At 38.7% G+C, this 72,089-nt stretch overlaps 1 protein-coding gene across 2 annotated transcripts; it reads right to left on the bottom strand.

Annotated features, from left to right (window-relative positions):
* Positions 1-13,314: 13,314 nt before the first annotated feature.
* Positions 13,315-57,624, bottom strand: UBQLN1 (ubiquilin 1). Of its 2 annotated transcripts, XM_060101750.1 has the most exons (11): positions 57,157-57,624; positions 34,157-34,308; positions 32,922-33,037; positions 28,443-28,705; positions 27,805-27,963; positions 27,399-27,633; positions 21,670-21,812; positions 18,654-18,737; positions 17,328-17,443; positions 16,900-17,068; positions 13,315-15,301 (listed from the first exon to the last, which is right to left on the bottom strand). In XM_060101750.1, exons 1-11 carry the CDS (start codon positions 57,337-57,339, stop codon positions 15,149-15,151), a joined length of 1,773 nt encoding a protein of 590 aa, XP_059957733.1. In that variant the 5' UTR covers positions 57,340-57,624; the 3' UTR covers positions 13,315-15,148. The 2 variants fall into 2 exon arrangements, with proteins under 2 accessions (XP_059957733.1, XP_059957734.1); XM_060101751.1 differs by lacking the exon at positions 18,654-18,737.
* Positions 57,625-72,089: the final 14,465 nt, after the last annotated feature.

Below are 72,089 nucleotides of genomic sequence, written 5' to 3'. Positions count from 1 at the left end.
CTTTCCTGGTGGCGCAGTGGTTGAGAGTCCGCCTGCCGATGCAGGGGACACGGGTTCGTGCCCTGGTCCGGGAAGTTCCCACATGCCACGGAGCGGCTGGGCCCATGAGCCATGGCCGCTGAGCCTGCGCATCCGGAGCCTGTGCTCCACAACGGGAGAGGCCACAACAGTGAGAGGCCCACATACCACAAAAAAAAACAACAACAAACAAACAACAAAAAAAACCCAAGAAAATGGTAATAGGTACATACATATTGATAATTACCTTAAAATATAAATGGATTAAATGCTCCAACCAAAAGACACAGACTGGCTGAATGGATATAAAAACAAGACCTGTATATATGCTGTCTACAAGAGACCCACTTCAGACTTAGGGACACATACAGACTGAAAGTGAGGGGATGGAAAAAGATATTCCATGCAAATGGAAATCAAAAGCTGGAGTAGCACTACTCCTATCAGATAAAATAGACTTTAAAATAAAGAATGTTACAAGAGACAAGGAAGGGGACTCCCCTGGTGGCGCAGTGGTTAAGAATCTGCCTGCCAATGCAGGCAACACAGGTTCAAGCCCTGGTCCAGGAGGATTCCATATGCTGAGGAGCAACTAAGCTCGTGTGCCACAACTACTGAGCCTGCACTCTAGAGCCCGCAAGCCACAACTACTGAGCCCACGTGCCACAACTACTGAAGCCTGTGGGCCTAGAGCCTGTGCTCCACAACAAGAGAAGCCACCGCAATGAGAAGCCTGCACACCACAACGAAGAATAGCCCCAACTCGCTGCAACTAGAGAAAAGCCCATGCACAGCAACAAAGACCCAACTCAGCCATAAATAAAAGAAATAATAAAAATAAAATGCTCCCAGTCTTTAAAAATAAAAAAGAGAGAGACAAGGAAGGACACTACATAATGATCAAGGGATCAAAGAAAAAGATATAACAATTATAAATATGCACCCAACATAGGAGCACCTCAAAACATAAGGCAAATGCTAACAGCCATAAAAGGGGAAATCAACAGTAACACAATAATAGTGGGTGACTTTAACACCTCACTTACACCAGTGGACAGATCATCCAGACAGAAAGTTAATAAGGAAACACAGCTTGAAATGACACAGTAGACCAGATAGATTTAATTGATATTTATAGGACATTCCACCCAAAAGTGGCAGAATACACTTTCTTCTCAAGTGCACACGGGACATTCTCCAGGACAGATCACATCTTGGGTCACAAATCAAGCCTCAGTAAATTTAAGAAAATTGAAATCATTTCAAGCATCTTTTCCAACCACAATGCTATGAGATTAGAAATCAATTACAGGGGAAAAAAACTAAAAAATACAAACACATGGAGGATAAACAATACACTATTAGGTAACCAAGATATCACTGAAGAAATCAAAGAGGAAATCAAAAAATAACTAGAGACAAATGACAATGAAAACACGATGATCCAAAACCTATGGGATGCAGCAAAAGCAGTTCTAAGAGGGAAGTTTATAGCTATAAAAGCCTACCTCAAGAAACAAGAAAAATCTCAAATAAACAATCTAAACTTACACCTAAAGGAACTAGAGAAAGAAGAATAAAACCCAAAGTTAGCAGAAGGAAAGAAATCATAAAGATCAGAGCAGAAATAAATGAAATAAAAACAAAGAAAAAAATCACAAAGATCAATAAAACTAAAAGCTAAACAAAATTGATAAACCTTTAGCCAGACTCATCAAGACAAAGAGGGAGAGGACTCAAATCAACAAAATCAGAAATGAAAAAGGAGAAGTTACAGTGGACACTGCAGAAATACAAAGGATCATAAGAGACTACTACAAGCAACTATATGCCAATAAATTGGACAACCTGGAAGAAATGGACAAATTCTTAGAAACATATAACCTTCCAAGACTGAACCAGGAAGAAATAGAAAATATAATTACCAATCACATGCAATGAAATTGAAACTGTAATTTAAAATCTTCCAACAAACAAAAGTCCAGGACCAGATGGCTTCACAGGCAAATTCTATCAAATGTTTAGAGAACAGCTAACACCCATCCTTCTCAAACTCTTCCAAAAAATTGCAGAGGAAGGAACACTCCCAAGCTCATTCCACAAGGCCACCATCACCCTGATACCAAAACCAGACAAAGATATCACAAAAAAACAAAACTACAGACCAATATCACTGATGAACATACACGCAAAAATCCTCAACAAAATACTAGCAAACAGAATCTAAAAACACATTAGAAGGATGATACAGCACTATCAAGTGGGATTTATCCCAGGGATGCAAGGATTCTTTAATATATACAAATCAATCGGTGTGATACACCATGTTAACAAATTAAAGAATAAAAAACCATATGATCATCTCAATAGATGCAGAAAAAGCTTTTGAGAAAATTCAACACCCATTTATGAGAAAAGCTCTCCAGAAAATGGGCATAGAGGAACCTAACTCAACATAATAAAGGCCATATATGAAAAACCCACAGCAAACATTATTCTCAATGGTGAAAAACTGAAAGCACTTCCTCTAAGATCAGGAAGAAGACAAGGATGTCCACTCTCACCACTGTTACTCAACATAGTTTTGGAAGTCCTAGCCACAGCAATCAGAGAAGAAAAAGAAATAAAAAGAATACAAATTGGAAAAGAAGTAAAACTGTCACTGTTTGTAGATGACATCATACCATACATTAAAAATCCTAAGGATGCCACCAGAAAACTACTAGAGCTAAATCAATGAATTTGGTAAAGTTTCAAGGTACAAAATTAATGCACAGAAATCTCTTGCATTCCTATACACTAACAATGAAAAAACTGAAAGAGAAATTAAGGAAACAATCCCATTCACCATTGCAACAAAAAGAATAAAATACCTAGGACTAAACCTACCTAAGGAGGTAAAAGATCTGTACTCAGAAATCTACAAGACACTGATGAAAGAAATCAAAGATGACACAAAAAGATGAAGAGATATACCATGTTCTTGGATTGGAAGAATCAATATCGTGAAAATGACTATACTACCTAAAGCAATCTACAGATTCAATGCAATCCCTATCAAATTGCCATTGGCATTTTTCACAGAACTAGAACAAAAAATCTTAAAATTTGTATGGAGACACAAAAGACCCTGAATAGCCAAAGCAATCTTGAAAAAGAAAAATGGAGCTGGAAGAAGTCAGGCTCCCTGACTTCACACTATACTACAAAGCTACAGTAATCAAGAAAGTATGGTACTGGCACAAAAACAAATACCGATCAATGGTACAGGACAGAAGGCCCAGAGTTAAACCCACACATCTATGGTCACCTTATCTTTGATAAAGGAGGCAAGAATATACAATGGAGAAAAGACGGCCTCTTCAATAAGTGGTGCTGGGAAAACTGGACAGCTACATGTAAAAGAATGAATTAGAACACTCTCTGACACCATACACAAAAATAAACTCAAAATGGATTAAAGACATAAATGTGAGACTGGACACTATAAAACTCTTAAGAGAAAACACAGGAAAAACACTCTTTGATGTAAATCACAGCAAGATCTTGACCCACCTTCTAGAGTAATGAAAATAAAAATAAACAAATGGGACCTAATGAAACTTAAAAGCTTTTGCACAACAAAGGAAACCATAAACAAGACAAAAAGTCAACCCTCAGAATGGGAGAAAATATTTGCAAACAAAGCAATGGACAAGGGATTAATCTCCAAAATATACAAACAGCTCATGGAGCTCAGTATCAAAAAAACAAACAACCCAGTCAAAAAATGAGCCAAAGACCTAAATAGACATTTCTCCAAAGAAGACATACAGATGGCCAACAAACACATGAAAAGCTGCTCAACATCACTAATTATTAGAGAAATGCAAATCAAAACTACAGTGAGGTATCACCTCACACCAGTCAGAATGGCCATCTTCAAAAAATCTACAAACAATAAATGCAGGAGTGGGTGTGAAGAAAAGGGAACCCTCTTGCACTGTTGGTGGGAATGTAAACTGATACAGCCACTACTGAGAACAGTATGGAGGTTCCTTAAAAAACTAAAAGTGGGGCTTCCCTGGTGGCGCAGTGGTTGAGAGTCTGCCTGCCGATGCAGGGGACACAGGTTCGTGCCCTGGTCCAGGAAGATCCCACATGCCGCAGAGCGGCTGGGCCCGTGAGCCACGGCCGCTGAGCCTGCGCGTCCGGAGCTTGTGCTCCGCAATGGGAGAGGCCACAACAGTGAGAGGCCCACGTACCACAAAAACAAAAACAAAAACAACTAAAACTGGAATTACCATATGACCCAGCAATCCCACTACTGGGCATATACCCGAGAAAACCATAATTCAAAAAGACACATGCACCCCAATGTTCATTGCAGCACTATTTACAATAGCCAGGTCATGGAAGCAACCTAAATGTCCATCAACAGATGAATGGATAAAGAAGATGTGGTACATATGTACAATGGAATATTACTCAGCCATAAAAAGGAACAAAATTGGGTCATTTGTAGAGACGTGGATGGATCTAGAGACTGTCATACAGAGTGAAGTCAGAAAGAGAAAAACAGATATTGTATATTAATGCATATATGTGAAATCTAGAAAAATGGTACAGATGAACTGGTTTGCAAGGCAGAAATAGAGACACAGGCGTAGAGAACAAACGTATGGACACCAATCGGGGGAAGGGGGGTGGGATGAATTGGGAGATTGGGATTGACATATATACGCTAATATGTATAAAATAGGTAACTAATGAGAACCTGCTGTATATCATAGGGAACTCTACTTAATGCTCTGTGGTGACCTAAATGGGAAGGAAATCCAAAAAAGAGGGGATATATGTATACATATAGCTGATTCACTTCACTGTACAGCAGAAAACACAGCATTGTAAAGCAACTATACCCAATTAAAAAAAAAATGTGGAGCCCTGGATTTTTGTCACTGCCAGACTATTTGGGGCACCTCCTGCCTGGCTTTGGTTTACATCAACATTCATATTCAGGATCTAGGCCCTTAAGTTGTCCAGGCAATATACTCTGGCTGGCCAAGAGTCACCCCGAGGTGTAGAGAAAGGACTCAATCATTTCAGTGTACTAGTAAGTACTGGGTACTGTGATGGGCACTCTGGAGGGTTTGAGGACCCGCAACACAAAGCTCTGGCTCTCAGGGGGCCTAAGTAGGGGTGGAAAGATAGGGCATCTCATATCCTCTGAATACCAGCTAGAGTTCTCAGTGAAGGCAGTTCTTCACAAGAATTAATTTTCAAATATCCTGCTGGACTTTCATGTAGGACCAAATGAAAAAGAGTGTTTTTAATTATAGGACATTGAATCTAACTCTATTTTATACATAAGTAAAAGCTTTGTGGGGTTTTTTGCAGTTTTAATATACACTGGAATTTCCAAGAATGCAATAAAGGGACAATTGGATTCTATTTTATTTTTAAGTTTACCAATACCAAGAGTTACCATTTCAGAAAATCACAGTGAACTTCTGTCAAATACAACCTACATCCACCTGCATTTGTAATTTTTCATTCTCAGTGATCCGATGGCAAAGCATCAAACTAACTCTATTGTGCTCATCTAGTGTAGCCATGTCCAAGCATCACATATTGAAACCCATCAGTTTATTACATTACTTTCCTTTTTTTCTCCTTTCAGAGTTAAAGTATCATATTATTTGCTTAGGTAAGTTTTATTCGGAGTTAATTTTACTTCATGATGGCAAAGGGGGCATTAGAAAATATTTATTTAAAAAACAAACAAGAAAAGGAGTCTGGTGGGGCTGAGAATCAGGGCTCTAATCTTCCCAAGAATGGCCGCAGGGAGGCCGAGGTGTGGACCAGTACTGCCCTCTGGTGGCCGTGGGGGACATAGCAAGCACAAACTGCTTTCTCACCCCTGAGAATCTGTCACTGAGGGTCAGTTCCTGGGTCAAGGGCGGTGGAATGCTGCTCACCCAGCCCTGACCACACCCCTGCCCAGCCACTATGACCTGGGAAGAAGGGGCAGGCAGGAAAACGTTTGCAGTGGTTCAAAAACAGAAGCCAACCAAAGAGTTCCTCAGTCCTGCAAATACCACTTACCACCCCCTCTGGCAGCACTCCCTCCACTTTGCCTCTCTCCATTCCCCACCACTGGAGGAAGTTCAGGTTAAACATTGTCCTCTCCTATAAAATGGGGTCATCACCTGCCTCATAAGGTTGTAGGAACGGATATAACACATGTGATATAACACATGCAAAGTGCTGAGGCCAAAACCATGGAAAATGGAAAATCCATGCCTTATCTAAAAAGGGCAGCCACTACTCATTGCCAGATGATGAGGAACACACCTGCATTAAACAAGTTGGGTTTATTGCTCACTGCATAAGGGAGAACACACACCTTCAGAATCGTGAGGGGAAATCTCCAGAGGATGCTACAAAGGACTTGTGATTTGGACAAGTTAGGTGATTTGGGGGAGGGTTCAAAGAAGCAGGGCTCTCTCTAAATGGATGCTGTGAGGAAGTGCAGGATGACTGGCTATCTCAGTAATGTAAGAGGCATGAAGTGAGGCTAAAACTATCATTCTTAAAGAAGTACATTAGCCAGGACAGGGAGACAGAATATTTAGTCTTTTTCTTTCTGGGCCATGCCATGCGGCTTGTGGGATCTTAGTTCCCTGGCCAGGGACTGAACCAGGCCCTTGGCAGTGAAAAGCGCGGAGTGCTAACCACTGGTCCACCACGGAATTCCCAATATTTGGTCATTTTTGTGGTTTGGACGATGTTCATGTTTTTCTCTTCATTCAGGCAGAATTACAGAATGGTCTTTTGTCTTGACCACGGTCACGGAGCAGTATTATAGGTGTTCTGTGAAATTGTCTATTTTTAGCAGGACAGAGAGGCCTACCTTTTAGTACTAGGCCAGCTCCTGGGTGACAGGCACTGCTTTTCCTTCATCATCAGAGATCCTTGTCATTAAGATTTTTTAGGCCTTGATTTGAAATAGTTGAGGACATATCATTTATAACGTTTATCTTTACAATAAGCAAAGAGCTCAGAGGGTTTAACTTGAACTTCCCTGCTCAAGAAATGAGAATTTGGTAGGTTTTCCACCTTCACTAAGGGCAAGATTGTGGTAGTTGGTTATACCCTGAGGTCAGAGGGTTGAATGACAGGGAGCTAGTAGATTAATCTCCCAGGACACATACCTTCCCCTTCCGTAACTAGGGCTCTAGTGGTTAGGGTATGCAAAGCTGGAAGACCTTGAGAAGTTCTCTCATCCCACCTAGCAAACACATTTGTCCAAGGAACACCCAGGGCCTCTAAAAATGTCTGTCCCTGATTTAGCATGTATCAATATTTCATTCCTTTCTATTGCTAAATAGTATTCTCATTGTATATATATACCACATTTTATTTATCCAGTCATCAGTTCATAGATATTTGGGTCAAATGCTAACTCCATGGTTTAACCTTTAAGAAACTGAACTCTTTTCCAAGTAGTAGCTGCACCATTTTACATTCTCACCAGCAATCCTAGTCAACACGTTATTCCCTGTCTTCGTGATTATAGCCATCCTAATGGGATATGAAGTGGCATCTCATTAAAGTTTTGATTTGCATGTCATTAATCTTTTCATGTGCTTATTGGCCATTTGCTTATCTTCTTTGAAGAAATGTCTATTCTAATCCTTTGTCCATTTTTTAATTGGATTGTCTTTTTTATTGAGTTTTAAGAGTTCTTTCTATAACCTGGATACTAGATTCTTATCAAATACACGATCTGCAAATATTTTCACCCATTCCGTGGGTTGTCTTTTTCACTTGATCAACTTTTTCTAACCTTAATTTAAAAAAAAACTTTAGGGCTTCCCTGGTGGCGCAGTGGTTGAGAGTCCGCCTGCTAATGCAGGGGACGGGGGTTCGTGCCCTGGTCCGGGAAGATCCCACATGCCGTGGAGTGGCTAGGCCCGTGAGCCATGGCCGCTGAGCCTGCGTGTCCGGAGCCTGTGCTCCGCAATGGGAGAGGCCACAACAGCGAGAGGCCTGCGTACCGCAAAAAAAAAAAAAGAACAGCACTGCATGCTACCAAAAAAGCACTTGTGAAAGGGAGAGTCAATCAATGGGGCAAACTTTATTGTCTTATTTTAAGAAACTTCCACAGCCACCCCACAACCTTCAGCAGCCACCACCCTAATCAGTCAGCAGCCACAAACATCGAGACAAGACCCTCCACCATAAAACAAGATTACGACTCACTGAAGGTGCAGATGATGGTTAGCATTTTTTAGCAATATTTTAATTAAGGTATATACATCGTTTTTTAGACATAATACTAGTGCACACTAATAGACTACAGTATAGTGTAATCATGACTTTTATATGCACCAGAAAACCAAACACTGTGACTCGCTTTATTGGGATATTAGCTTTACTAAAGTGGTCTGGAACCGAACCCACACTATCTCCTGTATTATATAATTACATTTATATGAAACATCCAAAATAGGTAAACGCACAGACGACAGAAAGCAGACTAGTGGTTGCCCGGGGCTGGAGTAAGGGAGGAATGGTGAGTGACTGCTTAATGGCTATAGGGTTTCCTCTTGGGGTGATGAAGAAGTTCTGGATGATTGTGATAGTTGCACAACACTGTGAATGTATTTAAATACCACTGAACTACACATTTTTAAATGGTTACAACAATAAATTTTGTTGTATTTTTTAGCAAAAATGAAAACCACAGGTCTTCCCCCTCAAGAAGAGCTTTCTCACTAACCTTATTACCATATGTGCTAAGACAGCCGACTAGAATGCATGCTTCCTTTGGACAGACTTTCCCAAAGAACAGGGGCTCGGTCAAGTGTACCTTGTTCCTTCTACAGTATTCAATAAGCAGTTAAGTCACTACTTCTCCCTTGGAAAAGAGTGAATACTGAAGAACAAAAATGTGTTCCAATAGTTTTCCCCTTCTGGGATCACAGTGTATGGTAGATTAAGATGATCACAAATTCTGTGACATTCTACCCATCAAGCAGTTGGGCCTATGAACCTTAAATCTGGGCAAGTTAAGACTGCTTGGCCAGTAGAATACAGGAGAAATGACACTGGGCCAGTTTGGGGGACCAGACCTTAAAAAACTGACAACTTTCATTTTTCTTGAAATACTTGCTCTTGAAACCTATCCACCATGTTGTGAGGAAGCACAAGTAGCCCTTGTAGAAAGGCCCAGGTGGAGAGGAACTGAGACCCCAACTGTACTCCCAGATGAAAGTAGTAATTAAACAGCTATGTGAATAAGCCTTCTTGAAAATAAATTCTCCAGACCCAGTCAAGTTGCTCCAGCAGTATTCACCAATCCTTGCCAAACTGCTCATTCATGAATAGAATTAGTGACTGATTTTTGTTCTAAGCCCCTAAGCTGTGGGGTAGTTTGTTATGAAGCATTAGATAACCACAACACAGTGGAAATTTCCTTCCCTCTCTAGAAAGTATAAGGAGTGGAGAATGGGTCTATGAATAGCTTTAAAAACATCTAGCTTGAATATACAGCAACTACTATACATCCCACTAAAGAATCAGACCCCACATTCAGCTTCGGTCTTTTGAGGGAAACTATACTGGGAGCTCCTATATGTGCCTAGTTCTGTTCTAAGCAGAGAGTGGTAAGCAAGAGACTGGGTTGTGAATCTGCGACAGGTTACAGTATAATTAAGGAGTCTGAGGCACAAATGGTAACATGTATAAATTGGAATTACAAACTGAGAATGTGCTTCATCACCATCTCAGCTCTGGAAAAAACCTCAACCTTATTTCTATTCAGTCTCACCAAAGCAAAGATGTTGGGAGGGGGCTGCTTTTCCTCCATTTCCTTGACCACAAAAAGTTCAGATGGGCCTGGAAGGTACCACTCCTACTGACAAGGAAAGGCAGCTGGCTACCTAGCTGAGGAAGATGATGGCTTGAAAGACAAAGAAACCCTCTCCCTCAAACTTTAGCCCATATAACAGATGTGTCTGCCTGCTTATCTGGATCTATCAAACCTATTCTGGGGATCAAAGGTGGTGGTAACCCTTTTCTGTTTGTAGTTTTTGGTAGAAAACAATTATTCCATACTCTCCTCCAAAAGCAAGCCCCCCCACCCCCACCCCCCACACGGCAGTACTTCCCATCTTAAAAGAACACAAAGGGCAAACTTCCTCTATACCGCCACCACTCGCCTCACCACAGCTACTGCCCCCATTTCTCTGATTCTCTTTACTTCAAAATTCTGCTTCCTGGTATTTTCTAGGTTCACTCTAACCAGAATTTTACGCTAATCACCCTTAAAACCCCTGTCATAGTCTTAAAGGTCCTTCCCTTTACTAAATCCATAGGTTACTATTCAATCCATGATGAGTACTTGAAGCAGCAACAGCATTTAACACACTTCATTTACCATCTTTCTCCTCATGAAAAAGTTTCTCCACTTGCTTTTCAGCCTACCTGCCTGTTCATATCCTTTTCTGGTTTCCTACCATCTCTCTGAACTGGAAGTTAGAGTAAACCAGGACTCAAATCTTCCCAAAGTATGTTTATAAACAATCTCTGAAGTTCATCTAGTCAGGATTTTTCGGTCTTGGCACTATTAACATTTTTGGACCAGAAAGCTATCTTTGTTGTGGAAGGCTGCTCTGTGCATCAGAGAATGTTCAGTGGCATCCTTGACCTCTACTTACTAGAGCCAATAGCAGCCTCAATCATGATGTCAAAAAGGTGTCTCCAGACATTGCCAAAAGCCCCCCTGGGGGGCAAAGTCCCTTCTGGTTGAGAACCACTGATCTAGTTCCTTGGCTTTAAATACTATCTATATACACACTGGCAGCTGTATAACCTGTCTGTAGCCTGAACCTCTCCTCCAACTGCCTTCTCATTATCTCCAATTATATATCTAATCAAGTACATCTCACTTAACACATCAAAACTAAACTTACACTCCTCCCCGTATGTACCTTGCTCACCTTGCTTGACATCTCTCTTGTTCTTCACCTCACACTTTTATCCATCAGTAAAACCTACTGGCTCTGCCTTCAAAACATACCCCAAATCTGACTACTACTTCTTACTACCTCTATTGCTACCAATCCAGCCCAAGCTGGTATTATCTCTGAGATATTACCTCTTAACAGTCTCTCAGCTTCCACCCTGGTTCCCCTAGTCCAATGGTTTTCACCTGGGAACTTGTCAGAAATGCAAATTCTCCTCCAACCCTAGGACTAGTAAATCAGAAACTCTGGGGATGGGACACACACAAAAAATTGGAGTATTAAGCCCCCCACATCAAACACCTGCACCACTTACCTGTCCCCATCTCGCCACAGTCCCTTCACCACTTTCTCCCTAGCTCACCTTGCCAGTCGCACCAAACTCCCTGTATTCTACAAACACACTCAAAACATTCACATTACAGGGTATTCTCATTAGTTGCCCCTCTTCCTGAAAAGCTGTTCACCCTCCCACATATTCCTCAAGTCTCTACTTAAATGTCACCTTCTCAACGAGGCCTCCTCTGACTACCCTATACAAAATAAAATCCCTTCGTCCTGAACTAATACTCTGCTTAATTTTTCACCAAAGCACTTGCCACTACCTAACAGGGTCATATATGTGTTTTGTTTACTGTCTCCCTACATTCTACTACCTAAACCCCATATGGACAGACTTTATTTACTGCTATACACTTTGAGCAACTAGAAAAGAACCTGTTACTCCACAGATGTTCAATAAATGTTTACTTTCTGAGTCAGTGGTTGCCTATGGCTGATGAGAGGAAAGATACAAAGAAGTTGAAGAGAAACACTTATTGTTACCTAAGTAACTGCCAAGAAAATTTCAGAGCAGAAAACCAAACAAAAATCCCCCAAACTGTAAATGCATGAGAGGGACAGAATGCAGCAGTTGACAGTTCAGAGTATATCAACTGGTTAGCAAAGTTTAGGAAGACTACAAAACTGATCCCAGAGGGCACAGTAGGCTTTATATAAGCCAAAGAAGACAGATGAAATTCCAGAGAAGAGAATACCATGTGCAGCACTTACTAAGTATAGTTTTCCCCAAGTGTGTTCACTGGATATAGCGTTACCTTAAAGAATAGTTAAAAGGACAGCAGAGGGGCTTCCCTGGTGGCGCAGTGGTTGAGAGTCCGCCTGCCGATGCAGGGGACATGGGTTCGTGCCCCGGTCTGGGAGGATCCCACGTGCCGCGGAGCGGCTGGGCCCGTGAGCCATGGCCGCTGGGCCTGTGTGTCCGGAGCCTATGCTCCACAGCGGGAGAGGCCACGACAGTGAGAGGCCCGCGTACAGCAAAAAAATAAAAAAAAGAAAAAAGAAAAGAAAAATTTAAAAAGGACAGCAGAGGATAGGACAAAGCTGTATTAAAAAGGTTTCATTAATGCAGGACTTCTTATTGACTTAACATGTTTAATGTTAATACAGTATGCAGTATTTCCCTGCCTTAACAACATAACCTTTTTTGTTTTGCTCAAGGACACAAACATGTGCCCTAGCTTCACTTTTATCACTAATGTTAGTGACATTCTTATCTGTCCTAATTTGTTGTAACTTGCCTATTAAATTAACATAGTGATAATATCTCCCCAAACCAAAAACTCCTTTCATTACTATATTTAAGCCAAGTCTGAAACTCCAATTCTGAATACAGAGGCCAGCTGTCATTTATCTGATTTGCTGCACTTTGTTTAGGATCACAAATATTCCACTTGGGAAATAAAATCCTGAAATGTTATTTTCACCACTCTATTCTTTATTCATTTTGTAATAACCCAATATGAGAACAATTTAAGTCTATTATTTCAAGAGTTTTTTTTAATGCTTTTGAGAATTTTAAGTATTTTCAACTCCTGAACTAAGATGAACATATTAGAAACAAACAAACAACAACAAAAATCACACCAGGGCAACAACTAAAAGGTACTTAAGAGATTACCCAGTTGGGTGTGCCACACAGGCCTTACCACCACTTTCAGTGGAGAAATCATGACACCCTGACTCAAAAATCTAATAACTAGTCAAGTACCAAAAAGAGCAAGCAAAGCCCAGGCCACCTGACTTCCCAGCTGGCTCTCTTTTTAACACACAATATAGTATATATGCATATATTTTAATTGAGGAAACAAGAAGTTAATGAAAAATAATCTCAAGTGTAATAAAATCAAGTAAACCAACTCCAATAGTCTTTAAAAGACATGGTTAGAGAAAGTAAATTGAAGACACCTTTTTCTTTCTACAAAAAAGGCAAGACAAACAAGTGTAAAAGCTAGAGATTTATTGTTATTTTGTGATTAATAAATTGTCAAATTGGTTATGACACTATCCCACACTGTATACCACCATTCGCCAGTACAAGTTTTAAAACCATTCTGAGGCATAAGGCAGAGAGAGCAGACACATGAATATCATCCTTAACAACTTCCTCTTAGTCATGCCTCCATCTTGACCTTTGTACATGTTTTTTTCCAGGGGAAAGTGTCAGAACAGTGCACGAAATGGTGGGCAACCTGCCTCTTTACCTTTTTTAATAGCAAGCAACTTACAGAAGTAATGGAATTCAACTTGTATTTCCCTTGATTTTACTGGTCTGAATTCACTTTAGGTTACTTTAACATCCTTTAACTGTACATGAGAGAATATAATGACCTAAGAGAATACTGAACCAGAGTCAGCCAAATATATTACTGACCCCAAAGTTATGTTTTAATTGGTCCTAAAGGAATGTACCACCCCAACAGTTTGAGAGTTAGGCAAACAGAATTTCTTTGGGGAGGGAAGAAAAAAGCTGTGGAACAGCCAAATGTACTCAACATTGTTAAAACGGCTCTTTGTTTTCACCCTTAAAGATACTTCTTTACTACACTATATGCACAGAAATCCTAACAGAATCTTGGTTGCCAGTATTATTTAGGCTGGCCCAATCCAGGATAGATCCCCACCCCACCCCCAAAATTCCCCTCTCTCAGGCTCTGAAAAGCACAATATTTAACTATTTCTTAATAGAACTACCAAAACACTTCAGAAACAAGTGGCTCACAAATCATTTTAAATTCATGTATTGCCTGTGCATAAGAAAAATGATAAACCCAGAAGACAGTTCTATTTTTATATGGCAATTAAAAATAACTGAAACATCAAGACACTTTCAGTGAAAGCAACATTTCAATTACAAATTGTAATGCCTGTTAAACTACCTATGGGAGAAGCTGAAAAGTCCTAGGCAAATGCACTTTTGGGTTATACTACAGTGCTCCTTCAGTATGCACAAAGATTAAGGTAATTTACAGTCAATCTGTGAATGTTGAGACAATGTTACATCATCTTGTCTGTACAATTAAATGTCCTTAAAGAGATAACCAGAATCAGCTTTTCTACTATATTTTCAACAAACCTGACTAACCGGTACTTTTGCTGAGATGTGTATCAAAGATGCTGTAAGATTCTACACAATTAGGAAATACTCAGCTTTAAAGTATTTCCTTATCTTCACTTTTTTGGTTACAGATGTTTTTGCTCAGATGATCTATTGCAATGTTTCTAGAAATGCAGTCCCAAATGTGCACACACATTCTGTATACAAATAAAGCAAAAACTGTCAGTAGTATAAATCTTACAGCATTTTTGTTTGCAAAAATACATGCCAAAGTCACAATAAGCAATATTGTACCACAAATTACAAAGCGCAAATGATTTGCTTCTTTTTAATGCTTTTATTCTACATAAATTACTACCATAGGCTAATGTTTAAAAAGCAAATAAACTGGACAAATGCAAGACAAAAATCTGTTCACCCAACTATAAAAGGTGATATGTTTTTTAAAAATTACAATAAATGCAGAAGTGGTTGATGCATGCAGTAGCCTTAAATGAAAAAGCATTGATTCCCACTGTTCCAGGAAAAAACAAAAAACAAACAAACAAAAACACAGAGAAACCCACATATCTTACTGCACTCCACCTTAAAATGCATCATATTCGGTTTGTTTATAACAGCACAGAATTCCAGGAGTCAAAATGAAATAAAGCGGGTATTTTAAAGATTTAAGAGCCGTTATCAAAAATAAATTACATTTTTTCAAGATACAGAAATGCTGCTATGATGGTTGAGAGCCCAGTAACCTTTCAATAGCCGCATTGATATCACCTCCTGTGGCTATTAGCGCTTGCAAGTTTGCTTCACGGTTCAAAAATCCCATTGCACTGAGCTGTTCTAGTTGCTGCTGAAATCTGACTTCTGGATTCTGTAGCTGTTAAAGAAAAATAAACAAACAAACAAACAAAAACTCTAAGGAAAATCAGTCCATGTCACACCTAAATAATCTTAAAAATTTTAATTGCTTTTTAAAATAACATATGCTAGACTACTGAGCTATAAAAGCACTGGCCTCTCTAGAAACATATTCAACATATTTAAAAGTTCAATTAGCACTTTATTTTAAACAATCTAATTTATACCTAAACAATGATGTCAAAGATCACATAACTCTGCTTTAAAAAAAAAAAAAAAGCTTAATAGACTTCAACCATTACTTAAGAAGCTCATGAACGTATAGGCAAACTTTAAACAGTATGTATGCAAATAGTTTAGAATTAGATTATTTATTTTGTATCTACTGACCAGTTGGGTAATTATAAAAGCCAGTGTCCTCATGTATAAAATTCTAAAGTTCTAATGAGGCTTAGAATATAGAATTAATTTCTGTATCAGCCAATCAAATCTTCAGAAAAGAGTTCCAGTTTCACACGCAGACTACACTTCTGACTATTCAGCTGCACCTCCTTTTCAGAAATGATATAAGACAAAAATACATAAATGATCACTCAATTCTGGACAACCTGATAATGGTGAGGCCTGTAGATTGTCCAACTTAGATAACAATTTGGCCTAATACATGAAATCGTTTTTTCTTATTAATTCCAAGAATATTTACTGAGCCAGAAGTTATGCTAGGTATCGGGAATACAAATTCTTTATAGAACTCTGACCTGTTTTTATTGTATTTAATAAGGCTTAAAATAAAAAAAACTATGCTGTATTCTCACCATGTAGAAGTTTAAGGACAATCTACTGTGATAGGTTTGAACTGGGAATCATAATGGCATATGCTTAGTAAATAAATGATTCCAGATGCAAGAATATTAGGCATTCACATTTTTCAGCCATATCTGTGAGGTGTATATATGTAATAAAAGTTACCACAGGAGGCAGTAGTGGGTGGGGTGAGGTAGTCAGGAATTCTTTTACGTCAAAGTACAAAGACTAGATAGAATTCAGGAGATATTGAGAATAACCAAGTTTCTATTCCTCCCTGACAAACTGTTTTTTTTTTTTTTTTTTGCAGTACGCGGGCCTCTCACTGTTGTGGCCTCTCCCATTGCGGAGCACAGGCTCTGGATGCGTAGGCTCAGCGGCCATGGCTCACGGGCCTAGCCACTCCGTGGCATATGGGATCTTCCCAGACCGGGGCACGAACCCGTGTCCCCTGCATCGGCAGGCGGACTCTTAACCACTGCGCCACCAGGGAAGCCCCTCCCTGACAAACTTTTATAAAATATAACCTATTTCAAATAATTTTCAAACAGGGACTGCAAAAAAGAATGCATTTTTAAAGGCAACTTTCAAAAATCAAGGCAAAGCATTTCTTCTTCCCTTCAACTGTAACGTTTCCTTCAGTGTCCAATAATAGTACCAAAGTTAACCATTTTTGTAATGCCTGTTTTTTAGAATCAATATAATTAAGAATGCACTTTTCATTACAGGCTAAACCAAAAAGATGGCCACCTTCTTTTCTTTTCTTGAAATTTCTAATTACTAACATTAAGAAGAGCAGAAAAGAATCATTACCTGAGGATTCACTCCAGCAAGAGCCTGTAGCATTTGTTGGATAAACTGCTGGTGTCCAGATTCGGTGGTTCCTGCTGTGGGACTTGGGTTTTCACCAGATGCAGAATTAGAACCACTGGTTCCAGAAGAGCCTCCAGTGCTTCCTAATGCCCCCAGGCCAGGAGTAAACCTAGAAAAAGCGTAAATTGTTAGTAAACCTAAACTCCTGCAAAACAAGAGGCCAAGACCAGGCCAGCTGATGGTAAATCAGTTACATTTCAACACAGTATTAGCCAAGTTATCTTCTTAAAATAACCATTTTTAACTTTGAAAACCTCTGTCTTAAATAAAACAATCTCAACCAAAAAAAGGGAGGATGGCATTAAGTCTGAAATTCTCAGAGAAGAAAACCATTGTGCACTTTCATAATCTTCCCCAAACAAACCTACCCTGGGATGAGGCCAGGGGCTTCAGTCGCTAAGGTCTGTAAACCCTGCTGAATCTGTAACAAGGCCTGCATTGCTCTAGGGTTTGACATTGCTGATAACGTATCAGGATTCTGCATCTAAGGAAGAAAGAAAACCAGTGGTTACGAGGGAATTAAAGTCAGTGAAGGTAAAATTTAAATGTTTTCTTTGCTACGCTTCTTGAGAAAATCTAATACCTTACTCCTAGACACTGTGAATCCATAATTTCTTTCCCAAAATAAACACAAGCACCTCCTCTTTGACAGCAATTTAGTGTGCAAATCGTTACTTGACCTCCTCCCAAGTCCATCATGAAAGCCATTTTTCATAATGAAAGACAATCAGGAGCTCCTCTGGAAGCCGCAGCTGTTCCCCATTTTCCAACAGATAAAAGTATTATTTCTGAGAGACAACCTCCAAATGCACAGTTTATATAACATGGTAATAATGGTGAAAGCCACATATTCCTCCTGACCAAGTGTTATCTATTGCTGATGTAACAATTTTACTAGTCAGATACACTCTAAAACAATAGTTCCAAAGGTGAAGTTAATACATGTGTCCGGGTCAGCTTCCCTACTTCCAAATATACACCACCTGACTAACCAAAAAAGACAGGCTTCCATCATTACAACAGATCAAGGACACTAACCTTGGATTATGGTTTACAGGCCTGGGGATCATTTGCATAATATTTAAAATCCCTCCCTAGAACTACCAGTTTCAAAATGCCAAGACTGACTTCTCTCCTTTTTAAATAGTAAAATTACCATGGCCATCTCAAGTACTTTTCTAATAATAAAACCTTCTTTATATGACAACACGGACAATTTTAATCTTGCTAATTCGAGTTTGAGGAATGAGATCTACCCCTTGGAAAACAGGCATTCTATTAATTTGGAGTACCTGAAACATTACAAAGAAATCAAACATGTAAAATAGGATAGGGTAGCTCTTTCCTGTTACTAGAGATTAGTTAAACCATAAAGTGTAACATGACAATGAAGCACTTCAAAGTTAGTAAAGTGAAAGGAAATGGTTTATGGTATTAACGAAGCATTCAAAATCCTAAATCCTCAAAAGCAAAAACCAAATGGTCCTTTCCTCAGAATTTATATTTAAAAAATATAAGCAAAAGGTCAGCAGTGAAATGGGGCTCAATTAAGATCAAGCTGAATTCTCTGCAAATTGACAGCAGACTGTATTCTACGTTTTGCTATCAGCCAGAGAAAAGCAAGGAAAATGTTTACCACCAAACTTTTTCAAGCAAATCATTACCGAAGATAACTAGCTTCTTTTCTTACTCACTTGTTGGAGGAAAGTTGGGAGCTGTTGTCTCATTTGTTCTTGAAGCTGAGGATTTCCAGCAAATAGGGGATTATTCAGCATCATCTATGGGGCAAGTGTTCAAACAATTTTAACTGGAAATATCTGAAACAAGTAATGTACCTTGTTTAATAGTCTATCTTCCTCCAAGTGCCTAATCTGGCATTTAACAAGGAGGAAGGTAGAACATGAATAAAAAAGGGAAGATACTGTCCACAAAAGGGATTGCCAAAACAAAACAAAAACAAGGCATCTTCTCTCTCAATGGGAATGGTGATTATGGTAATGACATGCAATATCCTAAAAAATAAAAGCAAACATTTGACTTTTCCTTGAGTAAAGGTGAATATTTGCCCTTGAAAGAAAAATGGGAGTAACTGGCATTCATGAAGAGATATTTTCTGCTACACTGACAGAATAGACATAAGCATCAATACATGAAACTATACATGGCTTGCACAGACACCTCAACACACAAGTGGCAAGCACAGAGAAAATCCAGATCTGGAGCTGCTGTATCTACCTGTCTACTGCAAAACAGATAATATTAGGTCCAGAAAAATAACACCGCAGAACAGCAACCAACTTGCCAGAGAAATGGAGCTGCTAGGTGAATATAAGCCTAGGACTAGCACCGATAGATCTCTGGGGATAAAGTATTAAAACGCTTTAAAAAGACCTTAAAAGATGTAAATCCATTTGAGAACACGAAGATTAGCCTCTGGATTCCACCTCATTACCACCACAGATGAGAAAAATGGCATGCCTCCTAACCTTCAAATGGGTGTTAAGAGTTAAAAAGTCAGGGTCAATATTAACATGATGTTGTATACCTGAAAATAAGATTACAATACACGATCAGCATAACCAGAAACTAGTAAATTCTCAGCTTCAAAAAAGACATTTTTATATCAGTTTCCCCAGATGGAGTGAAAAGTCAACTAACAATGATTTACTGATAGCCTATTTACCAGTCCACATCCAAAGTCTGGGGGGGTGGGGGATGATCCTTGCCCTCAAGTAAGTAACTATATTTGAGAGTAATTATATGTTAACTACTAGAAGTAGAGAGAATTCTTCCCTCCCTCCTTTAGTTTATCAATTGTTGCAAAGCAGATTAAGTTAATTTCAACAAAATAAAGTAGGAAGAAGTCAGACAATGTTTTATGGATATACAGCATTTATTTCACAGTGACCAATAAGTTCACAGTAAATAAAGTAAAACCTACTTGAGACCAACAAACCTGCTTCTTTAACGGCTCCAGTCAAATATTTTTTATTACGAACATATATCAATAAAGTTATCACATTTATCTTTCAGGATTCATGTTATTTGAACAAGTGTGTCATCTTAAACTGATTCATTCCTTCTCAGAAAATTGTATCTCATTTGATTAGGATATTTCTCCTAATGTACCTGACTATATATAACAACAGTTTCTACAACCAGACTTTTTTGAATACCTAAAAATCAAAATCAGAATAGAGAAACTACAAACTTTAATCTGCTGGTAACCAGAGTACATTGTAAGCATTTCTAACAATTGTCTATAATAAAGGACGATTCATATCTAGCTTTCTTTTGTCAACATTTTGTTTTAGAGTAAAAAAGCAGCATACAAAAGTGCTCAAGTCGCTTTATAAATGTAAAATTGTTAGTTTAAATGGCCGGGAATGTGCTTGTTAAAGTCAAAATTTTAAAGCAAGATGCACATTTAATGCTTATTATTAATTAGCTAAATATACATTTAAAACCATACAAATAGGATCACTTTGCATACATATTTTCCATTTATTTTAAACAAAAGTACTATCACAGTAAGTTGAAGTATTTAATACTAATAACTCAGTCTAATAATTTTCTTATGAATAAAACAATATTTCATAAAACATACCTACAATATACAAAATTTAAAGTATACAAAAAATTTATCTAAAAAATCTTTATTTCCAATTTTACAAATTTTAATAGGACAGAAGCTGTTGCTGAGGATTGCAACTCAAAGATATCTGCTATATACTTGAATCAACATGGTTCCAAATTTCAGAAGTATAAAAACTGTTTCAATTGACATAATGAAGAAAGTGATTAACTTTAAAAGCTTTTAAAATTTTGGAAATGGAAAGTGACTATAAAGGAAACTTTCAAATTCCCAACATTCCACAGAAGGGAAGCCATTTTTAATAAATAGCAAATACAAATCACAGATGATCAAGATTTAGTTCACATTCTCCAAGGTTTTTCAAGCCCAGTGGTTCTTAACCCTATGGGTATATCAGAATCACCTAGGGAACTTGGGGGGGAAAAAAATTTCAATACAGTTATATCAAAATCTCTCAGGACAGGGCTAAGAATTTTTTTTTTTAATTTTAAAGTTCCCAAAGTCATTCTAAATGTTAAGCTAGGGTTGAGATCCACTCATTTTTTTTTAGTTATGGTCTGTTCAGAAACAAGTTAGAAAATGAATTATTTAATAAAGGACCAGTATACTAACTTTGGGCGGAGATCTGTAACGGAAAGAATGAGAATACTGTTCCCACAAATCTCTCTCCACCAATAGTTGACAATTTTAGGCTATTTTATAACTGCCATTTTGAACATGACTATTTTCAGAATCTGTGTGATCTAATAAAAGTATCAAATGTATTAATACTTCTAAATCACCTTCAAGATTTACCTTACACTAAAGAATAGGCTTCAAAAGGGAGAGCAATTCAAAACTTTTGTATTCATCTCCTATATCAACATATGTAGATACAAACTAAACCTGCACTTCTTTCTGAAGGGAGTGAACAGCGGAAACGAAGCTGTTTTAATTATATTATGAAGTATTAATTTACTGTAAAGAAACAAACTGTCCAAAAAATTGGAGATGCAGTTTGCCTACTTTTCTACTGTGTTAAGGCAGCACACACAAATGTGCCAAAATCACAATTATTTGATTAGGCCACTTCAATACACAGTGCTCAGTCCTTTATAATACAATTATAAACTCACCTGTGCAGCAAGGTCAGGGTTCTGGCTTAGTGACTGCATCATGCTTCTCATGTAGGGGGCAGACAACATGTTTTGCATAAGTTGTGGGTTTTCAGTTATTTGTTGCAACAAGCTCTGCATTCCTGGTGTGTTGAACATACTAGCTGAAAGTTTGTTTAAAAAAAAAAGACATTTTAACAAGGAAAAGATACATAAAAGAAAGTTTTAAAACACAATATATACTATGCATAATTTTAGCAACTGCAGATAAATACACATATTACTTATCAACTGAACTAAGAAAGAATTTTAAAACTAAGATCTCCAAAACTACACGCCCAACATATACCAATAAAGGAAGGTTTATGGACTTTAAACATTCTGGTTGCATTTATAGGAAAATCACATCTTATGGAAAGGCTTGGTTCTAAAAAATCAATTTAAGGCAAAAATTTGATATGGTAAAAATTACTATTGAAAAAACCTCATTAAGTGAAGAAGTCTGAGCCAACTTTTCCTCCAGGATCGCTTAATTAGAATCATATTCAGCACTCAATATATGTTCCCACTTAAGAAAGAAGGAAGCCTTCTCGCCCAGGCCTCCACCCCATTTTCACTGAATCCTGGCACTCAATGGATTCAACCCCAAATTAAGGGAGCTTCTTCATACTTCAGTTTCCCCATCTGTAAAATGGGGTAAACAGTATCTACCTGATAGAGTGGTTTTGACAATTAATGTGTAGATGCTTGTTACTATTATTCTCTTTTTTTTGTAGAGAGCTATAGCTACATTTACAAGAATTCAACATTCTTTGAAAACTAATTAATTTGTTCAACATATATCCAGATTTTCACTTGCTGGCTAGATATACTCAAACTCAAGTAAACTTACAACGGATTAGCTTTTTCATTTCCCTTCTGTTCTTATTCCACCCAGTGTAGTTTAATGGGCTCAAAATATTTGACTCTTCCAGCTTACCTTTCTAGTTTATTATAATTCTGCTCTTTTTCTGTAATAATTTTTGCTTTTCCTATTCTCTCATGTTATTTCAATTTAGGTTTCTTCCCCCCACATCCTAGAGCCCAAGGATACTCAAAGATAGCTGATAAACACAGCCTGCAGGGCAAATATGGCCCATGACCTGTTTTTGTACAGCCCCTGAGCTAAAAATGGTTTTTACATATTTAAATGGTTGAAAAAAATAATAATAAAATCTGAAAACTGTATGAAATTCAAACTTCAAGATCCATAAGTAACATTTTATTGGAACATAGTCATGCTCCCTCATTTATTATCTATAGCTGCCTCTGCACTACAAAAGCAGAGTAGTTTCGACAGAGGCTCCACATGGCACTATCATACTGCTCTATACTGCTGTTCAGCATACCACAAATCACAGTGAGTCAGTTATACCTCATGCCATACGAATCACTGTAGCCATGCTGTTATTTCTTTATTCATTACCACTGCATACCAATTATATCAGAACAAGAAAAAGGGGAGAATTGGACTATGAATGCCCTGCTTTTAAGGCACAGAAGAATATGGATTATTTTATCAAATGAGATGGCAAAACCGTATTTACTATGCAATGACACTAAAAGAATACAATACACTTCAACACTGCTACAACACTTATCACAGTATTCCCAACTCACAGTAAAGTCAGAAAAATACAAATCTAAAATACAATTATCTCATCATAGCCAAACTGCTTCACAAAAATAAAAAATGAAAATAAGGCTGCAACCAAAGTTAGGTTCCCAAATGGTTCTTTTGTTAGCCAAGCAAGGAAAGCAGTATACTAGTGGTGATTAATTAGCATTGTTATTTAAATCTTGACTGCAGCTGCCAAATAAATGTGTCCAGAGAAAATAAACTTAAGACCATTAGCCTTTAAAGGAGAACAGTTCCTCAAGAGTTAAAGGACATTGGGCTCTACATCAATAATCAATTAAAAAACAATGCAGGGGGCCTCCCTGGTGGCGCAAGTGGTTGAGAGTCCGCCTGCCGATGCAGGGGATACGGGTTCGTGCCCCGGTCTGGGAGGATCCCATGTGCCGCGGAGCGGCTGGGCCCGTGAGCCATGGCCGCTGAGCCTGCGCGTCCGGAGCCTGCGCGTCCGGAGCCTGTGCTCCGCGACGGGGGAGGCCATAACAGTGAGAGGCCCGCATACCGCAAAAAAAAAAAAAAAAAAAAAAAAAAAAAAAAAAAACAATGCAGGGACTTCCCTGGTGGTCCAGTGGTTAAGACTCTGTGTTCCCAATGCAGGGGGCCTGGGTTCGATCCCTGGTCAGGGAACTAGATCCCGCATGCTGCAACAAAGATCCCACACGCGGCAATGAAGATCCCACGTGCCACAACTAAGACCCGGTGCAGCCAAATAAATAAATATATTTTAAAAAATTATACAGAATATGAAACTACATAATTTTTTTAAATGCAAATTATTTTGAGTAGTATTCCTTGCTTCTTGACAAATGTTACTGATACTGCTCAGTTCTTGTATTTGAGGAGTCAATGTCAAGTTTGAAGTAACTGAAAAATTAGTTTTTATAAACAGTCTGCATGGACTAACAGGCAAAACTATTTTCAAAGTTGAGAGAACACTCATTTGGTACAACCTGAAGTAGAATCTGCTAAGATATGCTACATCTGATGATGATAAAAACACATGTGGAGTATTAAAAGAATTACTCGGACAAAGATATAATGCTTATAAAGTATTTTTAATGCTTATAAGTATTTAAATGCTTATAAGGTATTTAAAGACTATAGTTAATCATTGTCTTATTCATCAGCAGGTACTCTGGAACATATTTTGAACTTTCACGTTATTCAACTGGTAAGAGTATCAATGATGAACTTCACTTCACTCTTGTGAACTCAGCCATAGTCAATTTCATGAACTTTTGTCAGAAATATGCTGACTTGCCCAAACACACAGCAGTTTGATGGCTTAACAGAGGTCAAGTTTTCTGGTTTTGTTTGTTTGTGTTCAAAGAGGTAAAGTTTTACTGCAATTTTTCTAGCTCAGAGCTAAGACTGAAATTCTTCTGAACCACTCGACCACCATTATCAAACAATAAATGACTTTGGAAATTATCTTTTGCTAAAGACTTGGTAATGTTTCTCAATGAATTCCCAAAATTACAAGGCAAAACAGCATTTATACGCCAAACTCATACTGTGGTTAAGTCATTCTGACAACAAATGAAATTGTTTGAATCACAGGCAATGTCAGGCTGCTTTATACATTCTCGTGCTGTCAAGTTAAAACAAGCAGCAAGTTCTCCATTCCCACAAACGTGCAGTAAAGATAGTTTTGAGCTCACAGTATTGTTCCAACAGCATTTTTTGGACCTCAGTGCAAGTGCCAAGAAATACCCACATTTTAAAATTCATTTAATTGTATAATTGAGGCACTACCACCTAATCTTCAATTGGAAGTGATTAATCTGTCATGACATGCTAAAAGCCAAAAAGAATCTAACAGAATCCTATAAATGCTTTCCAACTGATGAATGTGCTACTATAATAATATATTTTGGGAATGAATACACATTTGAATGAAATAAGTAAAATCTCATTACCTATCAGTATTAACAGATGAACATTTGCAAATGATTTGCAATTGACAAAAGGAAACACTGTGAACATCAATTAAGCAAAACGTCATCCCTAAAAAGAATTCCATTCCTATCATTAGTGGATATGTGTAATAAAATGTTATACCCAATTATTATTATATTTTTAATTCCATCAATAAAAGAACTGTGGAACTTTATTTTCTCTCATAATGTAATACTTTTTTTTTTCTTTTTTGGCCACGCCACGTGGCTTGCGGGATCCTAGTTCCCTGACCAGGGATCAAACCCACGCTCTAGGCAGTGAAAACATGGAGTCCTAACCATTGGACCACTGGGGAATTCCCTTCATAATGTGATATTCTTGATTTTGCCTCTTGGCCTGCAAAGCCTAAAGTATTATAATCCCTTTGCAGAAAAAATTTGCTGACCCCTGCTCTAAGATTTCCTCAGCTTCCAGAGTGAGCGCTTACGGGGCAAAAGAAGAGTCACCAATTTCACCTTTCAGGTATATGGGGTGTACTTACGAATATATATGCATACCTAACTAACTTCGAAGAGTTGAGTAAACATTATAATAGTAAAAAAATATATAATAACAATGTTAAGCCATCAGGGTACATTCGTTTTTGTTGTTTCTTATTTTCCTTTGATGGAAATATTAACATGAAATCTTAAATACTGTATCAAGCCATTAAATAAAAAATCTGAGTAAGAAGTTGCAAAACCATTTTTTGTTTGTAAGACAAAGTTGTTACTACAGACACCATGCTACAGTAAAAAAGCAATTCGCCTATCAGTGGGGAAACCCGATTAAACCTTTGTTGTCTCTGCTCTTAGACCTCTAAAATGTGAATAAAGCATTTCTCTCAAAAGTCTGTCAGTAAGAATCAAATAAGTATTAAGTAAAATCAGAACAGGATAATTCTTTTCCTTGTTTTAAACATGGTATTATCTGGATGTTTAGACTTATCGCAGTGATCATTTTGTAATCTATACAAATATTGTATCATTACATTTTACACCTGACACCTGGATCTCTATTTTCTGTACGGGAAGGTTGACTACCTTCACCTGAGGATGTATTGCTCACTAAGGAAGCAAACGGATTGCCACCAAACTGTAATAAAAGACAGAAAAATTATAAATTATATGTCAATCATACCTTAATTTTTTTAAATGGTATTAAATTTTTATAAAAACATTTTGTATTTTATCCAAAAACCTGATGATATCCACTGTATTCTATAAAAGAATATATACTACGGTGACCATTCTGATTATTTCCTTTCAGTAGTGAATTTTTAAAAATTCCTCATCCAGCATCCCATTTTTCTACTTCCTCTGCCAAAACATAGGTGTCTTTTAAAACATACCTAATCACTCTCACCTTAGGGACATGGCTCCATGCTTTCATTTCTTCTCATTTAAATGCTAACTATTAGGACTAAAATCATCATTCTAGCTACTGATTTTGGACCTAATTCTTAGCATGTTAACATCTGAATAGTTGAAAAGGATATCCACTTACTGAGTCTAGTCTACAGAAAAATGACCAAAAGTAAATTCCTAACCTGCTCACACATCAGAATCTCTAGCAACTTTACACAAACACAGATCTTAAACTCCACTGTGGCAGATTCTGATCCATAAGGTCTGAGGTTAAGACTTAGAAATCTGATTTTTAAACAAATCTGGCAGGTACTCTGATGCAGCTAGTTTAGTCCTGGTGTCAGGAGTGGACACCCATTGTTTTCTATAAAAGAACACAAAACTGGACTAATGCCAAGGAAAATATGTCCAAGTGATTAAGTATACAGGTAACTGTGTTACCCCTACACTTCAGTTTTCCTATGCTGTTGAAAGGAGAAGACAACCCACTTCTCCCAAACCATCTTACGAGAAGAGAAAACCACAAAACTGCCTCTGGAAACCTTCAGTAACCTTTTGCACTAAAATGCACACAAGTGATTAATACTAATTATTATGTATTTAAAGCATCCTTAAAAAACAAAAAAAGCACCTTGCAACATGAAAAGGCAGTTCACAAAAGTTGTTCCTCATACACACACAAAAGCACTTAGGAAAACAGTATAAGAAATGTTTTTGTTGTCCAAATAAGTGAGAACAAAGGGGAAAAGTATCAGTTGTTATGAGCATACCTCCTACTCCAGGCCCCAAATTTGGCACAGTAGAACTCTGCCCGGCAGTGCCACTGGCAGCACCACTACTAGTGCCCCCGACGGTGCTGGTGGTGCCACTGGAAGCTGATGAACTCTGAGAAGCCTGTGGAGCCCATGGATTGGGTAATGGATCTCTATTTTCTGTACGGGAAGGTTGACTACCTTCACCTGAGGATGTATTGCTCACTAAGGAAGCAAACGGATTGCCACCAAACTGTAATAAAAGACAGAAAAATTATAAAGAATAAGCTTTTGTCTTAAATAACAGATATGGAACTCCCTGGTAATGAAAATTGCATTTCTGCATATAAAGGCAACCCTCAACCACACATATATTTAGTTAAAACAGGAGCCTTGGCCTGAGCCTCAGAGCCAGTGTTATTACCTGTTCTTGTGCAGCACTCAGCATTGGTTCCTGAATATCTGTGTACATGCGCCGTAAAGCATTATATCCCCCCGGGATGCTTTCCAGGTTGCTCAAAGCTCGGTCCTGGTTTCTCATCATTTCCTGCATCATTGCTGGATTCCTAGCAAGTTCCAGTGTCTAAGAAAAAGATTTCCAGGGGGGGAAAAAAGAAGGCACTGAAATACACATGAACTATTTTAGCTATTAACTGCCACAGTTAATTTTATAAGTTTTCTAATTCTATGAATTAGGAATCTTCAATATTTAAATCAGAAAATTATTTTGAATAATTCCTGTTGGAAATCACCTCAAAAAGCAAGCTAACATTCAAATAACATCAAAAGAGAAGCACTTTGTTATGCATGACTGTCCATCTCTTGAATTGGACTCTTTTTGTTTCCTAAATCTGCAAAATAACTATTTACAAAAATCTTTAAAATACAGCATAAAATTCAAAGTTTAAATAGTTCGAATTACAGCTTTGTTGAGTTTTCCTGAACAAAGATTAGGAATTTTTTTTTTTTAGCTTATAAATATGGCAAGCTCTTTAAATACAGAAAATTAAATAGGAAGAAATAAGTATATAATTTCTTAGCTAAATGAAACTTTTCACATACTTGTCTCATAATATCTGGATTATTCAGCATATGACTAATTTCTGGATTTCTCTGTATCAACTGCTGCATTTGTGGATTGGCCATAATTAACTGCCTCATCAGGTCAGGATTTGAAAGCATGCTCTGGACAAAGGGATTCTCCATGATCTGGACCATCATTTCAGGATTGGACATAAGTTGCCGCTGCATCTGGCTCTGTAGTTCAGAGAAGTTGGTAGTATTCAAACCCAAACTACTCAGACCTGCAAGTCCTCCAAGCCCACCTAAGAAGATAAAGGGAAAAACACACATAAATGAAATTCAGAAATTTTATCATTAATACGACTAGGTTAAAATATGAAGATGCAAAAATATTAACTGAATCAATAGCCTATTAACAGAAAACCATTCAGTTTAAAGCAAAAATAGAATTCCTATTACTTCCGTAAGTACATGTTTAATTTCTATAATTCAGACTTGTAAAAATGCATTCACTTTGATATTTAAGTATAAGTATAAAACCAAATAAATATGTATTTCCTATGTGTAGTATAATACCAAAATATATTTGGTCTTTGTCCCTGGTTCTAGGCCCAGAGCTCCTAAAACCCTTAGAATTTCCTGACTGAAGGGAATGTCTTTTGTTATTTGTAACAAGCCCCTTTGGATCATACTTCATTTATGCTAATGATGTTTCTTAGGGTGGAGCCCCTAGACAGCCTCAGGATGGGGTGGTCACCACAAAGACCAAGTGATTTGAGAGCTGGAACTTTCAGCCCCATCCACCAACCCCCAGGACTAGAAAAGGATACAGAGATGGAGTTCTGTGAAACTCTTGTGCAATGAGGTTCAGAAGCTTCTGGGTTGGTGAACACATCTAGGTGCTATTAGGAGGACACGCCCAGAGAGGGCACAGAAGTTCCGCACTCTTCCCCCACCCCCCATGCCTTGCCCTATGCTTCTCTTCCACTTGTCTATTCCTGAGATGTATCCTTTACAATAAACTGGTAAATTTAAGTAAAGTGTTTTCCTGAGTTCTGTGAGCAATTCTAGCAAATTACCAAACCTGATACGGGGGTTGTGGGAACACCCGATTTACAGCCTGCCAGTCAGAAGTACTGGTAGCCTGAGACTTGGACTGGTATCTGAAGTAGGAGCAGTCATGGGGGACTAAGTCCTTTAACTTGTGGGATTTGACACTAACTCCAAGTAGGTAATGTCCGAATTGAACTACTGGATACCCACCCAGGCAGTGTTGGAGAACTGGCTGGTATCAGAAAAACACCCCGGAATATGTCCGCAAAGGAAGAAATGAAAACTATACAGTAGATTATACTTCTAATAATCTCTTTCCAGAAGACTACTTTAAGCGTAGCAAGTAGAATTCACTTATGACTGGTTGGAACAGAGCTGCTGCCAATCATGAAAATAGATGTCTCTCTGGAGGAATTAAATCATGGAGAAACCTAATAGATCCAAGAGGATGATTAAGTGCTTATTGTAAAACTTTGTAAAATTATATAACCAGCCAAATGCATTCATTCCTCACTTACTGAGCACTGTGCTACATGTTGGGAATAAGGTGACAAGAAAGACACAAGTATACCCTCAGAACTCAATCTGGTGGGAAAGATTGACAAAGAAAATAAATGCAGAATAAGTACTTCAAAAGAGACATTCACAGGATATCACGGTAATATAGTACCTAAGTGAAATGGCTGCTTTCCCACAAGATAACATTTAATGAACTTGGAAAATGAGTAAGTTGGCAAGAAGTAGGGAGTGCTGGGAGGAAGATTTAATACTAGGCACAACAAACATTATATACAAAAGCACAGATATAAATGTGAGAATTGATGTATTCTTAAAACCACAAACAATTCAGTATGACCAAAAGGGCAAACAGCAGTGCTCACCAAACGTCTCATGTGCAGCCTTCTATTTCTTTTGCAGTTGGACAGGCCCATGTGACTAGTTATGGCCAAAGGATTACAAGAAATGATGTGTGTCACTTCTGGCCCAAGTACAGAATACAAGGTCCAGCTTGAGACACTTTAGCTGTCTAATCTGCCACATCCCAAATGGTGCAGCTACAAGATGGCAGAATTCCATTAGCTTGAGTCCCTGAGGACTATGTAGATGGAGGCCTCACTGACCAGTGAAGAACATGAAGCACGAGCAAGCTATTACATTTAGAATGGATAAACAACAAGGTCCTACTGTATAGCACAGGGAACCATACTGAATATCCTGTGATAAACCATAATGGAAAAGAATATAAAAAAAGAATGTCTCTGTGTATAACTGAGTCACTTTGCTGTACAGCAGAGATTGGCACAGCACTGTAAATCAACTCTACTTCAATTAAATAAAATTTTTTAAAAAACGAAGAATGAAGAAAAGCTTTAGAGCAAGAAATTAAGCTTTGTGGTAATAAGCCACTGAGTTTGGGGTTATCTATTACCACAGGATAGCCTATCCTAACTAGTATAACTGTTGAGATATGGTAAGAAATGGGGATGGAGAGGTAGATGGGGACTACATCACAAAGTCTTGAAAGATTTTTAAAAAGCAAGACAGTCACTTAAGATATTCTAATAACAGTGTGGAAATGACACAGAGCAAACATTTTTAAAAGCTGAGGAGCTACATCACGGAAGTAACAACAGAATAGAATAATTGCATGGGGTGGGATAGAGAAGATTTTATGGACCAAGAGATTTGGTTGGGGAGAGGTAGTAGTTTGAGACAAGATGATGAGTTTTTATATTTGTTTTGTTCTTCTTTGCTTTCTAAGGAGGCACATGCAGGCTAACGGACTCAGAGAACATCAGGCAATATCAAAGAGAGCTGAATACAAGGCATGGAGTTCAGAAGTGATGTGGGCTGAGGTAAAGATCTGAGAGTCAACAAGTTATAGTTAGGATAATGTCACTTGGGGAAAATAGAGTAAAAGAAGAGAAGAAAAACAAGGCAGAACTCTGGGGAACAATACTAATATAAGGAATACGAAGAAGAGACCCACAAATGAGAGAGAAAAAAAGTGGTCAGAAAATTAACCAGGGAAAAAGAATATCAGGAATTAAAGAAAAAAAATTTCAAGGAAAGCCTGGTATGCATTGGAAGAGAGTGAATTAGATTTTAAATCACTTTCTTTTAATCTAAGTATCTAAAAATCTAAAAAAGTGTCCACTAAATTTGGCAAGCTAAGAGGTCAATGGTGACTTTATCAAGGGAATTTTCAGTGAAGTGATGGGGACAAGAAATGGAGCACAGCAAACTTAGTGAAAGAGAAATATAGACAGAAAACAGAAAATGCCTTTTCCAAAGATAGCTGACAAAGGAAGCAGAAGAAAGGTGGTAGTGGGATTCTGTGGCTTTTAAACATGGAATAGACCTTAACGAAAAGAGACAGCAAAAGAAAAGCTGAATATATAGGGTAAATGGAATAACTGATGGAGAAAAGTAACTAAGATAGGAGGGGGTGGGAATGAGATAAGAAATGCAGGGACTAGGGAGATGTATGGCCTCAGACAAATTAACTAAAAGCCTCCGTGGGCTTCAATTTCTTTGTCTATAAAATGAGGGAAGAGGGGAGAGATTTACCTCAAAAATACCTTTCATGAGTCTCAACACTAAATAATTTCATCCTCATCTCTCTAGATTGTTCATGTTAATAATTTTGCCATCTAAAACTCATCTGCTTCAACCCAAAGAGACACATTTAACCCAAGATCATTTTAAAAAATAAGAGCATCAGACATTAAAAAAAAGGCAAATGTGAATCCATGCCATTACTAAAAAACTTTTTCTGGAAGAGGTGGAAGGTTTGATCCTCGATATGAGAAAATTGTACATATTTTTTAAAATGTCATTTCAAGGTACTATACTTGTCATACAACTTCGGAACTGAAAGAAGCATTAAGCCATTTATCTACCTAGTTCAACTTTTGTTAGCTTCAGACTACTCTTTTCCCCAAAAAACCTCCCAAAGAACCTCAGTGTAAAAACTGATATAAGAAAACTGATAGTTTTGGCTGATGGAGAAGCTTCTTAACCACTGGGCTTGCTCCCAGGCCCAGGCCTTTTTGTGAGCATTTAGAACAGTTAGGAAATCACTAATGCAATCTGATCCCTTCATTTTACAAACAAGAAAATTGTATTCAGGGGGTTAGCTTATGATCAACAACTAGCTAATCCTCTCCAGAGTCAATTATGTGGTGGTCGGATCAAGTATACATACAGTACATTTCTTTCATTATTGAAAAGAAATGTGTCACTTACTGACCACTTATTATATGTAAATGTAAGCTAAGCAAGTACATCTGTATTCCCAACTACTACTCCCTTAATACCTACAACTACAGAAATAAGCTATACAAGTTTTTTTTTTCATTGCTAAAGTGACTTAATGTTTAATTCTATCATTTTATTTAAAACTACCCTGGGGGGAAGGAAGTTTTTAAAAAATCCTTATAAAAAATGACTAAAGATACTTACCTAAACCAAAAGGGCTGCTAGTGGCAGAACCAGATGTGGAGTTACTATTAGGAGCTGATGATACAGTAGCATTGCTTCCACTGGTGTTTGTTTGCTGAGCTGAATGATCCTGAGGCCTAGGAAAAATAATTATATCATGGTATAAACACTGGAGCTAATTATTTCAAAAGAACCTCTGGAACTCCAATACGCAGAAATAAAGTTTAAGTTTTCAGAACAACTCAAATTATCATAGAGTAAATACCCTGAAATAACTAAGCACTAGGAACACAAATATAAAGAAACATAGTGAAATCCCACAAAATCCAAACTATATTTCAACTGCCCTTCCTCAAGTATACTGTCATAAATATTTTATTACTTTCAATCATACTGATTATGTAAGAGGGAGATAGGTCACCTCACAGAAGAGGATCAGAGAGGGAGATAGGTCACCTCACAGAAGAGAATCAATGACTGGTCACAATCACAAAGCTTGACTATATAAGCTACTTTTAATCTACCCCTTTCTAAGTTCTTAAGGTTTGGGGGGGGGGCACTTTTACTCAGAACCTAAAAAAGTTAAAAGTAAAAAATAAAGAGAGACTTCACCAAAAGAAGGCTGAGAAATCAATACAAGTAATAACTGATTATTACTTAATATCCTTAAGTAAAAAATAAGGAGAGTTTATTGGAAACCCTTTCCATGTGACATGAGTTAAGAGTTCTGAATCTCATTTCATCTGAATGATGATAAAATACCATATCTGAATAAGTCTAAGGGAGCTCTAGGAGCTCTTTCACTAAGTATAAAATAATTTTAAGTGAAAAGAAAATATACCAATTTGATTGGTGATATTTTTACTTAGTGGTACACAAAGGCATCTCTTAAAAACTGAATGATGCCTTAGATTTAATGAAACATGGTTACTAATTTGTGGTTTGCCAAGAAGATGAGTCACCCCTGATCTCTGTCCAAAAATCTCTCTAAACAAAAAACATAGCTAAAAACATTTGCTTGTTTTGTAATTCAAATAATAACTCAATAATGATAAACCTAAAATATCAGATGTGTAAGCATTAGCATTACTGAATCATTAAAACATTTGCTATCTACATGAGCAGCAAATAGATGAATTTTAATCCATTTACATATTAATGACAGAAAGCCATTTAAAGCCAAGACTGGTTATTTTTAAGAGAGAAATGTAAACATTTATTCATGGTTTAAAGTTAAATGTCTTCTAAAAACACACCTGTTTTGTGTTTTGATGACAAGGTGAACAGTAAGTCCATCGTGAATTCCATGCTGACTCAAAGTATCTTGATCTTTTAAAATTTTTCCAGCAAATATCAACACAAGTTGGTCGGTATGGGACTTAAAACGTTTAGAGATTTCTTCCTTGAACTAAATAAGATAAAATAAATATGTATTACAGATGTTTGCATAACATCATCTAGTCTAGTTTGTAGAAGAAGTGCCTCAAAAGAAGCCCCCACTACAGATACTGCAACAGCTCAAATATAAAGACATAGTCTTTCTGTGTCCGTATCTTGATCTTAGTCGGAAATGAGTGTTACCACTTCACTCATCTCTAATGCAAACATTTTATTACAGGTGTACATATCTTATATTCAATCTTCTGCTAAGATCCAATAATTCACTTCTTTGTCATAGCCTTATTCTTTTTATATCAATGGTGCTAAACGTAGTTCAAGCCACACATAGCTCTTACCAAGTTTACAATAATCTTTTCCTCAGATTTCCATCTCAAATCCTGCTCCTTTCTAGCTCAATATAAAGAAAGCCAATTATACTGACTTTACATCCCACCTCTTTCATTAAACATTTATTAACAAGCAGTATCATGCAGATGCAAAGATAGAAAGCAAAAATCTTTCCCTGAAGGCAAGCAGTCAGTAAACCACAAAGTACAGAGGAAGCACAAAGGGTAGTTTGAGAAAGTTTTCCAGTGAAAACTAATTAGAAAGTAGCCAGGAAAACGTGAAGAAAGGCTTCCCAGGGACAAGAATAAAATGCAAAAACAGAGAAAAGAAGAGTGTCATACTATAAGAAAAGCTTACTTATTCTACACTAGATCAGTTTCTCAAAGCTTCATCAAAATCACCTGTATACTTAGGTTTTTTTACTCCACTGTCAAAGTCAGGAAACCTCAGGGTGGTAAAGAAATTAAAAGAATCACATCTTACCCCAATGCCCTACATACACCAATGCCCTACAGAAGTGGCTCTCGATAGATGATAGCATTATCACCAAGGCAATGTTTTGGAAATAAAAGGGGATATTTTTGGTTGTCACAGTAAGTGGAAAGACACAGTAAATGATATCTAACATTTTCTTGCAGGGGCAGGAGGGGAGATGAAGAGGAATACAAATATAAAGCAAGATAGGCCATATGTCAATCACTGTTGAAAATGAGAGGTACACAAAAGTTCATCACATTCTACCTTTGTGTATAAATGAAATTTTCCATAATCAAGTTACAACATTCAATGTAACCAACTGGTTTTTTAAAAACTCATATAGATAATGCGAAATTATACTGCAATAAATATTCTGGACCTTTTCCATATGAACTTTCCTTCCTTTATTTGAAAATATACGATAGAAAACCATAATTCAAAAAAACACATGCACCCCAATGTTCACAGCAGCATTATTTACAATAGCCAGGACATGGAAGCAACCTAAATGTCCATCAACAGAGGAATGGATAAAGAAGATCTGGTACATATATACAACGAAATATTACTCAACCATAAACAGGAATGAAATTGGGTTATTTATAGAGACATGGACAGACCTAGAAAGCATCATACAGAGTGAAGTAAGTCAGAAAAAGAAAAGCAGGGCTTCCCTGGTGGCGCAGTGGTTGAGAGTCCACCTGCCGATGCAGGGGACACGGGTTCGTGCCCCGGTCTGGGAAGATCCCACGTGTTGCAGAGTGGCTAGGCCTGTGAGCCACGGCCACTGAGCCTGCGCGTCCGGAGCCTGTGCTCTGCAACAGGAGAGGCCCCAACAGTGAGAGGCCCGCGTACCTCCAAAAAAAAAAAGAAAAGCAAATATCTTATAATGACACATATATGTGGAATGTAGAAAAATGGTATAGATGATCTTATTTGCAAAGCAGAAATAGAGACAGACACAGAGAACAAATGTATGGGGGAAAGGGGTGGGGTGGGAGGAATTGGGAGACGGATTGACACATATACATTATTGATACTATGTATAAAATAGACAATTGATAGGAACATCAACTGTACAGCACAGGGAACTCTACCTAATGCACTGTGGTAACCTAAATGGGAGGGAAGTCCAAAAGGTAGGGGATATCTGTATGTGTATAGCTGATTCATTTGTTGTGCAGTGGAGGCTAACACATTATAAAGCAACCATACTCCAATAAAAACTAATTTAAAAAAAGGAAATAAATGATATATAACCCTTTTACACCTAAGATATGCAATTTCCAACAAGAAAAATCTTTTTAAAGTACCATTAGCACAATATTCTATATAAAGAAGTAAGTCAAACCATGATTTAACCATTCTCCTATTATTAAACATCTCATTCTCCCTTTGGCAGCTATTAGAAATAGTAATAAGATAACAAGCAGAACACATGTTTTTATAAGGATTGAATGAGAATGTATGTAAAATTCAAGCATCAGTCACATACGTGGTGGTCAATAAATAGTAGCTACTACAGTGCCAGCTCTTTTAATCCTCAGTAACTGAAGAAGATGACTTTTAATCCTATTTCAGATATAGAAACAGAGAGGTTCAATATGTCCCCCTCCTCACAGTGACACAGCTAATAAACTGCTAGGTTAAGCTTGAAATCTAGGTCTGACTTCAAGAACATCAAAACATTTTCATATGTAAAATGAAGTTAATCTAAGTTTGTGTTTCTTAACCTTAAACTAAGAAATCCTTTTCAGAATCCTTGATACACCTCATGTCATTCCAAAATATATAATTTAATTGTTTAACATACAATTATATAGCATTTTAGCACATTTTAGGACTTGAAGGTAAGATGCCAGATTGATGACACACATCTCTTACATCCTTTCAAATGCCCACTGAGACAACGAGGAAAGATTTCTTCATGCTTTATGGAGATATAACTCACATATACAATTCACCCTTTTAAGGTGTACAATGGTTTTTAGTATATTCACAGATACGTGCAACAATCACCACAGTCAATTTTGAAATTTTCATCTTCTCAAAAAGAAACCAGTACCCTTTAGCTATCACCTCCCTATTCTCCCTTCACTCCAAACCATAAGAAACCACTAATTGGGGAGTTCCCTGGTGGTCCAATGGTTAGGGCTAGGCACTTTCACTGCCAGGGCCCCAGGTTCAATCCCTGGTTGGGGAACTAAGATTCTGCAAGCCACGTGGCACAGCCAAAAAAAAAAAAAAAAAAAAGTCAGTGACCCCACAGATACCAATTTAACAAAAAAAGAAAAAAAGAAACCACTCACTGGTCTACTTTCTGTCAAATAGATTTGCCTATTCTGGACATTTCACAATAAGTGAAATCATATAATATGCAATGTTTGCAAGGTGCATCCATGTCATGGTATATATATCAATACTCCATCCCTTTTTATGGCCAAACGATATTCTATTGTATGAATATACAACATTTTGTTTATTCATTCATCAACTGATGGGCAGTGGGGCTGTTTCCACCTTTGGGCTATTATGAATAATGTTGCTATAAACATTCATGTACAAGTTTTTCTGTGGACATATGTTTTCATTTCTCTTGGGTATATACCTAGATGTGGAATAAAATTACTGGGTCATATGGTAACTCTTGATTTAATCATTTGAGGAACCACCAAAGTGTTATCCAAAGTGGCTAATGGCTATACCATTGTACAATCCTACCAGCAATGTATAAGGGTTCTAATCTCTCCATGCCTTCACCAATATTTATTACCTGACTGGTTTTTTTAATAGCCATCCTAGTAGATGTGCAGTAGTTTTGATTTGCATTCCCCTGATGGCTAACAATGTTGAGCATCTTTTCATGTGCTTATTTATATGTCTTCTTTGGAGAACTTTATTAACATCCTTTGCCATTTTTTAATTGGGTTATTTGCCTTTCTATCATTGAGTTGTAAAAATTCCTTATATATTCTACATACAAGTCTTATCAGACATACGATCTGCACAAAGAAATTTTTAAAGCAGAAACTCAGACAACAGAACAAATTGAGACCTTTTGGTCTTAACTGGAACAAAGTTTTGAACCCAGACATCCAGTGGACCCAAGAGAACTGAATCCTGAACTGGCAATACAGAAAGCCAAGCTAAAAGCTAATTCAATCCCCACAATCTACAGAATTCCTGGAAGACTTGACATGGTACCACCAGAGGCTGAGGATAAGGTATAAGGTGAGAGGTGCCTAAGGGCTAAAATAAGGGGATTTGAAAGTCTAAGAAGCAGACACATCTTCACTGCACACTAAGCAAGCAACTGTCCCTCCCCAAACCCAACAAAAGACTAGAAGATTTTTTTTTCTCTCTGGAAGGGGAACAGAGGGTCTCTGAACTAAAGAACACACCAGACACATTGAGAACAGACATAAAACACTAAAAACAGAAGATTAAGTAAACAGAGACATACCAGATGCTGAGCCTTTCCCCCTTCACCTCACACCTATCAAACAGAATGCTGGCATCTGGACCTTCAACATCCAAGCAGAAAGATTATAATATATAGTGTCTCCAAGGAGAATCTAACCAGGCTAAAATAAACAAACTTAGAGATAAAGATCTAAGAGTTTTCCCCAGTTAGTCACCCTAAAGCAGAGGTTCCTAAAGTGAATGGAAGCCTCTATCTGCCCTGGGAAGCATTTGGCAATGTCTAAGGACATTTCTGGTTGTCACAACAGGGCTTAAGTACCACTGGTGGGTAGAGACCGAAGATGCTGAACATCCTACAATGCACAGGACAGCCCCAACAACAAAGAATTTTCCAACTCAAAATGTAATCAATAACAAGACTGAGAAACTGCTGTACTTCTCAAAGTGCTGTCCCCAGATGAGCAACATTCGCCATTCTCAGGTTAACTTGGTAGAAATGCAAATTCTCAGGCCCCAACCAAATCAGAAACTCTGAGGATGGGGCCCAGTAATCTATGGCTTAACAAGCTTCCCAGGTGATTCTGATGGACACTACTAAGAACCACTGCCTGCTCTAGGTCTAATAAAGTTCCCCCAGATATGTAGGCAATAAAGGAATACATTAAGTGACATTAAAAGGATACAGCTACTAAAATCAACAAAAAAGGTGTCCTTAACAAATAAATTGCTACAGGGAAAAAGCAGAGGAGAACCTATAGATGAAATGATACTTTTAAGTACACAAGGGACACTCAACCAAGGTAAGACCATAAACTGGGTCATAAAAACAAACCTTGGAAATTTTAAATAATTGAACCATATAAGTATATTCCTTGACAATAATGGAATTACACTAGAAATCAATAACAGAAAGATATCTGGAAAACTCCCAAATTAAACAAAATACTTCTAAATAATTCATGGGTCAAAAAGAAAGTCTTGAGGAGCAATTAGAAAATATTTTCAACTGAACAAAAATGAAGTTACAATATGTCAAAATTTCTGAGATGCAGCTAAAGCAATGCCTAGGAAAATTTACAGTATTAAAGGCTTAAATTTAAGAAAGATCACAAATCAGTAATCTAAGTTTCAACCTTCAGAAACTAGACAAGCAAATGAAACCCAACAAAAAATAAAAATAAGAGCAGAAATCAAAATAAAAACAGAAAAATAAGAGAAAAATCTTTTAAAATGTTAGTAAAATTGATTAACCTCTAGATAGAATGGCCAAGAAAAAAACAAAGACATAGACTAGCAATATCAGGAACAACAGAAGGAAATGACTACAGACCTCACAGATTTTATTAATAGAATAAGGAAAACTACATGCAATTATTTGACAACTTGGATGAAATGGACCAATTTCTTGAAAGATTCAAGCTGCCAGGACTCATTCACTCTCTCCTGAAAACAGAAGAGGAAACACTTCTCAATTTACTTTGTGAGGCCAATATTACCCTGATACCAAAACCAGAAAAGAAAACTAGGGACCAATATCCCTCATGAACACAGATGCAGAAATCCTCTGTAAAATACTAGCAAACAAATCCAGCAATATAGAACAAGAATAATTCTTCATTACAAAGTTAGGTTTATCCTAGAAATGTGAGGCTAAGTAAGTCAACATTTGAAAAATCAATAATTCACCACACTGACAAAAGAAAAAGAAAATCCACACCGTCTTATCAATTGACAGTAAAAAAAAAAAAAAAAAAGCATTTGAAACCATTCATTCATGACGAAAGTCCCAGGGAATCAGGAATAAAAGGGAACTACCCAGATCTGATAAAGTGCATCTACAAAATATCTACAATTTGGTGTAGAAATGGTGAACAACTGAATGCTTTCCCTCTAAGATCAGTAACAAAACAAGGATGTCTGCTCTCTATTCACTCTATTCAACAGCATATTAAAAATATCAGCCAATGCAACAAGGCAGGAAAAAGAAATAAAAGCATACTTGCCAGAAAAGGAAAAATAGGAAACTTATCAGTCCCTTGCAATGTGTGAGCTTTATTTGGATCCCACTTGAAAAAAAAATATTTTGCAAGAGAATGAGAAGACAAGCCAGAATGGGAGAAAATATCTGGAAATGACACATCTGATAAAGGACTGTTAGCCAAAGTATACAAAGAACTTTTAAAACTCAACAAGAAACTGAACAACTGAATTAAAAAATGGGCAAAAAATTGTAACAGACATCTCATCAAAGAAGATATACAGATGGCAAATAAGGGTATCTGTAAAGATGCTCTGTATCATAGGCCATTAGGGGAACTGCCAATTAAAATAAGGAGACTGACTGCACTATACAACTTCTAGGATGGCCAAACCAAAAGAGATAACACTACCAAATGCTGCAATGATATGGAACAATAGGAACTCTCATTCACTGCTGATGGGAATACAAAATGGTATAGCCACTGTGGAAGACAGTTTAGCAATTTCTTACAAAACTAAACATACTCTTACCATTCGATCCAGCAATCACCCTCTCCTTGGTATTTACCCAAAGGAATTGAGAACTTATGTCCAGACAAAACCTGCACACAGATGTATATAGCAGCTTTATTCATTAATGTTAAAACTTGGAAGCAACCAAGAAATTCTTCTACCGGTGAATGGATAAATAAATCTTGGTACATCCAGACAATGGGATATTATTCAGCAATAAAAAGAAATGAGCTATCAAACCATGAAAAGAACCATAGAGGAACCTTAAATGCATACTACTAAGTCAAATAAGCCAATCTAAAAGGTTATGTACTGTATAATTCCAACTAGACGACATTCTGGAAAGAACAAAACTATGGAGACAGTAAATGGATCAGTGGTTGCCAGGAGTTAGGGTAGAGGTAGAGCACATACACTATACATTTGTCAAAACACCAAGAGTGAATCTTAAACTATGAACTTTGAGTGATAATGATGTGTCAATAGAGGTCCATCAATTGTAACAAATGTACCACTCTGGGGCGGGATGTCGATGGTGGGGGAGGTTAAAGTAGGGGGAGCAGGGAGTATGGGAACTCTGTACTTTCTGCTCCATTTGCTGTAAATCTAAAACTGCTCGAAAAAGTAAAGTATTTTTTAAAAGTTAAAACTACATAATAATAAATTAATGCCAATATTGCACTTAAAAAATCATTTTGAAACCATGGGGAAATTCTGGACTGGTGAAATTAAGACATTATTAAGGTAAAGCAGGAAATATATTTCACTTTTTAAAGGGATCCTTAGCTTTTAGAGGTACATGCTGAAATATTAAAGGATGAAGTGATATAAGGCATGGGAGATGCATCAAAATAATGGGTATGGAGAGGGCCCTTAAGGGAAAGTACACCTGAAACAAGATGGCTCCAAAATTAATTGTCAAAGCTGGGTGAAGGATTCATGGCAGGGCTAACTTACCATTATCTCTACTTCTGTATATTTGAAATTATCCATGATTTAAAAATTAAGAAAAGGGCTTCCCTGGTGGCGCAGTGGTTGAGAGTCCGTCTGCCGATGCAAGGGACATGGACGTGGGTTCGTGCCCCGGTCTGGGAAGATCCCACATGCAGCGGAGCAGCTGGGCCCGTGAGCCATGGCCGCTGAGCCTGCGCATCCGGAGCCTGTGCTCCACAACGGGAGAGGCCACAACAGTGAGAGGCCCGAGTACCACAAAAAAAAAAATTATAAAGGGGGAAGAGTAACTGGCAAACTAAAATTTTATATCCAGTGCAAAATCCCTCAAAATGAAATCAAAATAGACATTTTCAGATGCACAAAAACAGAGAACTTGTCACCCAGCATACACAGACTACAGGAAATGTTCCTCAGACAAAAGAAAATGATCTTCTCCTAGATGAAGGAATAAAAAAATTGAAAGAATAAATTGAAATAAAAACCAACTTTATAAAGCATTAGTAACAATGTCTTGTGTTGGAAGGAAGAAAAGAAGAGAGGAAAGAAGGAAGGAAGGAAGATCAAGTGTAGTCCACAGGCAGGTGAACAGTGTTCAACTGTTCTAAGGTTCTTGAATTAACTGGAAAGTACAAGTACTTACTGATTTAGACATTTTATAAGATGCATATAGTAATCTCTAGGATAACTACTAAAAGAATAGTTTAAGCAGCATGCATCTACCAACCTAATAAAAGGAGCAACTGGGAAAAAGGGGGGAACAATTGGAATAATACAAAACAATCCAAAAGAAAGAGAAAAAAGCAACATAGAAGAGACAGGAAAAACAGAAATCAAATAGTATAATGGTAAACATAAATCAAATATATCAGTGATTACATAACAGACTATGTGTTAAAAAGATAAAATTGCCAGACTGGATTTAAAAACCCAACTTCATGCTGCTTAAAAAAGATATACACATAAACTACTAAGGAAAAGAAAGATTGAAAATAAAATGAATGAATAAAGATAGTCCATGTAAAAACTAACCAAATAAAGTTAGTGAGGCTACTCTAATTGACAAAGCAAACTTTTTTCTTAAACTGAAGTGTAGTTTATTTACAGTGTTGTGTTAATTACTGCTATACAACAAAATGACTCAGTTATACATATATATACATTCTTTTTCATATTCTTTTCCATTATGGTTTATCACATGATATTGAATATAGTTCCCTGGAAAAAGCAAACTTTAATACAAAAGCAACTAGGACATTTCAACATTATAGTGTTCAACTCACAAGAAGATGAAACTTTAAGTGTATATGTACATAATACAGCTTCAGAATACATAAAGCAAAAATCAAATTGAACTAGAGAAAAACAGACTAATCCAAAAGTAAAGTAAGATATTTTAGCATATTTACCTCAGTAACTGATAGAATAAAATAGGGCAAAAAAAAAAAAAAAAAGATATAAAAGCTTTGAACAACAAAGTTAACTGATGACCCAACTGGCATGTATAGAACACTGTACCCAACAACTACAGAATAATTATTCTTCTTAAATACATTTACAAACTTATATACTGGTCCATAAAGCAAGTCGACATATTTCAAAAATTTTAAATCATATGGAGTATGTACTCTAACTACATGCAAATTAAACAGTACCTTGCAATTAAACAGTACCAAAAAGATGAATCAATAAAATATTAGTTCAGGGCTTCCCTGGTGGTGCAGTGGTTGCGAGTCTGCCTGCTGATGAAGGGGACACGGGTTCGTGCCCCGGTCCAGGAAGATCCCACATGCCCTGGAGCTGCTAGGCCCGTGAGCCATGGCCACTGAGCCTGCGCATCCAGAGCCTGTGCTCCGCAACGGGAGAGGCCACAACAGTGAGAGGCCCGCGTACCGCAAAAAAAAAAAAAAAGAAAAAAAAAATTAGTTCAACTGGAAAAGATTTCCTAAACAGGACACAAAAAGATTTAGCCATAAAAAAGGCACAATAAATTAAACTATCATTAATAGAGTAAAAAGATAAGCAACAGAGAAAAAGTATCTACAATACCAAAAACCAACAGAGAGCTTGAATCCAGATTTTATACATAAAGCATGAAAATCAGCAAGACACAACCCAACTGAAAACTAGTCAATAGACTGAAATAAGAACTTCACAAAAATGAAATCTAAATGGCCAATAATACAAAGGAAGGGGAGTCATCCTAATTAACATCAGGTAACTTTAAAACCAGTGACACACCCACCGAACAGTCCGGTATAAAGACTGTTACAGGGACTTCCCTGGTGGTCCAGTGGTTAAAAACCCACCTTCCAATGCAGGGGACGCGGGTTCGATCCCTGGTGGGGGAACTAAGATCCCACATGCCGCAGGGCAACTAAGCCCGTGTGCCACAACTACAGAGCCCACACGTCTGGAGCCCGCTGGCCACAACTAGAGAAGCCCGGGTGCCACAATGTAAGATCCCATATGCTGCAACGAAGACCTGATGCAGCCAAAATAAATAAAAAAATAAAGTTGTTGTACTATTTAAAAAGACTGTTATAGACTGTTGCAGAGGATTTGGAGCAACTGGAATCCACATATATTGCAAACAGAAGTATAAATTCACATATTTCAGAAACACATTTCACAGTAGAAGCTGAATGTATGCTATTGTATGACTCAACAATTCCACTTCTAGGATTTTATCTAATGAATTATGTGTTCACAGATACACCAAAAGACACGTTCAAGGAAGTTCAAACTTTATTACCCCAAAACTTAAAACAACCCAAACCCTCAACTGTACAACAAATTGTGATATATTCAATAGACTGTTACACACGATGACAACACACGAACTACAGCCACATGTCACCATGGATCAATGTAGAGCAAAAGCAGCCAATCACAAATGACAATAAACTATGTTATTTCATTAACATAAGGTATCATTAACATAAGTTAAAAGAGAGGAAAGGGGCAAAAACCATAGTGTCAAAAGTGAGAAAAGTTGTAGTTAAGAAGAGGTGGTGATTGTAAGGGATCACAAGTGACATCTGGGAAGTTGATAATATTCTGCTTCTAACTTTTGTGCTAATAAATGAAGCTGTACATTTATGTGTGCATTCTTCTGTACTATACTTAAATTAAAATAGGTTTAAAAGTTGATTGTGAATGCCCTACAAATAAGAAACAGCAGGAAGTCGAAATGTAAATGACCAACTTTCCTGAGCATCCAATTTCAAGTGACTCAACTAGCCAGAAAGCTATCATATACCTTGTCTTGGGTAGGTCATCAGAAACAAATTGGGGTGAAGATACCCTAGTTTTAAGAGTCACAGATGTAGAAAACAAACTTATGGTTTCCAGGGGGTAAAGAGGGAGGGATAAATTGAGACACTGGGATTGACATATACACACTACTACACATAAAACAGATAGCCAGTAAGAACCTACTGTATAGCACAGGTAACTCTACCCAATACTCTGTAATGACCTATATGGGAAAAGAATGTAAAAAAAGAGTGGATATATGTATAACTGATTCACTTTGCTGTACACCTGAAACACAACATTGGAAATCAACTATACTCCAATAAAAATTAAAAAATAAATAAACAAAACTTGTCTTGGGAGAGAAAAAAAAAAGATACCTTAGTTTTAGGTAGCAGACCAGAGTGGCTCTAAGACATGTGAATCACAGCAGGGATGATCACCCAAGAATAAGAGACAGTCATCCATGAACATCATTATCTAGCATCAAATGCTTATAGAACAGTTGTGAATAGTTTAGTTGAGCCCTTAGTAATATTTAAGGGCTGGAATCCTACTAGCCATGAGTTGTCAGTGTTAGGAAGGATAGGTGGGCTTTCTGGACAGACTACCGGCTTCTCTATGGTATCCTAGATGCAAAAGAGTAAGAACCTAAGGCACACAGTTCAAAAAGCATTTACATTCATTGCTAATTTAGCAGCTACACTGTGCCTGGAACCACACCCCACATCATTTCAATCCTCACAACAAAATCTCAAGAAACCAAAGTCCTTAACAAGACCCATAAGAAATAACTTCCTCCTACAGAATTACAGCATTGTTGAAAATTAACATCACTGATACTAGGATCCTTTAGCCTCATGGAACTCTTGGTTCTGAGGGGCACCTAAGCCAATTCAAAAGTATGAGTTTATAGCACTTCATGGTGAAAGCTGGAAAGCATTTATGACAGAGATAGGGTACAGCTATACTTCTAGTACCATACAAAGGGAAACTGTATAATCTGACTACCTATTATAATCTAATCCTTATACAAATAAATTTTACATTTCAAACAACCGATGTCAAACAATTTAGGTGTTAGAACTACTCCCAAATAAACTAATGTAATGTTCATTTACTCTGAGTAAATTACCCAAAGCTTGAAAGAAACTTACAAAACCCAAGGATTACGACACTCAGCTGCCTGCCACTCCACTAGAAACAAAAATGAATAAATCTTAGTTTTTAACTGTACCATATCAAAGAGATATGCCATACTTTCCCAAATAAGCTGCATTTTATAAAATTTTAATCCTAATATGATCAATTTAAACAATGTTATGTGTTTGTAGAAGAGCCAAAAATCCTGCACATACTTCATATATCCTTAAACTTCTATTCTGCACTCTAAAAAAAGGCAGAGGAAATAGTTTACAGTGGCTTCAAATTTTCCAAAATTTGATCTCTAACATTTGAACTTTACTTCTATGTCTGTTTTACCTACTACACTTTTATTGAATACTACAACAAAAAATCAGAAACTAAGTAATATTGACTTAGGAAAAAAAACAATTAGCAATCTTAAAAATTCTCAAAGCAGCTTTAGACAGACGCAGTCCACAAACACTATTCCTCTGTAGAAACATAAAACGTATTGCAACAAATGCCTGAGCCTGAGTAACCTTAAAGTACCCTCATTAAAAAACATTGCACAAGGGCTTCCCTGGTGGCGCAGTGGTTAAGAATCTGCCTGCCAATGCAGGGGACACATATTTGAGCCCTGGTCAGGGAAGACCCGACATGCCACGGACCAACGAAGCCTGTGTGCCACAACTACTCAGTCTGTGCTCTAGAGCCCGTGAGCCACAACTACTGAAGCCCACATGCCTAGAGCCCGTGCTCCGCAATAAGAGAAGCCACCGCAATGAGAATCCCGCGCACCGCAATGAAGAGTAGCCCCCGCTCACCACAACTAAAGAAAGGCCCGCACACGGCAACAAAGACCCAACGCAGCCAAAAATAAATTTTAAAAATATATATTAAAAAAAAAAAAAAAAACGGGCTTCCCTGGTGGCGCAGTGGTTGAGAGTCCACCTGCCGATGCAGGGGACATAGGTTCGTGCCCCGGTCCGGGAAGATCCCACATGCCGCGGAGCGGCTGGGCCCGTGAGCCACGGCCGCTGGGCCTGCGCGTCCGGAGCCTGTGCTCCGCAATGGGAGAGGCCACAACAGTGAGAGGCCCGTGTACCGCAAAAAAAAAAAAAAAACACTGCATACATCTTACACGAAGATGTTGGGTATAAGATAAACTAGAGACATAAGCAACTATATGAGAAAAGGGCACCTTCTTATAAATATAAAACTGAACACTCAGTCAAAAAGTGTGATAGTGCATTATCAATAAAAATGTAATTTCTAGGAGTTTCTATGACCTAAATCTAACATCCACAAACTAAAATGTTTCACTTACACATGCTCGCATTCTTCCTTCTACTACAAAAAAATTAAGACTCAATTCACTGGCAAACAAAAGAGTACAGGAGGAAAGAAACCAATACAAGTAAAGTATATAAACTCTGAGCCAGGTACTTTTACATATTATCTCATGAAATCCTCCAAACAATCTAGCGAAGCAGATATTATATCACATGTTAAAAATGTGGCCTGTGAGGCTCAGAGGTGTAAAGCGCCTTGCCCAAAGTCAGATCTCTCAAATTCCAAGGTTCATGCTCTCTCCAAAATGCAGACCACATTTCAGTACTAATAATGACAACACCCTTTACTCACTTCTCAAAATATTAATATATAAACACAAATAATCACAAATAGTGGAATGAGTTAGCTCTACACATGCCAATATGGAAAGACTGCAAAAATACAAATAAAAAGAGTAAGGTAAAAGTGTGGGTAATAATCCATCTGCTTAACAGGAATAAATAGAAAATTATATATGGGTAAATAGAGAAACAGTTTTCCGGACACAATCAGATAGATAGATACACACTTAGAGTAACTTTTTTTTTGAACGGGTCCCCTTATTTCATACTTTTCTACATCATTTGAACTTCCTAAAGTAACAGCATGCATAATGTATTTCATTTTCTTTGCAGTCTGTATTTTAAAAATGAATAAAGCCATATCCTTTATAAAAACTGGAGAGAGCTTTAAAGGCTATAAAAAATTTATCAAAAAACATTTTACTAGTCTAGAAATCTGTATAGAAGCTGCTTAATCAATAAACCAAGCAGTCCGTGTTGTCATATCTACAGAACATCAAACTAACTCAGAATGGCATAAATTTACCTGGAACAAACCAGGGTTCAGATCTTCTTCTAATGAAAGTAGTTGCAAAATAGAGGTGCATATATATACATTTTATTTACGCCTATAATAAATGGAATTTGTTCGGTATGTTAACTCAGTAATATTTGCATCAAACAGATTTGGAGATCGCAACTTTAGTCTCTTAAAAAATTCCCAATCCTAATTTTAATGGGATTTTCTTTTTAAGCTGCTCAGATACAAAAACAACTAAAATAATGCCTTTAGACATTTGATTAAACTAAGAATAAACGTCACATTTTTCAAGTAAATCACATTGTTAAAATAGTCCCAACTAAGTACAAAATACTGCAAATAAATCTTTAAAACACTATTTGTTCATTCACTCAATAAATATTTGCATTACTCAATGTGTGCCAAGTGCAATACTAGGCAGGTACAATGGGATTAAGAGGTAAGCAAAACACCCCTTTGTAAATTCTTACAGTATGGGGTGGAGAGGAAAAAGTCCATATAATCACAAAATGGTATCAAGAGATTATAGTCATTGATCTAATTTAGATTGGTGAGTCCAATCAACTTTTAATGAACTGACATTTAAATAAACCCAAAGGCTGAAAAGCCAACCAGAGGAAAGTCAAGGCAGCTTGGAGCAGTGGTTAGGTGTGGGCTCCAAAGTTAGTCACTGGATTTCAATCTAGGCTCCACTATTTAACAGGCGTATAAATTTAATCACATTACTAATCTGAGTTTCGGTTTCTTCACTTTAAAAAAGAGGTAACAACAGTACTTTCATCATAAAGTTGTGAAAGTTAAAAAAAATAACAATAATGCAGTATGCCTTGATAAGCCTGGAATAAGTAGTTATGTTACTGTCATTAGCAGCACTGGCAAAAGCTCAAAAAGGGAAAGAGCTAGTGATAGTTGGAGGGAAAGACTTAAAAATGGCTGAAATGCAGTGAATAAAGGGAGAGAGGTAAGTAGGGAACGAAGCATGAAGATTTTATTAGCTACGCTATCTAATTCGGAAGTCTCTAACCAAATGTGGTTATTGAGCACTTGAAATGTGGCTAGTCCAAATTGAGATGTGCTGTGTGTATAAAATATACACCAGATCTTGAATACCTAGTATGAAAAAAAAGTAAAATATCTCAATTTTTAAAATATCAATTACATGTTGAAATGATACTTAAGATATACTAGGTTAAATAAAACATATTTAACATTACAATACCCAAATAATAGAAACCCAGTGACATTGACAGCTGAATGGATACACAAAGTGGGTATATACATACAATGGTATACACATACAATGGAGCATCATTCAACCTTAAAGAGGAAGGATATTCTGTCACATGCTACAACATGGGTGAAACTTGAGGACACTACGCTAAGTGAAATAAGTCAGTCACAAAAGGACAAATACTATGATTGCACTCTTTTTTTTTTTTTTTTGCAGTACGCGGGCCTCTCACCGTCGTGGCCTCTCCCATTGCAGAGCACAGGCTCCGGACGTGCAGGCTCAGCGGCCATGGCTCACGGGCCCAGCCTCTCCGCGGCACGTGGGATCCTCCCGGACCGGGGCACGAACCTGCGCTCCCTGCATCGGCAGGCGGACGCCCAACCACTGCGCCACCAGGGAAGCCCTATGATTGCACTCTTATGAGAAACCTATAGTAGTCAAATTCATAGAGACCAAAAGTAGAATGGTTGTTGCCAGAGGCTGGCAGGAGGAGATAATGGGGAACTATTGTTTAACAGGTACAGGGTTTCAGTTTTTCAAGATGAACAGAGTTCTGGAGATGGATGGTGGTGATGGTTGCACAAGAATATGAATGTATTTAATGTCACTGAACTGTACATTCAAAAATGGTTAAGATGGTAAATTTTATGTTCTAAATATTCTAATAAAAATTTAATTTTATTTTTGAAGTGGCTGAGAAAACTTAAATTACATATGTAGCTTGCATTTTATCTCTATTGGTCACACTGTTAAACTTAAGTCATGGCAAAATTTTCCAATGAGAAGGGTTTTGAGGAAGTGTGACAAGATCGAGATCCAGTAAGCCCTAATGCCCTAAAGGCAGGGGTCAGCAAACTTTCTGTAAAGGGACAGACAGTAAATATTTTCAGCTCTGTGGGCCACATGATCTGTCCTGAAAGCACAGATAATAGAGACATGCATGGGCATGGTGGATTTGGCCCACTCTAGTTTGCTGACACCTGCCTTAAGACACCCACTGTAAGCAATGGCTCCTACCGGCTCAGACTGCTGAATTTTCAGGAATTGTGTAAGCCAGTTTAGTATCAGTAGCCTAAAATCTTCCATGGTGAGAGGTATTTACAAATGGAAATCAGCAAACACTACAGTAAATCAGTGCTGTTTTTTTCCCAAAGAACTAGTTGATGAACATTTACCAGCACATCCTACTTTATGTAAAGAATTAACTTCTCTCCTATGCATTTAAAAGTATATTAGCTGGAAAAACTGACAGTCATTCAAATCCCTGCTGTGTTCTGTGGTTCAGATGAAGATCCTCAGTTAAGAAAAGCTATTCTAGAAGAATTGTTCCAGTAACCAGAAGCGAGAGTGAACACCCTGTGGCAGTCAAGAGTGATGAGCTAAGGGGAGAGCAGTTTAAAAGAGGAGGAGGGCTAGAAACCAATGAGATTATGTACACACTCAGCCGTCCAAATCCACAAATGCAGAGGGCGACTGTGGAACTTGAGCATTTGTGGGTTTTGGTATCCACAGTGGGTCCTGGAACCAATCCCCGGCAGATAGCGAGGGACAACTGTACTTCACTCAGTAAAGACTGAACAACTGGTAGTAATTATTAATTACACATTATCATGCATATGACAGATTCATTTGTAAACAAGTATTTACTGAACACATACTATGTGCTAAGCTCTGGTAACACAATATATTCATTTGTAAACAAATATTTACTGAACCCATACTATGTGCTAAGCTCTAGTAACACAATATATTCATTTGTAAACAAATATTTACTGAACCCATACTATGTGTTAAGCTCTGTTAACACAATATATTCATTTGTAAACAAATATTTACTGAACCCATACTATGTGCTAAGCTCTGGTAACACAATAGTGAACAATCACAGGTCCTCTCTAGCAAAAAAATAAGCATTAATCAAATAATCACATAAATATAGACTTTAAACTGTAATAAATTATGACCAAAAACAGGGTGCTGTGAGAAAGTACAATGGGGAATCCCAACCAACTCTGGAAAATCAGGGATACTTCTTTGAGAAAGTGACCCTTGCACTGAGAATGGGCAAAGAGTGGGAGGCATTCCAGGTAGTAAGAACAAACCGCACAAAACTCCTGAGGCAGGAAAAAAAATGTGATTAACAGATCAAGGAACTAAGAAGTCAATAAAGCAAGAGCCAAGGAGGAAAGATGGTGTCAGAATGGAGACACAGAATGGAATATTATCACACAGGGCCTCATGGCCACATTATATAAGTCCAAGATCAATATGGAGCTGTTAGTTTTATGTAGAGAATAAAATGATCTCATTACTATTTTTTAGAGATTGCTCTAGGAATTAATGGGGGAGACTGACCAGTAGGCTACCATAGTCTCTAGGCAAGAAATAATAACTTACTGAAGTCAGTCCTCAATCTTTTTTAATTAATTAATTTATGTATTTATTTTTGGCTGCTTTGGTCTTCACTGCTGCGTGCGGGCTTTCTCTAGTTGCAGCGAGCAGGGGCTACTCTTCGTTGCGGTGCGCGGGCTTCTCATTGCGGTGGCTCCTCTTGTTGTGGAGCACAGCTCTACGCGCGGGCTTCAGTAGTTGTGGCACGCCGGTCTCAGCAGTTGTGGCACACGGGCTTAGTTGCTCCATGGCATGTAGGACCTTCCCAGACCAGGGATCGAACCCACATCCCCTATATTGGCAGGTGGACTCCCAACAACCGCTGCGCCATCAGGGAAGCCCAATCCTCAATCTTAAAAGTATCTACGTAATCTATTAAATACTCCATTGCAGCAATTTTTGGCCTCAGGACACAACTCTTACAAATTTGAAACCCCAGAGTTTTTGTTTATGTAGGTTATATCTATTGATATACTAGAAATTAAGACTGAGAAATCTTTGAAAAATTCATTCAAGATAAACTCATTACATTAAATACCTTTTTTATGAAAAATAACTATTTTCCTATTTGAAGAATAGCACTGTTTAAAATTTTTGCAAATCACTTTAGTCTCTTAATAGAAGACAACTGGATTTTCACGTTTCACATCTAAAAGATTCTGAAAAAGTATGCTGCTTGTTTGTGAGAAAATTAGAGTGAAAAACACAAATAACCTCTCAGAACTATCATGAAACTAATTTTGATCTTATGATCCTCCTAGAAGGGCCCTGGGGACCCCCCAGACCATATTAAGAACTGCTGCTTGAGCAAGAGAAAGCCAAGCAATCACAGTAAGGTACTTGACAGCAATTAGGAAGACTACAATCAAAGACAGACCAATAACAAGTGTTATACACAATGGAAAGTGATTGGAATCCTCATGCACTGCTGGTAGGAATAAAAATTGGTACAGCCACTTTGGAAAATAGTTTGGCAGTCCCTCAAAAAGGTAAACAGAGAGCTATCACATGACCCAGTAATTCAACTCACAGGCATACGCTCAAGAAATATGAAAACTTATGGCCACAAAAAACTTGTATAAGTATTCACGTAGGTGTTATTCATAATGGTCAAGAAGTAGAAACAACCCAAATGTCCCTCAACTAATGGAAAAATAAAATGTAACATATATATCCATACATGGGAATATTATTCAGCAATAAAAAGGAAGTACTGATACATGCTACAACATGGATAAATGTTGAAAACATTATGCAAAGAAATAAGCCACAAGTTTTCAAAATTTGGTGTGTATTTTACCCCTACAGCACATTTCAAATCAGTCTAGCCACATTTTAAGTGTTCAACAGTCAGATGTGGCTGGTGGCACCACTGTGGACAAGAGTTCTAGATCTACCCTATAAAGTATAATTTTAAATGATGTTTGTGATGATGACGCTGACGCAATGTGATTTCCCTTATCAAGGAAAGGTTCACTTCTATTCAATACATAATATTTACCTTATGTCTAAGTATGTTAGTATTTTTCTAAAAGATTCAAGTGACAAATATATTTTCTAAAACTAGAATATACACCGCCTGAATATTTCAGATGACTGCATTTCAAAATCTTACACTATAATCTAGAGAGCCACAAAATCCCAGAACAAGCTAGTTAGGAGCTAGTATACAGAACTGCCCTTCTATTCTCTGCACTAATTGTAACCACTCACACACAGACAACATTCCTCTGGACTTCATCTTGTTTGTTGACACTTAGAAATCCTCAAACTGTTTCCCATAGAAAACAATGAATAATTAATAGAAAACATAATCTCATACACAGGGACTTTTTGCCATTACACATTTTAAAAAATCTACTTATATTATGAAAACCCTTATTAATGAAACCACCTTGGAACATACATAGTGAAGTTTATATTCTAACCACCTTTAGTTAGAAATTTAAACATTACTCAACTGATTCTGAGTACGTAATGAAAAATAAATTTCACTTTAATTTTTAAAAAGTATAAGCTTTATTATCAATCGAACAAGTTAAAAATGTTAAATACAAGCTGTATTAAAGTATCTTGTTTCTGCCTGTTATATACAAACAGAAATTGAGGGAAAAATAAGAAAATTAATAACCACCTTACAACTTTTTTTATACCTAAGAGATTTAATATAATTTCATCAATTATTAGAACATGCTCATATAAATACTATTTCAGCATAATGTACTGAGAATTTACATTATATAGAAACAGTGAAAGAAATTTTAAATTGCAGAAAATGGGGTTTGCCTGATAGAAAGCCTCAGCTTTCAATATTATCCTTTTGTAGGTCTTTTACTTACCTTCTTTACCTCTAAGATTAGATAAGAATTTTCTGGACCAAATACTTCCCAATTTTTGACTAAACATTTTTAGTGAAATCTCAATGTCATTAAGTTTATTTTAATGACAAATTTTAATCTGTAGCAAATAGTTTAAATCTGTGAAACCCTTAGAAAAAATTTTAAATTATAAAATGACAGATCTTTTTTTGTGCTTCAAGTAGAATTTTACAAACCATGTGAAAACTACTTTTCTTATTCTTGTACATTTTTCTGTATGTACTTCCCCTAACAGAGCCCATAGGTAGTTCAATTTGTCTCCTGGTTCTTGATGCAGTGTTGAGCTTCAATTTTTATCACGTTTTCTGCTTCAACAGAAAGTATTCATCAAAACAAAAATTCAACTGCCATGAGAAAAAGTTGCTACAGAGAGACTTTAATTTTATCTATTAAAATTTTACTTTGGTTACAGAGGAGTAAAATGAAAACTTCCACAGAATTTGAAATTCTAGTTTCACCATCACAAAAAGTTAAAACATCCTCACAGATAAAAGCATAATAAACTGAACTAAATGAATTCTACTATTTACAAAATATTGACTTTATTTCTAATCTTTTACAGTAAAATGCTGAAAGCAGCCAGGATGGTGAAGACCTGAACCAGGAATCCTAAATAGAACTATGGGCTTCAAAAGTTAATATGGCTACACACCCACTAAAAAAAGACTGACACTATCAAACGTTAGTAGGAATGTGGAGCAACGGGAATTCCCATGCACTGGCAGTGTGACTGTAAAATGGTACAAGCACTTTTAAAAAACAGTTCCTTATGAAACTAAACCTACAGCTACGCTATGACCCAGTCATTCCACTTCTAAGCACTTCTAACAGGCGAGATAAACGCATTTGTCCAACAATACAGATTTGTATGAGTACTCATAGCAACTAACTGGAAAGAGCCCAGGTGACCCTCAACAGGAAAATGGATAGATTATGGTGGTATATTCATACAACGGAAGACAACACAGTAATGAAAAGGAAAGAACTACTGAGGATACACGAGTCTTAAAAACACTAAGCTGAATGAAAAAGCCTTTCCCAAGAGTACATACCATATAATCCCACTTATGTGAAATTCTAGAATAAGCAAAACAAGTCCATGAAGGAAAAAAATCAAAACACTGGTTGATAGAGGGGAGTGACTGAACTGACTGGAAAAGGGCAAGAGGGAACTTTCTAGTTAATTACAAAGTTCTACAACTCCATTAGGCTTCGGATTAAACAGGTGTATGTATTTGTGTAAACACATGGAGTGGCAACCGTGCGCATTTCACTGCAAGTCAAACTTACGTAAATAAAATTTTAAGTTAAAAACTGAACTCAGGTTAATGATATGCACATTGCTTAAGTGCTTTTTAAGGGTAACATGTACTAATACTTGCAACTTACTTTGAAATGCACCCAAAAAATTGACTGATAAATGATTAATTGTGCCATACAGCAAATAAAGCAAAACGCTAACTTAGGTGATGGACACATGGGTGTTCACTGCACGATTATTTCAATTCTCCTGTATGTCGCAAAATATTAAAATGTTAAGGAAAATTTTTATAGGAGAATTGAAAGACCAAAAGAAGTGATTCAATAGGTGGTCAAAGTTTCTCACTACACACCACCTTTCAGAATTACATAAAAAAATACCCCAATCATTTATTATTCCTAGGGAAATCTGTAGGCACATTTCAGGAATTTTTGCTTCTTCATAAACTGTTCACATTCCCTGAAATCAATTCAGTAATTAGGGCAATATCCTGGGACGTATATTCAATAACAAACTAAAACGATTTGTTAAATTCCTCAAGATTATTAACTACAAAATTTGTATTCCTGAACAGATTTTAAGCCGTAAATTATTTTTTATCTTTCTCCAGTAACTCCAATTTCGTTCTCTTTTATCCGATTGCAAGCGCTAGTATCTGAAGAACATAGCTATCCCTCTAAAATGAAACAAAATCCTCCCCAACGATTAGCATCTAAGGGATAACAAATATACTTTAAAAAGAAATCCAGCAAGTCGTCACTGAAAGTCATCCACCTTTCTCCTTAAGCCTTGTACTATTAAGATGCGGCTGAAAGCAATTTCTACATCATAGCTAATGTTTTCTTTAAAGACTGAAAGGTGGGAAAGATTTCAGCAGAACTAAATGTACACGTGATCCTCACCCCCCAAAATCCACCTTAACCCGCAGGCAGGTAAAACAATGATCACCCCCTCTTTTTTTTCCCTTCATGAGACAAAACCGCGGACTAGGCTAAGGCAAACCCTCGCCCAGCCTCCACCCCGCCTGGAGCCAGGCGGCGGGTCCCTTTCCTTTGTGAGGAGCCGGAGGGAGGCGGCTGGGGGCGGGGAGCTGGGGGAGGCGGCTGGGGGTCTGCGGACGCCCGAGCAGGAGGAAGGCGCTGAGGGAAGCGACGTCGGCACCTCCCGCAAACAGGCCGCGAGGCCCCGCCACAAACCTCTGCGGTGTCCCCAGGTGCAAACCCACGAACCTGGGTGTGATCTAACTTGGGAGGAGGCCCGGAAGAAAAGCCGAGGGCACCTCCGGGGACGACCCCCTCCTCCCAGGCCCTTGCAAAACCTTCTCCCTCCGCGGGAGGAGGTCCTGCCGCCATCCCCACCCCGCCCCGAGCCTCGGGCGGCCCTCACCTGCTGGACGGAGCTATTCTCAGGCACTGCAAACTCCTCCTTCTCCTTCGGGGTCTTCACGGTGACTTTCATGATCTTGGGTTCCGTGGAGGCAGCAGCGGCGGCGGGGGCGCCGGCACCTTCGGCAGTGGCGGCGCTGTCCTGGGAGCTCGGAGGGCCGCCGCTTTCACCATTCTCGGCCATGGCGGCGGCGGTGACTCAGGCGCGCAGGAGGGAGCGGGCGAGCGAGGGGGAGCCAGGGGACGCCAGAGCCGGCCAGCCCGAGCAGCGAAGAAAGTGGGGCACGTCGCCTCAGTGACAGCGGGCGCAAGGCCGCCCTAGCGGGCGAGGGGCAGCGAAGCTTGGCGTGGGCTCCGGCGCAGGCCCGCGTCGGGCGCTCAGCAGCCGCCCTGTACTCAGACGCCACTCGGTCGGAACGACATCCGCAATCGCCGCCGCTTCCTCCTCCCCGCCCCTCCCCCCACGTCCCTCCGCCGGCGCTGCGCGGGGCACGCCGGGTAACGTGGCTGGCGACGTCGCCGAGTCATTCCTGGCTGCTGCCGCTTGGAGCTCTGGCCGCTTTTCTTTCCCTCTCCCGCTCCATTGCTCAAAGCGTAGGCGCGTTCAGAGAGAAGGACTGAAAACAAAGCGGGGCGGAAGAGGTCAGTTCATTCCTTTTTACCCCTTTACCAAAAAATGAATTTGCGGCTTCTGGGAGGCACCGTAAGGGCGCACGGGGATGACGTCACGGCTAGCGAAATTACTGGAAAGGGGACTCGACCACTGGGCGCTGCGGTCGGAAATGCGCCTGCGTGCTGGCGGACTAGGTAGTTTCTTCCACCCAGTCATCTCACACCCCACGGTTACGGTGCGCCCTCACTCCGCGCCTGTTCTGGCTTCGCATACCCCACTGGGAGGAGGGTCTGAAACAAATGCCCGCGAGGTTTTTTGTGGTTCATTTTTTTTATGTGGTTCATTTTTAAATGTGCTTAAGTTTTGCATACTTGAACATTTTTAAACGCTTGCTCTTACAGTCCGATGCGCCGGAGGTGAAAGGTTAATGGAGGGAAAAAAAATCCTCATCATAACGAAGGGAAAATGGTGTACGCGCCTGTAGCTACCCTGCGCAATTCCGCGGAGTCATTGCTCCACGACCAGAGCTTCCCACCCTCTGGTCAGCCCGGTTTGGTCAGGTGATCAGGCCACCTGTGTTGACAGTGGCCTCCGCTCCCGCGCTGACAGCCCTGCTAGCCCACCCCTGAATTCTCTGTGAATACGGTCCCCCAGGATGTTTGGGGCAGAAACCGTGTACCCAAGGAGTACCCACCCAACTGGGACAGTTTAATGTAGCTGAGGTGTTCATTTTATATTCTATCAAATTAAGTTACTGCTCCATTTCAGACTTTAGGTGGCATTAAAGGTAGTTGTTCAAAAATTATTATCGATGTAGTATGGGTACAAATAAGAAACAGGAAGTTAATTTTCCCGTAGAGAATTATAAATTTTAAATGACCTCGTCATTTGCCTTTAAAGATGACTTGCAAGGAATGTACAGCACTGGACCTGAACTTTATTAACCAGTATTGCAAATGTAAACTCTTGACACCACACCGTGACCCAAATATGCAAAGATACACTGTGTATTTCTGTTCTTAAACCGTACAACTGTGTTCTGGCTATAAGTACTCTTGCATGAAGACCGCTTTTTAGCAGAGCCATTTTGGAATCTGGGTTTAAGAGAAGTTCTTAAAGTATAAATTGCAATATAGACATCATTTCAGATCAGCTATGTTTCTGGCAGCATTGTTCAATAACATGAACAAATTACACAAGGCTTTCTTGCTAAAGGATGACTATTTGCTTATGTTTACATGTGAGGTAATCATTACTTCTCAAGGTAGAAAGTTCCACCACTGGAAAACCATTTATATCTAACCCTACGCTTATGAAACTGCTCTATAATTATCTGTGTCTACATTAATTTCTACAAAATTCTGATGTCTATGCACAATTTATGAAGTAATATAATTTATCTATAAGAATATACAGTATAGTAATTCATTATGGCCCTTTTTAGAAACCATCCTACCTTTTAAGAAACTGTTGGACGTGTGGGTCTAGATCAGGGATCAGCAAACTTTCAGAGAGGACTAGATAGTAGATATGTTGGGCTTTGTGGGCCATACATTTCCTATCTCAAATACTCAGCTCTGTCCTTGTAGCACAAAGCAACCATAGACAATACATACATGACTAAGCCTGGCCGTGTCCGAGTAAAACTACTTACAAAAACAGGCATAGGATCTAATTTGGCCCGCAAGGTCTAGTTTTCTATTTGAATTTCTTTTGAATGATTTTTGTTTATTAAATAAACAAAAAAACATTACAAGAGCATATTTCATTCATTCTATAAACATTAATTGAGCACGTTAATGTCCAAATACTGTGTTGAGGATACAGAGACAAATAAGATTCAGTCTCCGCCCTCAAATACCTTGGTGGGGGGTAGAAGAATGGAGGGAGGTGGAGATAAGCAGTGCCGTGGTGATATATGTTTAATAACCAACTCTCCAGAAAACAAGCTTTGCTTTTTTAGCATTTCCCAATCTCCTTGATGTAAATACTTGCAAAATGGCCAATCTCAAGCTACCAACTTGTGGTCCTGCTCACAAAATTCCTGAAATTTATCATTCAGTTTTCACAAGCCAATATGAGCCAGATCTAACTGGATAGATCCCTTTTCATAAGTCTCAATATTCAAAATTCAAGTATATTAATGAGATTATTATTCACATGGCAGAAGAATTCTTCCTTGACAAAATGAGTCAATCGATTCAATCAACAAGAATTTATTGAGCAAACTTTTTTTTTTTTTTTTTTTTTTTTTTTGTGATACGCAGGCCTCTCACTGTTGTGGCCTCTCCCGTTGCGGAGCACAGGCTCCGGACGCGCAGGCTCAGCGGCCATGGCTCACGGGCCCAGCCGCTCCGCGGCATGTGGGATCTTCCCGGACCGGGGTACGAACCCGTGTCCCCTGCATCAGCAGGCGGACTCTCAACCACTGCGCCACCAGGGAAGCCCTTATTGAGCAAACTTTAATCCTGTGTCCAGGATTAAACTTACATAATAACACAAGGTGGTACATATGTTATGTCAAATAAGTGGTGTAAATAACACGCCTTCATCATGTTACTCCCCTACTTGAGATCCATCATAAACTCCCATTGTCTCAAAACTGAAGCCCAAGCTTCTTAACTAGATGCAAGGCCTTCTACAACTAACTCCTGGTCTTTCGAGCTTCACTCCCATTACTTTATAGATACAATCTGCTGCAGTCAAACATATTTACTCTCATCTCTAGAAGCACATGTACATTGTAGTTTTCTCACCTATGATCATTCCTTCAAGTCACTACACCCCCCCCCCCCGAGTTTGTGCCCATTATTGCTGCTTTCTCTCTTAGAAAACACCCAAGCAGAATAATTTTTTCCTCTGACCATCATAATTATTTGTACACTTCACCTGACAATTCATCACTTGTAACATACCTTCTGTTATCTAAAACTATTTCTCCTGCTACCAGTCTAGTTCACACCCTCATTAATTCTGGCCTAGATTGCAACAGTAACCTACAAATTCCTTTGCCTCAGTCTAAAGTCACCATCCTCAAAACTATTTTCTATTGGTGCCATATGTTATCCTTCCAGAACTAAGCTTCCATTATGACACCCAGAAAATTGTCATTAACTCTCACCAAACTTTCAGAATAATATCTAAACTTGTGGCATGGCGTCCAGGGCCCTCTGTGACCAAAAAACCTTGCTCCTCATTCATATCTTACCCTCAACCAAGTGAGTCCACTAAGCATTCCAAGCTTGCCTCATGCTTTCCTGCCTGTAGGTTTCAACACAACATTTTCACTGCAAGTAGAAATTCTTCCCTCTCATTTTGACTTGTTTTACCCATCCTTCAAGACTTACCTGAAATGTGATGTTCCCTAACAATTTTTCCCTGATTACATTTTTTGATCAGACATATTCTCTAAATATATTCCCATATGACTTTATTACCTTTCTGCTGTCACTTATCACATTCCGCCTTGTGTTACACTTAATTATGTGCATATTTCTTTTACTAGACAAGGTCCTTGAATACAGGGATCAAGTCTTAATCATCATTAGTACCACACAATGCCTAAGCTAATTTCTCGGCATGAGAGCATTTACTGCTAACATGAATTGTCGAACTGTCATTTTTACCACTAGAGAAGAAATTCATTTAGATCAGTAAATCATATTTTATACTCCTTTGTCTCCCCCAAGGTTTATAGTGCAGTGATAGATAGGTAGATGATAGATAGATAATACATACCATATATAACCTGAACCTTATTTGCTTTGCAGTAGTTTCAGAGGAAGGAAACATTATTCACTGCCTGCTTGGTGCCAGGGAAGGAGAGAGAGTCAGAGAAGGGTTTTAAAGGAAATGATTTGAGCCAGACCTTGAGGAATGGATATGATTTGGTTAAGTGTGTTGAAAGGGGCAACTTCATGAGAAAGATGCAGTGGTGAGAAATAGAAACTCTGCTAGGACACTGATCTTAAAGTGTGGTCCACAGCCTAGGAACAGTCCACAAATATCTCTAGGGCTACTTCCAAATCAAAGGGAACAGGGTAAAATGTTCGGTAAGTTTCTGAGCCTTAGGACTGTGGAAGAGGTGGTGAGGATGGTTGTTTATTAATTTGTCAACTAAAACTTTAGGCCACTGGGTAGAATGTACAAATACATCTACAGCCACCACAAGCTTTGAATACAAGCTGCTAAGTCGGATCTCACAACTGTGCCAGCCACTGTATAACATACAGAAGCCACGAGGGGGCCAGCAGAGGCACAAGGGAAGAGAAACCTCTCTGAAGAACACACCTGTGGTTCTTATTTTGCTCCAGTCTCACCATTTCTTTTTTTTTTTTTTAATTTATTTATTTATTTTGGCTGTGCTGGGTCTTAGTTGTAGCACACGGAATCTTCATTGCAGCATGCGGATCTCTTTTTTTTTTAGTTGTGGCATGCAGGCTCATAGTTGCGGCATGCGGGCTTCTTAGGTGTGGCATGCGGACTCTTAGTTGCAGCATGAGGACTCTTAGTTGCGGCATACAGGATCTAGTTCCCTGACCGGGGATCAAACCTGCGCCCCCTGCATTGGGAGCATGGAGTCTTACCCACTGGACCACCAGGGAAGTCCCTCACCATTTCTTTCTATCTATCTATCTATCTATCTGTCTGTCTATCTATTTATGGCTGTGTTGGGTCTTCGTTGCTGTGCGAGGGCTTTCTCTAGTTGCGGCGAGCGGGGGCCACTCTTCATTGCGGTGCACGGACCTCTCACTATCGCGGCCTCTCTTGTTGCGGAGTACACGTTCCAGCCACGCAGGCTCAGTAGTTGTGGCTCACGGGCCCAGTCGCTCCGTGGCATGTGGGATCTTCCCAGACCAGGGCTCGAACCCATGTCCCCTGCATTGGCAGGCAGATTCTCAACCACTGCACCACCAGGGAAGCCCCCTCACCATTTCTTTTTAATTTTTATTTTGAAATAATTATAGACTGAGATGGAAGTAGCAAAAATAGTACTACAAAGAGTCCTTGTACCCTTCACCCAGCTTCCCCCAATGGTGACATCTTAAATTTTTGCTGCATAATATCAAACTAGGAAATTGATATGTTAACTGGACTACAGACCATATTCAGTTTTCACCATGTTTTTAAATCTTCATTGATTTGTGCATGTGTGTATGTGGTTCTATGCAATTTTATCCTATGTATAGATGCATGTAACCATAGCTAGGTGCCAGGATCCAGCACTATTCCATCACCAGTCTCACTGTTTTTTATCGTTCCTACACAGCAGGGTTTCTCAACCTTGACACTACTGACATTTGAGACCAGATCATTCTTTGTTTGCGGGGGGGGGTGGGGGGTGGGGTGTGGTCTTGTGCATTGTAAGATGTTTAGCAGCATCCCTGACCTTTACTCAGTAGATGCCAGTAGTACTACCACCCCACCACTATTATGACAATCAAAACTGTTTCTAGACATTGCCAAATGTCCCTTGGGCACCAAGCTGTACAGAGAGCTGGTGGGATCATCCCTACTATCTACATTTTTCCTATTCCTCTGTCACAAAGTAGAATAGCAAATGTTATCAAATATCAAAAAATCATATTTCACTACAGTCTCTTTAATTCTGAATTGATTATATTACTCATGATAAACCTTACTTTGGATTTTCTCCAATATTGGTAAGTATTGCCAGGATTCCATTATAAACTTGCTTTTAATGTTATTACATTTCACCTACTCATCTCTTATTAGGAGTCTGAATTTATTCAGGCCTTATGAAAGTGCCTCAAAATATTCATAGACTATTCTCTTTTGACTTCTCTTATAAATAGGATAATACTGATAACCTGAGACACAGTTCCTAGGGCAAGCCTTGAATATCTTACAGAAGCAGTAAGACTGGTTCTCCTGGAAACATACAAATACAGGGATAAATATTTTTGTAATTAGACTCAAGCTTGGTTTTATTCTGCGTAAAACTCCAAGCCTTATGATTTCTTTTCAGAGGACAGATTTATTCAAACACATGTGTTTGGAATGTGTTTCCTGACCTTAGGAGGTTACCTTATATGAAGAGTCTGCCACCTTGTTGTATAAACTAACCAAATGAGCCATGGAGAAATTTTAGTTATTCTCTGAAGGCAGAGAGAAGTAAGTTAAAGGGTACAAAATCTATGAAGCAAATCATCTAGGAATTTCAGAGAATAATAATGCTTCTGGAAAAAAAAAAAAGGATGCTTCCAGATGCTGGGGAGTTTTGTAGCACTCAAGAAGGCAACTTAAAGGGAATTCCCTGGCAGTCCAGTGGTTAGGACTCCACGCTGTCAATGCTGAGGGCCTGGGTTCAATCCCTGGTTGCGGAACTAAGATCCCACAAGCTGCACAGTGCAGTCAAAAAAAAAACAAAAAGGCAACTTGAAGATGACAAGTGTTAAAAAAATTTAGTCATCCAGTCCTTTCATTTCATCCAAATAATTCTTAAAATCTTTGTTCTCAAATGAGTTGAAAGGTGAAGACAACATCATAGCTTATCTGAGTTGTTCTATAATCTAACAAGAATTGTGAAGGGTTTGAGATTTTTTTCCTTTATAAGCTAACAGTTTCATGGAATACTGGCAGAAGGCACATGACTCTTACGTTAGAAACAAAGGGCTTTGTTACAGTAGTAGCAGTGGGCAGTGAATCAGCATCTTCTTGCACTGGTTCCCCAATCCCTAACTTCTGCAGAATGATGCAAAGGGGGCCAGGTGACACCTGTACATGCAATGGGTTGCGTTATAAGAGCGTGGGGAGCCCATGTCTTTTATTTATTTATTTTTAAATAAGTTTATTTCATTTATTTATTTTTGGCTGTGTTAGGTCTTATTTGCTGTGCACAAGCTTTCTCCAGTTGCGGCAAGTGGGGGCTACTCTTCATTGCGGTGCGTGGGCTTCTCATTGTGGTGGCCTCTCTTGTTGCAGAGTGCGGGCTTTAGGCACATCAGCTTCAGTAGTTGTGGTGTGCAGGCTCAGTAGTTGTGGTGCATGGGCTTAGTTGCTCTGCAACATGTGGGATCTTCCTGGACCAGGGCTCGAACCCTTGTCCCCTGCATTGGCAGGTGGATTCTTAACCACTGCGCCACCAGGGAAGTCCTGAGCCCATGTCTTTTAAATGTGCAGTAAGCCTCCAGCCCTTTGCTCTGGAGGGAGATATTATGTTTTCAAAAACCACTGTACAAATATCCTTGAAAAAATGGTCCAGGACAAAGGCAGTGTGTTAATTTCCTATTGCTGCTATAACAACCATAAATTTAGTCGCTTAAATCAGCACAGATTTTTCTTACAACTCTGGAGGTCAGAAATCCAAAATGGATCTTAAAGGGCTAAAAATGAAAGACTGTGTTCTTTCTGGAGACTCTAGGGGAGAATCCATTCCTTGCTTTTTCCAGCTTCTAAAGACTGTCCTCATTCCTTGGCTTGTGGCCAGATCACTTGAACATCTGCTTCATTGTCGATTTCCTCTGACTTTCCTGCCTCCCTCTTTCTCTTATAAAGACCTCACAGAGATGATGTTGGGCCCTCCCAGATAATCCAGGATAATCTCTCCATTTTAGGATCCTTAATAGCATCTGCAGAGTCCCTTTGGCATGTAAGGTGACAGATTCATAGTTTCTGGGGATGAGGATATGGACATCTTTGGGGAGCCATTATTCCGCCCACCAGAGACAGTCAGTGCCTGTATTTATAAGATGTGCAGAATTATGAGAGACTCATAAAGAATTTTCTCTCAATAATATCCACTCCTTGTTTCTACAGTTTCTTGGCTTCTGGCAAACTTTCCCGTCAGTATGCCACTCTGTTTGTCATTCTGATTAATCTGACCATCAGAGGCTGGGACCAAATCCATTAAATTTGTTTCGTATAACATTTAATAAGGGTACCGTCAATAGACTCCAAATAGCAGGATGAGGCCAACCTGCAGTATTAATTACTGTGCTCCCCAGGGGTTCAGACCAAGTCAGCTGAACAAATCCCATAAACCATCAGAATCTACTTTGGCTGCTTCCTAGGTATTGTTTCTGTATTGACTTTTCCCCTTGGCCCAAAGCATTAATCTAGTTACAGCAGGATGTCTTAGCAATTGCACGTATTTTGCCATGGCCTGCAAGGAAGAAATCTAGGGCAATTATATCAATCATAACAGCTCTGAGCAGTGAACTGAGGCTGGCTTGAATGCCTTCTAGAGCCAATGTAATGTCATCCACCTTCAGCTGAAGTCAGGACAAATTTTGTCCTACCTCTTCTAATTCAGTGGTTCTCATTGTAGGAATAACTGCCCACTGGTTGCATATAGATAGCAAGTAAGTAAGTAATCCCTCTAAGAAACTCCCCCAAGTTATCAAGAGCAGCTTCATTTCATATAGTCCTCCCAGTAATCTGAGGGCTCTGTGATCTACTGACGGTGTTTTTTAAAGGTCTCATATGACCTCCCCTAAAGCACAAGCCACTGTGTTTTTAAGAGGAGGCAAGTTAATGCCCAACTTCCACATAAGACGTACAGTCCTGGGGGTGCACATGGTGTCCCTGGAAAGAAAATGTTTATAATTATTGGGACCCCCTAAATGTGGTCAGCAGCTGGTTGGTAGGCCTTAGGGTTCCTAGTTCAGTTTGAATAATTGAGTCTAGTCCTTGTTTATGGAGGGACTGCCTATAGGCAGGCAGTCCAAACTGTCCTGTTTATCCTTGCTGCCCACCAGGTGGCATTCATCCACCCCACAGAGTGACTAGTGAAGGCTACAGGAATGGGAGTGGGAAAGATATCCAGAGGTACTGACACATGTTTTGCATGGGAGGTGCAGGGGCCAGGCCATTCCCTGTCATTTTCAATTGGCTTCTTACTAAGGTTAAGGAGAATGGCAATTGTGGTCAGAGCTATCCTGTGAGCTGTGGCAGACCCAGCAGTGAGATAAATTTAATGTTTGCTAGTTTAGGAGAGCCTCACCTAAGTGTTTTTCTTCATGAGGAAAGACCCAGGGATAGCTCTGAGAGATGGAAGATCTTTATATGTCTCTCCTTTTCCTGTGCCTCCCAAGGTCCAAGATGTTCCTTCTCCTAGTGCTGGGATTGTTTACCTACCCCACCAAAAATCAGTGTGTCCCATTCCAGTAACGATAACTTCACCTTCTCCCAGTCACCCCCTACTCACACCCAGACCGTTTATCCAGAAAGGTAGGTGCAAAAGGCATAAAAACATTTTTATAAAATATATAGGGACCCATTATGTCTCCCATTTTGGCCCTTATGGAACACGTTAGGGGGACTCAAGGAGCAAGATATTCAACTATGTAGTCATTATCCTTATAAGCTAGGACCATATCCATCCAACAATAGAATTCAAGTAGCTGAAACAGATTTATGTTTAAATCCCATAGGCTCCATTTGGCTGGGCTGCCACCAAGAGGGTGTACCAACCAGGCCAACCTGCAGTTGTCAGTAGGGGAAAGAAAGAAGTGTCATGCCCAGGGTAGAATTCTGGATTTTCAAAGTAGGTTTATACACCCCTACCCCACCCCTTTTGTCCTTATCATTACCTAGGAAGTGGGCAAGAAGAGATGATCCCTATCTGGAGACAGCCCCATTCAGTGACCAAAATACCTAGTACTGAAGCATGTGAACTAGGAGGGGATGAGGGATATAGAGTAAGAGATCTTTTTGAGTCGATTTTTGAGGTGACTGTTGCAACACTCAACTATACCAGATGTCTGTGGATAATAGAGAGCATGGAAAGTCCTCTAAGTACCTTGGCCAGTAGCCCATTGTTGAGTGGCTTTTGCAATAAAAAGTATACCATTGTCAGACTGTAAATGGTCCAGAAAGCCAGAAACATGACACATTAGTTTCAAGGGCCACAATGGTGTAGTTATAGTCAGTGGATTGGACTAGACCAATAACACCCAAGCTGAGAAAGGTCAAGAGCAGTGAGGTACCACCAGTAGCCCTGAGACAAGGGTCTAAAGTCCAATGTATTCAAAATGCCAGGAGTGGGTGGGGGCCACACTCATGCAACGTGGCCTTATTCTCTGTGAGACAAATGCGTCACTTTTTGTCAGCAGTCCAAGTCTGACATGCAGTGGTAGCCTTTGCATCAGAAACATAGACTCCTACTCTGATGGGTGTGGATCATGTCCAGTACAATGATGGACACAGGCAGCAGTAGTGGCAATAAAGGCAGTGCAAAGCTCTGTCAGCAGCTTGACTCCAGTTAGTCCCATCAGAATGGCTCCACCATAGATATCTATATGAGAGACCCAAGTGGTTGGATCAGCAGCTGTGGTTTGTTTCCACAGTTCACATCTCCACAGAAGATGAGTGTTTTTAATCTGCCAGTCTGTAGTTTTCAAAGTAGAGACCAAAGAGCTAGGCCATTGGCAACAGCCTAAGAGTCAGTACAAATATAACAAGGTTCATCAAGAGGACTGTTGGTAAGAGATAAGAGAGTGGCCTTGAATTCTGCCCACTGAGTATAGTGACCTTGTCCACTTTAGGTTCTACATGTTAACACTGGGATTGAACGGCTGCAACAGGTCCAAGAACTCCTATCAGGTCTCAGTGTAGCCAAACCATCAGTGAATCAGACCCAGGCATTTAGGGGAAACTGTGAATTGAGGATCCCATTGAGCCAGTGGCTTTGCTTTAAGCAGAAAAGCCAGAGGGAGGAGAAGGTGAAGGATAACTTTTCTCCTGGGGGATAGCTACCACTTTTTCATATAAAACCACGATGCCACTGGGGCCAGAACAGTGGTATTCTTGAACATATTTCCATTGATAAGCGAGCCTTACTGATCCCTTCTCACCTTGGTGTCTTTCAGTCCAAATTGACCCACCCCAAAATGGGAGCATTAGGCTGAGTTGCAAAGCCTTTATCAGTCAGGCGTTCAGTTTCAACCAGAGCTCAGTAGCAAGCTAATAGCTGCTTTTTAAAAGGGGTATATGTGGCAGCCCTGTTTGTTAGGAAAGCTATGAGTGAAAACCCCAGGAGCACCTACAAATGGAGGTTGCCATTGTCAGAGGCTCCAGTGGGCAAAATCATCAGTCCTGTAGAGTTGTAGCTGAAATTGTGGAGCCTCAAAAGTATTAACATTTCTCAGTAAGTGCGAGACCTCCAACTTTGCTTTTCTTTTTCAGGATTGTTTTGGCTATTCGGGGTTCTTTGAAATTCCCTAATACATTGTGGGATAAATTTTTCTATTTCTGCAAAATGTGTCCCTGGACTTTTGGTGGGGGTTGCGTTGAATCTGTGGATTGCTTTCGGTGGTGTTGACATCTTGACAATATTGAGTCTTCCAATTTGTAAACACAAGATGTCTTTCCGTTTGTGTCTTCTTTAATTTCCTTCAACAACATTGTGTAGTTTTCAGTGTATGTCTTTCGCCTCCTTGATTAAATTTATTCCTAAGTATTTTATGCTTTTTGACGCTATTGTAAATAAAATTGTTTTCTTACTTTAAAAAAAAAAAAGTACTAACATTTCTCTACGTGCAGCTCTTCCCAATCAGGAGAATCTCCTCTGGCATTTATAGTATGAGGAAACACAAGTATATAACGCATTGATTCCTACTGTACATTTAGATGTAAAAGTAACAGCAACAGTACGTTGAATTGGCTTGGAGGGCCCCACCCACAAGGTCATGTCAGCTCTCCTTCCCTAGGTGAACCCTGCCTGAACCCCATTAAGCTGAATCCAGGAGCCAGTTCCCCTGTGGGTCTGGTAGAATGGTGACTTGGGCACCTGTATCCAGCAGAGCCATACAAGTTCAACTTCTTCCCCTCACCGAAGTTTCCCAGCATACTTGCCAGGTGCATAGACCTCCAGTGCCCCATGTTGACATAGAAATCTTGGCCCCTCCCCTAATCATCTTTCCCTTAAAGTAGCTGAGACTGGGGTAGAGGAGAAGGGAGGGAGTAAGAGGCATGGAAGGAGAGAGTGACCGTTTGTGGAAAACAAGGTGCATTGACTTTTTTTTAAGCAGTGCAGTGGCTGACCTCAGCTTAACCAAACAAAATTCCAATGTTTCAGTCCACCCAAAGTTATTATTTGCCCACATTATTCCAGCCTTAGGCTCTGTGGCAGCTGCAGCCACGTTTTCCAGCTATGGCAAGAGTTTGTGTCCTTCAGCTGACAATCTTCTTGGAGGAGTCCACCTTAATCTGAGCCATCTGTTGCCCCATTATCAAAATAAGATATCTTAAATTAAATGTAAGTGCTAGGGGGAGTTCTCCATGATATCAGGGCTGATTGCAAGAAGTTATCTATATTTCTTTGGGTCTGTTTCTCAGTCTTCATTGGGTTACTTCATCAGCATTGTAAACCAATCTGGGGAAGTAAGAGCCTTAATCTAAATGCCTCATTTATGGTTTCCCACAGGAATTAGTTTGCCTGAGGAAAATCTCTCTGAGAGGGCCAAAGCTTCTTTTAGCAGTTTGGATGTGCTGTTAAAAAAAAAACAAAAACAAAAAAAACCTTTACTGTCATCTCTGGATAGATCTAAGATTAGCATGATAGACTTCAAGGAAGGGATGAGCTAAAGAACAGTTTAACTGTTGCCATTCTTAACAAGCATTGTATGCCCACTCCCTAGCCAACCAGCCAGAGTTCTAAAAATTTACCTGGTTTCTGCCATAGCAGTTGCAAATTTCCCTCTATGTTCAATGTAATGCATGTCTCTGTCACTGTTGTCTGAAAGACGGCAAAACTTAGTACTAGTTGTTACAGTGGGGTAAACCTGAGGCTGATCTAGTATCAGCCTCTACTTGCCCTACTTGCAAGCTAATGGATTAGTCTGCCACAGTTTTGTGGATGTGGACAGAAGACACAAGCCTCCTATGTCATAGACAAAGGACTTTGTTTTATCTGTATTGTTTTATTCTTTAAGCACATCGATACACAAATGTTTGTTGCATCTTTATCTAATCTTTTGTACCTCTGAAATATCTCATTAATTTGGAGAGATTCTTTTCAAACCCTTCAAAACGAAGTAGTCTCCTTCCTCTTTCTCTTCCTGAAAGAGTCCTAAAACCATTAGGTGAGTGCGAGAATAGGGAAGAAGAGGCTAGGTGGTAGGTAGGCATTATAGCCTGAGCAAGGTAACAAGGGCATTCCCACGTGGAGGAGATGGCAGCACCCATGGGAGATTGGTTATAAACAGGGAAATTGATCAAATGAATACAGATCCTCATTATTTGCAAATTCACTTACTTGCAAAAATTCATTTGTAACCTCAAAATCAGTACTTGCGATGCTTTCACAATCATTTGTAGACATGCACAGAGTGGCAAAAAATTTGAGTTACTTGATGCACACATTCCCAGCTGAGGTCAGACAAGTAACACTCTTGCCTTTGTTTCAGCTTCCACATTATAAACAAGTGTCCTTTCCACAGTCTAATTTTTTTGTTTTGTAACATTTGGGGCTTTTTGTTGGTGATTTCACTGTTTAAAATGGCCCCAATCGTAGTGCTGAAGTGCAGTCTAGTGCTCCTAAGGGCAAGAACCCTGTGATGTGCCTTACAGAGAAAATACGTGTGTTAAATGAGGTTTGTTCCAGCATGAGTTATATTACTGTTAACCATAAATTCAATGTTAATGAATCAATAATATATATTAATAAAATGTCCTTAAACAGAAACACATAAAACAAGGTTATATACTGATCAGTTGATAAAAATGTTAATGAGAGGCTCACAGGGACCTAACTCTGTATTTTCCCTAGGAGCAATGATTCAGTGTTTGCAGTGACATTATAGAACAAACTACCCCAAATCATGAGATTCAACTGTAAATATATTAAGGATGATGGAAGCCAGGTTTCTTCCTGTCAGAGAAGGGAATTACAAATGTGGTAAGGAGAAAACTAGAATGAATTTTATAATGTTGGGATTGGAATCTGTTGAACTCGTAGTTTTCAATATAGATATGACTATAAATGGAAATATGTGTATCCATGAGTGTGTGTGTGCATGTGTCTATTCCTGACTCTGTCCACTGAGAGGCCTAGGAGCAATAAGCACACCAAGCACACAGATCTTGGCTCTTTCCCCCCTTAAAAAAGGACCCAGAGTTCCCTGGAAAATACCTGATTCACAGGGCTGCAGTAGGAAAAGTACATCTTTTTTGTCCCAGAAAGCAAAAAAACGTGCTAAGAGAACAATGGGACGTGTCAAAAGTACACAAAAGTCAGCTTGAGGAGGCTCCCAATGACCAAATTGGGGACAATTTGAGAACAAAATAATGGATTACAACTCATTGAATAGAATAGGAAGCCACAAGTCCATAAGATATAAGTGAATGAGTGAATAAAT

The sequence above is a fragment of the Mesoplodon densirostris genome, chromosome 6, assembly GCF_025265405.1.
Source record: "Mesoplodon densirostris isolate mMesDen1 chromosome 6, mMesDen1 primary haplotype, whole genome shotgun sequence".
Classification (NCBI taxonomy): domain Eukaryota; kingdom Metazoa; phylum Chordata; class Mammalia; order Artiodactyla; family Ziphiidae; genus Mesoplodon; species Mesoplodon densirostris.
Note: the sequence above shows the minus strand (reverse complement) of the source record. Positions and strands in the feature narration are given on the sequence as shown.

Excerpts from the sequence above, each read along its gene's own strand:
- UBQLN1 (XM_060101750.1), bottom strand. The coding sequence starts at position 57,339 with ATGGCCGAGAATGGTGAAAGCGGCGGCCCTCCGAGCTCCCAGGACAGC. Across the intron at positions 18,738-21,669 it reads ACCCTGACCTTGCTGCACAG|ATGATGCTGAATAATCCCCT; the intron begins GTGAGTTTATAA and ends CTTGCCCCATAG. Across the intron at positions 17,069-17,327 it reads GCCCCTGGCCTCATCCCAGG|GTTTACTCCTGGCCTGGGGG; the intron begins GTAGGTTTGTTT and ends CGCTTTTTCTAG.